Source organism: Castanea sativa, chromosome 1 (genome assembly GCF_040712315.1).
Source record: "Castanea sativa cultivar Marrone di Chiusa Pesio chromosome 1, ASM4071231v1".
NCBI classification, from domain to species: Eukaryota; Viridiplantae; Streptophyta; class Magnoliopsida; order Fagales; family Fagaceae; genus Castanea; species Castanea sativa.
In genome coordinates this window covers 17932326-18004162 of record NC_134013.1, presented here as the reverse complement: position 1 = coordinate 18004162, position 71837 = coordinate 17932326, and the positions used below count along the sequence as shown (strand labels likewise).

At 33.9% G+C, this 71837-nt stretch overlaps 5 protein-coding genes across 6 annotated transcripts; all 5 read left to right on the top strand.

Annotated features, from left to right (window-relative positions):
- The first annotated feature begins 17012 nt into the window (after positions 1-17012).
- LOC142616674 (ubiquitin carboxyl-terminal hydrolase 18) lies at positions 17013-25284 on the top strand. 2 transcript variants are annotated; one of them, XM_075789472.1, is made up of 11 exons: positions 17013-17486; positions 19384-19579; positions 19681-19769; positions 19943-20028; positions 20155-20317; positions 20462-20585; positions 21409-21566; positions 22632-22716; positions 22865-23134; positions 23706-23767; positions 24209-25284. In XM_075789472.1, exons 1-11 carry the CDS (start codon positions 17140-17142, stop codon positions 25023-25025), a joined length of 2397 nt encoding a protein of 798 aa, XP_075645587.1. In that variant the 5' UTR covers positions 17013-17139; the 3' UTR covers positions 25026-25284. The 2 variants fall into 2 exon arrangements, with proteins under 2 accessions (XP_075645587.1, XP_075645591.1); XM_075789476.1 differs by having other exon boundaries at positions 17014-17486; positions 22922-23134.
- A 1709-nt stretch (positions 25285-26993) lies between these two features.
- Positions 26994-28097, top strand: LOC142621693 (F-box protein SKIP23-like). Its single transcript, XM_075795034.1, has one exon. The coding sequence runs from the start codon at positions 26994-26996 to the stop codon at positions 28095-28097; it is 1104 nt and encodes a 367-aa protein (XP_075651149.1).
- Positions 28098-38628: 10531 nt separating this feature from the next.
- Positions 38629-41214, top strand: LOC142643807 (F-box only protein 13). Its single transcript, XM_075818523.1, has 2 exons — positions 38629-38885; positions 39734-41214. The coding sequence occupies exon 2, from the start codon at positions 39758-39760 to the stop codon at positions 40988-40990; it is 1233 nt and encodes a 410-aa protein (XP_075674638.1). The 5' UTR covers positions 38629-38885; positions 39734-39757; the 3' UTR covers positions 40991-41214.
- Positions 41215-45435: 4221 nt separating this feature from the next.
- LOC142622942 (E3 ubiquitin-protein ligase AIP2) lies at positions 45436-47088 on the top strand. Its single transcript, XM_075796512.1, has 5 exons — positions 45436-45708; positions 45798-46011; positions 46109-46326; positions 46471-46686; positions 46816-47088. Exons 1-5 carry the CDS (start codon positions 45550-45552, stop codon positions 46963-46965), a joined length of 957 nt encoding a protein of 318 aa, XP_075652627.1. The 5' UTR covers positions 45436-45549; the 3' UTR covers positions 46966-47088.
- A 3498-nt stretch (positions 47089-50586) lies between these two features.
- Positions 50587-56212, top strand: LOC142627305 (uncharacterized). The gene is made up of 9 exons (XM_075801137.1): positions 50587-51120; positions 51228-51431; positions 51522-51579; positions 51749-51811; positions 52823-52898; positions 53778-53893; positions 54823-54912; positions 54998-55129; positions 55779-56212. The coding sequence occupies exons 1-9, from the start codon at positions 50795-50797 to the stop codon at positions 55911-55913; spliced, it is 1200 nt and encodes a 399-aa protein (XP_075657252.1). The 5' UTR covers positions 50587-50794; the 3' UTR covers positions 55914-56212.
- Positions 56213-71837: the final 15625 nt, after the last annotated feature.

Below are 71837 nucleotides of genomic sequence, written 5' to 3'. Positions count from 1 at the left end.
CCAGGCTATTAATAGTTTAAGAAAATAAATTTTAAATATGTTAGCTTAATTTAGTTTGGATTTTTTTTTTTTAAGAAGAAACAATATTTATTATTAAGGAAGGCTGTTCAAATCAGCCTAAAGTATAGATTTAACATTTAGTGGTATATCCTCCATCAGACTATGAGGGGTGAGAATTGCTCTTCTCTCACAAGTGAGTGAGCTATAGAGTTTCAATGCTATATGAGAAAAACATAAATTTGTGGACAAAGAAGCAAGGTACTGTATATTGTTCACAGGCAAAGTAGTGTATATCATTCGCAATATGTCCAGATTGGGCCAAGGAGCCGCAGCCAGTAGTCTTAAGAGCCTTGATGAGGATTTCAAAGTCTCCTTCCCAGATAATTGGGTCAACACCTATATCCAATGCAAATTCCAGGCCCATCACCTTCCAGGATTTATTTTAGATTTTGAGACTTATTAATTTTTATGAAGATGGAATATTATGCACAATTCTTTAAACTGCAATCATTTCTAAAATAATATGTTTAATTTGTTAAAGTAAAGCTCCATTATTTTATTAGGTCATTTTGTAGTTATACTTTGATTAAATAATGTATTATAAACTTGGTTTAAAACACTAATATTAGTATATTACTATTTTCATGTATGTTTTAATAAATATTACTGTTTACTCAAAAAAAAAAAAATCACTATATCAGATTGGGTTGGTTTTATAGTTGTCCTCATGGGTTGAATTGGAGATTTCTAAACTTCAAGACGTTGAAGTGAATAAAAAAAAATACTCCTTAGCCCATGTACGCCGGCTCAGACGCATCGGCAAAAGCCCCTATTGTAGAAAAAGAAACAACTAAGAGCAACAAGTTTGGCTTTAACAAATGAAGTTTGGGATCAATATACTTTTAGACGTGAGATCTTCCTGTTTCTTTCATTTACAACGAAAGTTGTTAGCCACACGATGGTATACGTATTTGTATGATTAGAAGCAACCAGTAGAGAAGAATTATTCCTTGGAAGATACTTTGGAATATTACGGGGAAGAGTCAAAGGAGTGAAACACTTTGTGTGGTAGACCCCCCCTCACATGTGGGTCGAGAAGGTACCAAATCTGTAAAGGTTCTCTTAATAGAGTCGATACATATTTTTATTTACCCGAAAAGTCATAAACCAAAAAAGTGAAATATATATATATATATATATATATATATATATATATATATATATAGAGGTCATGTTAACATATACTTTTAGAATAATTGTTAATAAACTATATTAAAAAAGTTTTAATACCACTTTTATAAGAAATATAAAAAATTGTCAACAAAATTAATTGTTTTATCATTTTTTCATAAAATATTTTTAAAAATAGTTCTTAAATAAATACCCTTAAGTACTGTTAATTAATATTTCCCTTTATATGTTAATGACATGAAGAAAAATATAATTTTAAATACAATAAAAAAAAATCAAACAACTAGGAATAATTCATATGATTGATCCCATAAATTTGAGATTAATGTTTTATTACTTGTTGCCTTGGAGTCTTGGACTGGTTACAAAATGCGGAAGTAGTACTTGCTAAATCTTTCTCCAGCCAATTGTGTTTTTGAGCTTGAAATTCGAATCTCTCACTTAAGACTCGCTTACATTTTGCAAAGAGATTATGTTAATACTTAATAGTTCAAGTCTTCATTAGTTTATCTAGAAGTATACAAGGGGTAGTGCATTACGAAAAAAAAAATTCCGCACCACAAAGGTCAGTGACCAGTGCTCGACTCAATGCAGTTTGGAGGGTTTGTGTGGTTGGTTTGACTAGTTTATAACTTTATATCGCATATTTAAAATAAATAAATAAATAAACAAACAAACAATTAGAAAGAAAAAAAATCAGGTTAAGGGTTTTCTTTTGACGTAGTCTTTTTTTCATACATGGAATGATTTATATATACAAACGCGGCTATTGACCCGCGTGTTTTGTAGTGGTGCGCGCACGCACACAATATGATTCAATTTTTAAAGATTTTTAAAATCACCACCAACCACCTCATTGAATCACACCTGATTGCCCCTCTCCCCCCAACCCCCTCTAATCACTCAGATTGATCGATTCGGTGATCACTGGTGGCATTGGGTTTGGGTTGGTCTAGTCAATTTTTTGTTCACCCCTAAATATATATATATATATATATATATATATATATATATATATAGACTAAAATGCAAAACTGACCCTCTAACTTTCTTCATATTTCATTTCAGTCTTCTAACTTTGCTTTCGTTCATTTCAGTCCTTTAAGTTTCTGATTTATTCAATTAATGTCTTTCCGTTAACTTTTATAGATGACTGAAATGAAATCTGAAGAAACTTAGATGATCAGTTTTACATTTTACCCTAATGAATATTAATGGTTCGACGTATAGTATAATATAAACAATGTAGATAATTTGAGGAAAAGGAATATACTTCTAACTAGTTGGTGTTGTATGTGTAAGTGAGATGAGGACTCATTTGCTCTTGCATTGCCGTTTCACCAAAGAATAGTGGAATATGGTTTTTGATTTATTTAGAGTTCATGGTTGATACCTGAAGAGGTTCTTGGTTTACTAGCATGCTGACAAAAGATAATTTTGGGAAGCAAAAAAACAACATAATATGGAAGGTTATTTGACTTATTTCCCACGGCTTGATGTGGCATGTTTGATGCAAAAGGAATTCTCGAACTTTTGAGGGGAGTGAGTAGTCTATTCTAGAAAGTGAAGACAAATTTTTTCCAGAAATTATTTGAGTGGATGCATATTGCAAGAGCATATCCCCTTTTTTATGCTTGACAAGATTTTATGGATCATTGTAATCATAGATAGTAGATATGCCATTCATCTAAAAGATAAAATCCAGTATACCCTTGTATACTTTGATTTATTGGTTCTTCTCCTCAATAAAACTTGTCACTTAATTTTTAAAAAAAAAATTTGAAAAAGATGTTTTGTTTGTTTATAGTACTTTCATTTGAAATTTCTTCATCAAAGAATTTCTGACATTACTGCTATAAATATTATTCGAAGGTGTTTATGAGATTACTAGTATATATGACATCACTGATATAAAAAATAAAAAATATAACTGTTTTTTTGTTGTTGAGAAATTGATATAATTTAACTTCTTTTTTTGAGAAGAAATCGTGCTATATTCTAGGTTATATTAATGTTTTAATTTCAAATTCAATGTTCCTTTGGAGACACCCATTTGGTAGGCTTAATGGATTTAAAATAAACGTGTCATAAATCCAAAAATCTCAAATTTCATTCACCTCACTAATAGTTCATGAAAATTTTAAAATATTGTATGGGCATGAAATGAAATTGTCTTGTCATTTTCAATAAATATTTTCCTCATCATGCTCAGGACTTTAATAGTTCATTTCACAAGATCCAAGATATGTATATTACTCTTTGGTTTAATGTTTTATCTATAACATTGTGTTGTTATAGTTAAAGGAATTTTATTTGTTTTAATAACTTTTCATTTTTAGATTTAAGAGAGCTTTGTATTATTTTCTTTAAATTTATTTTATTTACTTATATTTAATTAAAATATTTTTGTTGAGTAAGTCCCTTATTATTTAGGAATAAAGCATATTAGTTGTTAAAAACCATTAGTATTCCGTTGCAAATTAGACCTCTCTCTCACTAAATAATCTCTTAACTTTTTCCACACTTTCCTCTCAGTTTGTAAAGCATGTAAATACTTTGAGATTCTTATTTTCACTTTCCAAAAATCTTAAAGCTATGTGTGTATATAAAATAAATCAAGTACGTTTTTGCTGGTTTCAATTTTAAAGTTGAAAGATGAACACGTGCATTCTAGACAAAAATCTACAATGATTGATAAGGACAATTGCTCAATTGATAATTTCACTGTGTCTCATGGCGGCTGCTTATATAGCTGATCCAGTTCAATACTTATATGTTACAACCCCACTCCACACATTCATCAATATGTCCTGTTTATCAAACTAATAATGACGACAATAACTTCTACCCAAAAAATAATAATAACAACAACAAATCCATCAAGGAACTAGATGATTTTTGTAGATGAGTTGGTAGCAAAAGTTGTTTTCTTAGGGTGTGTTTGTTGGTATGTGAAACAGGGTGAATGAAAAACCTTGGAGAGAAAATAGAAAGGAAAATTATTTTGGAATGTGTTTGGTTGGATAGGAAAGAATAAAATAATTGATGAAATCCAGATGTTTCCTCCTCAGGTCTACCAAAATATTTTCTCCCCAAAATGGAGAGAATATTTAGTGGAGGTGATTTTTTTCTTAATTGACAAAAATGTCCATTTCTTCAAGTTGCCTTTATTTTTATTTTTTTGGCGGAAATACTATTTTCGGCTATACATTTTCATCTCATTTCTACTTTGTTCCCTACTTTTTTTTACCGTTTTTAGTCTCCAAAATAAAAAACCGTTCTATTTTGGTCTCTACAGTCATCTCACTAACGAAAATAGCCTACGTGGCAAACGAAGTCCATGTTGGCACACAAAATGCTGATGTGGTTATTAAAATAATAAAAATAAATTCCACATCAACAACAAATTAAAAAATTTTAATTTATCAATTTTAACAAAATAAAAAAGAAAAAACAAAATTAAAATCCAAAATATACATAAATTTAGATCCATATATCTTCATCTTCAACAATAACACTAAAGCCCATAGACCCATATTTTAAATATAAGAACACATGCCTAGATTTTCTAGTATTTTCTTACCATTTCTTATCAACCAAACACAAAAACACAAACCGATCTCCAACAAGAACACAAACACAAACCCAGCAGCAAATCTCTCTTATCAACCAAGCACACACAAAAAACACATACCCAAAAATCAGCAAGAAAACAAACACAAACACAAACACAAACCCATCAATCCAAGCACACACAAAAAACACATACCCAAAAATCAGCAAGAAAACAAACACAAACACAAACATAAACCCATCAATCCATCTTCAGCAACAACCCAACAATCCAAACACAAAATCACAATGATCTGTGATCTGAAACCCGACGATCCAAAACTCAACTTAAACCAACTATCCAAAATCTCCAAACCCACCACATTCACATCCACAAGCTTTAATCCTTCACCGATCTTCAAACCAATCACAACCATCCAATCTTCTATTTTTGTTTCACCACGAGGAACCTAGGCTGAAGCTCCTCAAGCCTTAATCCTTCATCGTTATCCACCACAGCCACGAATGGCAATGGGTCCTTTCTGGGTTTGGTTTATGGGTTTCAAATCCAATCTCCATACAACAGTGGTCGAGAGTTTAGATCGATCAATTGATCAAGAGAGAGAGAGAGAGAGCTTTGATCAAGAGAGAGAGAGAGAGAGAGCTGAGGGTTTGTGTGAGAAGATAGCTTGAGATAAGAAAAGACGAGATCTGAAAAACCATGGCCGTGAAGGTGACAATTGGGTCTTGATTTGAAGAGAGAGGGGCTTTGAGGAGGCCATGGGTCTTGATCTGGATAGAGAGAAAGGAGCTTCGAATATATATATATATATATATATATATATATATATATATATATATATAGAGAGAGAGAGAGAGAGAGAGAGAGAGAGAGAGAGAGAGAGAGAGAGTGTGTGTGTGTGTGTGGGCTCTTCAACATAATATTTGTTTTGTTTATTTTTTCCATTTGGGGTATCTAGAGTTTGAAGAACATGAATTCATGATCTATTTTGAGTACTTCAAATTCTTCCCAAAAAAGAGGAAAAAAAATTTTGATGATTTTTTGGGTTTTAAAATTTTAGGTTCAAAATCCACTTAGATCTTAATTCATGTGATTTTTTGTTTTCAATTTTGTTTTTAATTTTTGTTTATTTAGTTAAAATTGATAAATTATTTTTAAAAAAATTTATATGCTGATGTGGTTAATAAGCCAAGAATGTATTGACCCCTTATGATGAATTAGTTGATTAATTACCCAAGTTTAATTAATTAACCAATTTAACATGCAAAGTACGTAGCAGCACAAACAAATCACTAACTAAATAAATATGTGGCGGAAAATAAATTGACACGGTGATTTATTTACGAATGGGGAAAACCTCCGAGGCAAAAACTCCACCGGGTGATTTTAAGGTCACCACTCCCGAGAATTCACTATTATCACAACAAGCGGTTACAAGTAAAGGAATCTCAGTACCTTATACCAACCTACAGTTAAACCCTTACCCCAATACATAATTGGACTTGTTCTGTAGTGGCAATCTCTCCTTATATTGCACGGCTCCCAGTATGTGACTAACTAATTTGATGCGAGGATCCTAGTACGCGACTTGATCACCAACTTGAGAAGAATGTTGGCTGCAAAGTTCTTCTGTTCATCACACCATAAAGATCATGAAATTGTTTGGTCACAAAACCCTATGGTGTATAAACACAGCAGCTTCTTCAAAAGAAAGAAGAACTAGGGCAAACTAGGTTCTAGTCACACTTTTCTTCACACTCGTAGAATTGTGCTCTTGTGCAACTGTGCAACATGTGACAGCCCTTAAAATAATCCTTATATATATTTAGAGTTGTGAGAAAAGAAAACTCAAACATACACTCGCAGATTAGATGAAAATTAGCTCTGAAAAACTAAACTTCATAAATCTCAATAGATACCCTATCTATCGAGCAACTGTCGAGCCTTAGGTTGAAACAGCTCTTTTAAACTCGATAGATACTAACTGTCGAGCTTTAATGAATATCACTTTTTCACTTGATTCTTGGACAGACTTCCATGACTTTAACACTTAAACTTGAAACTTTATTTCTTGAAGCATTAAACACATCCTAAATCTACTCAAATACAAGTAAAGTATGTTTTGTCAAAAGATTAGCCAAATACATAAAATGTTGACATATGTTCCTAACATTCACATATGTCCTAACAATCTTCCCCTTTGGCAATCTGTGACAAAACCACAACAAACAAATGAACATATGAGAGAAGTCATAAATCACTCAACTTATACTCACTTGTTGAATACAATAAAATCTATCATAACACAAACTCTTGGAAAATTTTGCAAAAAGAGAGTTCGTGGCAAGAAGACTTTGACTACCTGTATTTCTGAAACACTTTAAACAAAACTCATCAAGGCATCTTAGTGTAAGACATAAATAAAAGATTGCATACAATATATAAGAAGCATGTGCATAAAGAGAAAAAAGAAACTGTGGGGAGTAAAAGGACCCAAATGGGCATATGGGCATTTGGATTGTAGCATGGAGGGCCGACCTGCTCCAGAATTAAACTCTACGAATTGGCCCATACGCCGAGGATCCGAGGGTACAGCCGAGGGCGAGCTTCTCCTCGGACAGATCCAAGAGAACTCAAGACTTCATTATGAAGGTCAAGGCACAACTCTGGAAAGACTAATGGTTAAAGGGGGATACCCTGAACCTTCTAGATGCACCAGTGTTAAAGAAAATATCCAGGACAAAGGCTGCCACCTCCGCATTAAAGGCTCTGCACCTACCTCCCTGGTCGTATTGATGGGGAAGTGACCCCTGAACAGTAGGGCTGAAACTTCTAGTCACTGTTCAAAAGGTATCAGGAAAGGAAGTATTTAAGGGGGGTGAAGGCCAGAAAAAAGGGGGATCGGCAACAAAGAAAGAAACTAAGAATTGTAACCTTTAAGTAAAGAATGGAAATAATACAGAGGTAGTCCTCGGCTTGCGTCCGAGGAGGCCCATTTACAATTATCTTTCGTTGTTCATATCCAAAATTACTCTCCATTTTTGTCACGAGTGACAAAGGATAAGTACATCAAGTAGACATCTCATCAACATTGGAAGAGCTAGCATCATCATCCTCATCAATATCAAAAGCATCAGCATCATCGTCCTCATCCTTAGAAGCCTCTGAAGTAAGAGGAGGAGAAGTAACGAAGCCACCCATGACAGCTTGTCGTCGTGCAATATAACCAACACGGGTGTTCACCAAACAAAACTCATCACTGAAAGTGTCGAGGCAAGCATCCATGCACACAAGTTGTGCCATGATGTCCTCGAGAGACATACCACCCGTAGAAGAAGAGGGAGTGGATGTGGATGGAGCTGTAGAGACTGGAGGAATCGTCGTCCCGGACCTTCTTGAACGTAGTTGCGCCTCCTTCCGTTTAATGGTAGTGGCGTCTATGGCACACACGACATGGATGTGGTTGGAACCGAGAAAGGGGACAGAAAAATGGCATAAAATCTTCGTGATAGCCGAAGGGAAGATAAGCTTATCACGAGTCGCCGTATCCCTATACACATCTATAAGGAGAAGAATGAAATGAGAGGAAAAATCTATGGTAAGATGCTCTAAAAGGGAAAGCAAAAATTGAGCACGGGACTCTATAATGAAGTTATAATGAGTTAAAGGATGTAAAATAAAAGTCATAACCATGTTAATAAACCTAGGACCTTTAGCAAAGGCCGAACAAGAAATGAATTGACGATCACCCCAATCAAAGGGACGCTTACAAAAAGAGGACATAAGCTTGTCTTTAGACACAGTCTTAAGACGATCACAACCAGGGTAGTCAAGATGCACTACCTTAGGGACATGGAGCACGTCGGATACAATATCCAGAGTGACCACATGCGCATACCCCGAACAAGAGTGACAAAGAGAGATACTGAATAATCAAATCCATGCATGTTGGAGTAAAACTCCTATATAAGCACGGGTGGACAAGTGATTGGGACATTACACAGTGACTCCCAACCCCTACTGTGAATGACAGTGGGTAGGTCAGTGTCGGAGAAGTCTGACAAAATGACTTGGCGTTCCGAATAAATGCCTCATCTAGAAAAGTTCTTCGAAAAGTCCGATCGGGCTTTATCATCACGGAACCGAATATAAGAGGGCGTAGGATCAAAAGAAGAGGATGCCCAGGAACGAAAAGGGTTCTAGGACGGAGTAGATTTTCGTTTAGGTGCCATAGAGCAACTAACCGAGAGAGAGAGAGATGTAAAAAAGCACCAATCACAATCAATATATAAAAATATAGAGAATGTAAGGTACGTATGCATGAAAATGCATGAGCATGTGATATACAATAGTAAAAACATCATGGGCTCAGCCCAATCCAATCCTACCAGCACACAATTATTTTAACAAAGTAAACACATATCTAAAATGCATGAAACATTGTTATAATCATATAATGCAAATGAGATGCAATGCATGATGATTTAAAAACATTTTCATAAAGCTCATCCCACAAATTTCATAAAAACTCCATCAATTTTGAAAAACCCAATATTTTTCAAAAATCCCAAAAAATTAGGTCAAATGCATGAAATGCATGAAGAATGAGTGAAAAGGATCATACCAAATGAAAGAAGATGATCTTTAGGCCAAAAAACTCTTGGTAAAGAAGTTTGAAGTGAGAGAGAGAGGTTTTGGGAGGTGAAGAGTCAACAGGAGTCAACAGAGATTGAGAGAAATGAACCTGAAATCATGCGGATCCTATATATAGAACCTCTTAAATCTCGACAGATCGAGAGGTGTCGAGAGGTGTTGAAGTTTAAACTTCAACAGATGCATCTATCGAGCAGCTATCCAGAGGTGTCCATAGCAAAAAGGGCTCAATGGATTGAGGAGCTATCAAGCATCTATCGAGGAGGCAGAAACTTTCTCGATAGATCGAGAAGCTATTAAGATTGCGATAAAAAGAAGCTGAAAAGCTCGGTAAATAGCCTAGGTGTCGAGATTGCTTAAAAACAATTTTTCAAGAAGAAAAAAACACAGACATGAATGCAATCAAACATGCAACTCAACCAATAATCCAAACAACATTTTAATCTCTCAATCAAGAAAAATGTAAGCACATAGATCCAAAAACACACACACACTAAACAAGTCTAACCAATTTTATATTTCAAAAATAAATTAAGACAGTTTAGTAAGCATACATTAACACAAGTAAATCTTGTGATGGTCAAATCACATTGTATCTGCACATGTATCAAAAGTAACAAAGATTATCGCGTGTTGTGTGTGAAAAACATCGCAAAATTGCATAAGTGTCTCTATATTATGACGATTTGACATATGAGTAAATCAATTTAACTCACACACGATTATAACTGCTTCGTAGGGACTATCACTTTCAAGGTACATCCTATAACTCCTACATCTCCTAAAATACATGCTTGCAATCATATTTTAAAGCATTTTGTTTCTTTTGCTTTAATTTTTCTTGGCATGTTTTCCTTTTATTAAGCATATCATACATGGGCATATAAGAGAGAGAAAAGAAATACCCAATTATGTTAAACTTTTTGACATTGCACTTTTGCTATGCCGAAGCATACCAATGTCATTTCATGATTGGCAGGCAACAGTAGTGAGATGGTTATTTATGCCTTTATCTTAGGATTTTTTAGTCATTCCCATCAAAAAGAGTGATACGAGTGTTAAGTACAAGATATAATTTAATCTTACTCATCACAAACAAAGAGCCACAAAGCTCACTTGCTTAGTTGTGCATAGAGATGCTCATCTAAGTTACAAGAGATACAAAGTTTAGAAAATTTTGTTTCATTAGTCATTCAAGGTACACAAGTACCAATGTACACAAACACACACTATTTTTGTATTTTAATTTATTTTTCAAATTATTTTTTTATTTTTATGAATGAAAGAAAAATAAAACAAAACTGAAAAACAAACAAACAAAAACATATCAAACAAAGCAATGCATAAAACCTAAACAGTTTCAAAATAAGAAAGCAAAACACAAAACTATTGCAAAAACAAAATCAAGAGAGGGAGAGAGAGAAAAAGTGACTAAATCACTTGGAGCCATTTTCCTTCCACACCTCGAAATAACCTTTCCTTTTGGTGAACTCTTGAATCGGCGGAAAGGGAGAAGAATTGCAACTGTTCAAGTTCGTAAGGAACATGAGGGCCTTGAGGATATTTCCAAGAGGAGCAAAAGAGGATGGAAACTGACTCAAGTTTCCTGTTGAGGCCATGTTGTTGCTCTATTGAGTGGCTTGCCACTTGTAGCAATCTGGTCAAGTGTATCTAGCTGCTCTACAATAATGACAGAGATGTTGCTTCTTCTCTTTGGATTTTTGAGCATTACTCTTCTTAGCCCAGGGTTTTTGATTTCTTTCTTAGCAAGCTTAGAGGGTGCTCCTAAGTTAGATTTACCTTCGTTTATGTTCTCACTAGCTATCATATTTTTAGCATCATTATTTTCAGATTCAATATTATTAGCATGAGAAACAAAAACAGTAGTACTAGAGGAAACAAGATTAGGAGAAGAGAAATCATATCCTAAACTGGTTCAATTGGAGGCAGATTTCTGCATACTAAGCATCTCATCAAGATTTGCACTTGAGGTCCTCTCCAACTGAGCTCTAACTTGGAACAGTTCTGCCTTAAGCTTCTTGGTTCTCTCAGCCAAGAAATTGTTTTCAAATCTCAGTACTCTAATAATCTGATTGACTTCATCAAACTTTATGGAGAGTTGTTCTCGTTCGAGCTCCACATCACTGAGTATCTTGGTGGCCAACCTATACAACTTCTCATGCTTTTCAAAGACCTTATATAACTTTGCATAGGCAATGTGGATGTCATCTTGTTCATCCATCTTCTTAAATTTTGATTCCACCAAGTTTTCTTCTTCATCTACATCTTCTATAATCCCTTCAATACGATTGATAGTGGCGGTGAAGGCATTTAGGATTCCGTCATCTTTATTATTGAAATTATCCTCAAGTTCGCTGTCTCTCAAGGTAGCAGCAAGTGTCTTGCTCTTCCCGATGGACTTGAGATAAGTAGGGAACTCTTGTTTCATGTGACCAAATCCTTGACACCCGAAACACTTAGGTCCTGAGGGAAAAATTTACTAACCTCCATGGCTAGCATCTTTCTTCCCTTTGTATTGACTTTTAGACTGAGAAGAACTTGATTGCCAACGGTCCTTGTCACAACCCTTTGCATTTGCATTCTTCATGAACTTCTTGAACTGCCGAGTGATGTAAGACTTCATTTTAGAATTTTCATCGACTGAAAACTCATCTGTGTCATTGCTTTTGGCCTTCAATGTCATGCTCTTACCCTTACCCAACTTGCCAATCCTCGTCAAACCTAACTCATAAGTCTGCAAATTACCAACCAGCTCTGTCAAAGAAATCTTGTCAATATCCTTTGATTCCTCTATCGCGGTAATCTTGGCATGAAATCTCTCGGGTAGAGATCTAAGCACCTTTCTCACAATCTTAGGTTCAAGAATGGTTTTCCCAAGATTAAAAGCTGAGTTCACTATGTCCTTGAGCCTGGCGTAGAACTCATCAAATGACTCATCCTCCTCCATCTTAATTTCTTCAAAGGTAGTAGTGAGCCTTTGAAGTTTCAAATCCTTGATAGTCTTGGTTCCTTTATAGGTTGTTTGGAGAATGGTCCAAGCTTTCTTTGCAGTTTCAATGGAGGATATCTTCTTGAATTCCTCATTTGTGACCGCACTGAATAAAGCATTCATTGCTCTGTTGTTGAAATTAACAGCCTTGATCTTTGCATCATCCCTGTCGGCCGGTGCTTCTTTCGGCTTAGTCCAGCCTATCTCCACAACTTGCCACACTTTCTTATCTAATGACTGCAAGAAAGCTTTCATGTGTACTTTCCAGTATACATAGTTAGTACTATCAAATAAAAGAGGTACAATGAGTGACTGTCCTCTATCCATGACAAACAAGGGTCAATGGATAGCACAGTAAAGATTAAACCCAAATCAAAGTGTGTCTGCTCTAATACCACTTGATAGATCAAGAATGTATTGACCCCTTGTGATGGATTAGTTGATTAATTAGCCAAGTTTAATTAATTAACCAATTTAACATGCAATGTACGTGGCAGTACAAATAAATCACCAACTAAATAAATATGCAGCGGAAAATAAATTGACATAGTGATTTGTTTACGAATGGGGAAAACCTTTGAGGCAAAAACTCCACCAGGTGATTTTAAGATCACCACTCTTGAGAATTCACTATTATCACAACAAGCGATTACAAGTAAAGGAATCTCAATACCTTATACCAACCTACAGCTGAACCCTTACCCCAATACACAATTAGACTTGTTCTGTAGTGACAATCTCTCCTTGTATTGTACGGCTCCCAGTACGTGACTAACCAATCTGATGCGCGGATCCCGGTATGCAACTTGATCACCAACTTGAGAAGAATGTTGGCTGCAAATTTCTTCTATTCATCACACGATGAAGATCATGAAGTTGCTTGGTCACAAAACCCTATGGTGTGTACAAACACAACAACTTCTTAAAGAAAAAGAAGAACTAGGGCAAACTAGGTATCCGGTCACACTTTTCTTCACACTTGTGGAATTGTGCTCTTATGCAACCCGTGACAGCCCTTAAAATAATCCTTATATATGTTTAGAGTTGTGAGAAAAGAAAACTCAAACATACATTCACGGATTGGATGAAAATTAGCTTTGAAAAACTGAACTTCATAAATCTCGACAAATACCCTATCTGTCGAGCAGCTATTGAGCTTCGGGCTGAAACAACTTTTTTAAACTTGATAGATATTAGCTGTCGAGTTTTAATGAACAACACTTCTTCACTTGATTCTTGGACAAACTTGCATGGCTTTAACACTTGAACTTAAAACCTTGTTTCTTGAAGTATTAAACACATCCTAGATCTACCCAAATACAAGTAAAGTGCGTTTTGTCAAAAGATTTCCCAATTACATAAAATGTTAACATATGTTCCTAACATGAATCACATATGTCCTAACAGTAGCAATTTTAAACATGAGATACATTTTTTATTATTATTTTAATAGTCACGTCAGCATTTTGTGTGCCAATATGGACTTCGTTTGCCACGTAGGCTATTTTCTGTTAGTGAGATGACATTAGGGACCAAAGCGAAACAGTTTTTTATTCACCGTTTTTTTTTTTAACTAGACATGATTTTTTTTGAGACATGATTTTTATTTATTTTTTAATAAATTTGGGTGATTGCTCTATTTTATGGTTATTTATCTCTTTTTTGTTTTAATTGGGCATCATTATTTAACAAGGATATATGAATAAATTTATTTAAACTCATTTTTTCCATTCCTCCATTTTTCCACTCAACCAAAAAAATGAGAGAAAATAAAATCTTTTTTATCCTCCCACTTTTCCATCCTCCCACCATTTTCTATTCTCTCACTTTTCCACTCCTCCAATCAAATGGATCCTTAAAGATTTCTAAGTTGTTTAATTAATAAAAGGTAAGGTTATTAAAGATGCAATATGTTATAAATGTGGTGGATTTTAATTAGTTCAACTAGGGATAGCAATGGGGTAGGGCGTGGCCGAAGGATGGGGTCTTCATCTCCGCCTTGCATGGTTTTGTCTCACCCCATTCCGCCCCGCCCTACATGACGGGAAAAAACTTTCTTACCATATTCCCGCCCCTTGGGGCCCAGCGAAACCCCACCTCACCCTTTAAAATTTTATTTTTTATTAATCTACTTTACAAATTAGTACCATTTTTTTAATGAAGCCTATTTAATTAATAAATATATACTTGAAATTACAACTAAATTTATCTCATCAAATCAAATCAATTTTTAGGAAAAATTGAATAATATATTCAATTGTTTAACAATAAAATCACAAAAAAATCTTGTAATATAACACATAACAAAATTAAGGTAGAGAACCACATTGGATGAAATAAAATAAGCTAATATTGATATGTTTGTTTAAATAATAGAATTTTAGAATATGAAAAATTTACAATTAAAACCCTTAGAAACATGAGACGAGGTGGGGATGGCGCGAGGCGAGATAGGTCTAAAAAGTCTAAACCCATTCCCACCCGCCCCATGGTGCGGGGCTAAAATCTTGCCTCATCCCCACTCATCACCTTTGCGGGGTGGGAAAAATCCGCGTGGAGCGAAGCGGAGAAGGGCGGGTTAAGTAGGGCGGGACAAAATTGTCATCCCTAAGTTCAATTGGTGACGTTTCTTAACATCAAATAAAAGACTTTTGTTGTGAAAGAAGACTTCAACTATTTTATTAAAACAAAGATAACTTCGCTAAATTAGCATGGAAAACAGAGTAAAGAGGTGGTGGAACATTCTCCATCCACAGTGTATAGTCAAAAACATTTAAGAAATGCATGGCTAGACTAAAATATGTTATAAATGTGGTAGATTTTAATTAGCTCAACCGATAACGTCTCTTAACGTCTAATAAAATACTTGAATTTGATTTTCTCCTAAAAAAACCACATTGGTGTATTAACATGTTGATAAAAACTAATCCCAATAAAGCTAACAACATAGAGTTGTGTGTGTGCATATAGGAAAATTATTAAGTACTCCCCATTCTCACATGAATAGTGGGTCCCACCATGAATTTAATTAGTGAAACTTACAATTCATATGAGAGGAGGGAGTACGTATTTATGGTACTCCGGGAGTATACAATAATTTCCCGTGTATATATATATATTATAGAAAATAACTTTCCATTGCCCATATATAGCTTAAACTAGGATTGTTGAAATGTTTAATAGAAAAAAAAGGATTTTTGATGTGTTTAAAGGTTTACAAAGTACAAACCCTAAGTAAAAGTAAAACCAACAAAGAAAGAAAAAAAGAAAATGTAAGATAGCTTTCTATATTAGTAAAATAATAACGAATATTTCCATATTTGTGCCATGCATTCAAAATTGTCTAAACCAAAAAAAATTATGGATTCATAATCCACTAACAATCCATAATATAAAAAGATGCTTTAATTTTTTTGTTTGAATTTTATTTTCATTAATTCTTTACTTAGTAATGTACTATGCAAACTTTGGAATGGATCTAGAAAAACAAATTCCCACATTCATATAATACTCCATCTCAAAACTTAAAATTTCACGATCATTTTAGCTTTAAGCATTTATTTTTCAAGACTTTCTCTTGTACCACCACACTAACCTATATAAGTTTTACCTTGTAAATGTTATTATTTTATTATTAAAACTTTATGTGTGTGTGTGTTTTTTTTGAGAAACAACTTTATATGTGAGTTAACACCATTAAAAATCCAATTATCATGACTTTTATTGGATTAAAACAATATCACAATAAACAAATTTCAAATAAATTATGTTTAATATTCTCTAAATAAAATATAATTAAATTTTGTTTAATTTATTTTACAAATTCTTTTATAAAAATTATTTATTTATTAATATCAATTAAACAAGTTTGTTTTTTTCCCCCTAAAATAGGTTACCCACAAGTGGTTTTTTTTTTTTTACAATATAGAATTCTACTCTAGCTTAATTTAAGTGTATATGTGTGTAGAACTCCCTCTTAGAGACTTGAATCTCAACTTTTACCCTCGCACCCTATAAGCACTTATACCCACAAGTTATTATAAAGAGAAAAATAAATACCCCCCAAAATCAAAAGTTTGGTGATTAAAGTTGTAACTTCCAACAAGAAGCAAGAACGAAAGAAAAATCCCAAATGATAAGCAATGATATGCTTCTATTTGAGTGTCACGTGGACCCAAACAAACAAAGCTTCCATGTCCCAAAGCTTCTCATTGGCCGTGATTTCCAACTTCTGTCACGGCACGGGACCCAATCACACCACCGCCTTCATCACCCACAAAACCAAACCAAAAGTACACCTTAGTCTTTAGTCTTCACTAAAAACTATAAAAAAAAAAAAAAAAAAAAAAAAAATCTAAAACTAAACAAATTCCTTCCCAGGTAAGAAATACAAAACCTTCTAACTTTTCAGTCAAAAAAAAGAAAAAAAAAACCTCAATTGTGTTTGTGTGTGTTTGGTTTTTTGGTTGCGTTGTTGTTCCAAAATACAAGTACTTCTCGAATACGGTAAGCCTCCCTTGCCAACAAATTATTATTATTATTATTATTATTATTATTGGGCTTTTGGATTGGATCTCTGATAAACCCTAATTAAAAATATATATATTAATAATAAGAGGGATTTGGGGAGGGATTGTGGTTGTGAACTGATGTGATGTGATGAATGAGAAACCCTAAGAAGAAGGAGAAGAAGTTGGGGAGAAAGGCGTAGATGCTTGTCTCTGGAGGTGGAGGGGGAGTGGACCTGAATTGGTTCCTACACTTCTTATTTACTCTCTTCATTATCGCTGTTGGATTGCTCCACCTCGTCAAGAACACCGCTTCCAAGTACTTTGAGGTTGACGCCAATTTTGAATCAAACCCACCAAGAGATTCATCAATGGCCATACAAAATAGCAGCACCACCACCAACAACAGCTCTTGCCCTACCTCTACCTCTACCTCTAGCCCTGATCATCTTCATCGCAGCTCTCCAATGCCCAACGAGGACTCCGCCTGCGCCCACTGCCGTAACCCCGCCACCAAAAAGTGCTCCCGCTGCAAGGCCGTTCGATACTGGTAACTCTATAAAGATGATCACTTTGGCTGGCTTGTTTTGTGATTCCTTCTTCTTTTTTTTTAATCTGGGGTTTCTTGTTTTTCAATTAAAGAGTCTGTTTTTGATGTTTTGTTGTTACAAGTTTTTGTTTTTATAGATTGATGCATTATAATTGGATAGAATTCGGTATAATTGGTATTCTGAAATAGTTTAATTCTAGTGGTTTTAGCAACAACTTTAATTTATGTTGAGTTCTAGTCTGCAAGAAAAGTTTATACATTGGTGGATCCAGGACTTATTACATGCCAAAGATTGCTAAAGATTGAAGCTTGACATATATACTCAAAAGGAAAATCATGGCAACAACTTGAATAGTGGTTTGCATTCAAGTGATTAGATTATGCAGAATTCTGGCCTGCAAGAAAACTTTATGAATTGGTGGATCCAGGACTAATTACATGCCAAAGATGAAAGTTTGACATATATACTCAAAAGGAAAATCATAGCAACAACTTGGGCAAATTCAAAAAAACACTTGGGGGAGTTCAATTTCAATAGTTATTTTTGTCAATTGCTAATTTCAAGGAGTAATAAATGAATTTTATTTTATTTTTTCTTAAATTATTCACTTTCTAGTTTCATCCATCTCCATAAAAGGACGGATCTGTAATTGCCTTGTATGAGTTGCTATAGGAAGCTTCATGTTTTTGGCATTGGTCTGTGGATGAAAGACCTATCTGCTTAAGGATTTACTTTGCACAACTAAGTTATTCTTGTATAGGAAATACAATTAACAACTTACTAAAAATTGAATGTTGATGATGTGTGCAAGAAGGTGGCACATGCTGCCTATTATGATGCAACTTAAACTGTTGCATCTGATCTTGCAAGACTTTCTTGGTGAATGTCTTGTTTACTGTCTTGAGACCTTTTTCTTTTTTCTTTTTCTTTTCAAAAGCAAGAATTCGGCAGTGGATCCCCTGTCACAGTGGTTCTTTTTTTCTTTTTCATTTTTCTTGGATAACCATTGGTGAACATGAGTAGGGGTAACCTATCCTTCAAGCCACTGGATGTTCTGGTGCTTCTAGCTACGGGTGGTGTTTGGGCAAGCATTGTTGCGCAATCTCTGGACAGATGATCTTCATGTCAATACATCAATTCCATGAGACTGTTGTGGCATTTAAGTTCTGAAGTTTAATGATTGGTTCTGTGAACCAGAGAATATAATTTGTCATTATTTAAGATTTAAATAAATTGTCTTTTTGGGCATGTTACTGGGTACTGTTGGCAGATTTGTTCTACAATGCGACTATATGATTCTTAGGTTAAATCTAAAATTTAATAACAAGAACTTGGAGATAAGCTTCATTTTTGTAATGTTATTATTATTGGGTGCAAATATTTTTTCTTGGAACAAAGGAGACTTTGCTTCTCTCTTATGTGGACTGCAGTAAATCTAAGAACCTCCTTTGAGAAAAACAAGCTCAGCTGTGCCTCTTGCAGATGATTTTTTGCATGAGGAAATAACTCTTTTGTATGTAACAACCCATCCCCTTCTCTTTTCCCCCCTTACTCTTTAGTTTAGTACTGGTATTAACCACTGATTTACTTGTATATTTATATGAACTGGTATTAATCACTACCTTCTTCTGGTTTCAACATTTTTATGTTTTTCAAGGCATTAGTATTAATTATTATTCCTTTTTTGAATGCGTTTCTTATTTGGTTGGTGAGTGCATGCTTATGTTTTTGTTTTTGGCTGCATTAATTTTGTTTTGTTATTGTTTTCATTATTTATTTGACTTTTTTACTGTTTTAGTGAGTTTCATCTGTAATGGTGAGTGTGTGCTTGTTAGTAGTTGTTACTTGTTAGGTTCATAATAATTATCAGGTGGAAATTTTAAATTTTTTTCCCAGCTCGCAAAAATGCCAAGAAGCTCACTGGAAATCTGGACATAAGTCAAAATGCAAGGATTTGAGACCATCTGGGGTAAATTCAACAGCGGGCTCTGGACGCAAAACTTCTGGGCTTGGGGGTAAAAGTTGCTCGGGAATTGCACTGGTTCCTGCTCATGGTCGTGGAATCTCTAAGCTAATCAAGCAGCCAAAAAAAGTAATTGTTTGTCCTCCCCCTCCCCCCAAAATTACTTTTCCTTTTGCACTATAAATGACACTTAAATAAGAAACCTGTAACCAAGACTTGTATCTTTTCAGATTCTTTTTCCATACGAAGAATTTGTGAATTTTTTCAATTGGGACAAGCCAGGATTCCCTCCTTGTGGACTTCTAAATTGTGGGAACAGGTTTGTGTATACCATAATTATGCTTTGGTATAATACCATCAAGTGGATGCTTAACATGTGAGGATATATTACACTAGTGCACATTTTCCCCTCCCCTTAAAATGCACACAAAATACATGCATGCATATGGGGTTCATGTATGGTGATTTTTTTTGTCCCTTTATTTGGTGCAGTTGCTATGCCAATGTGGTTCTACAATGCCTTGCATTCACACGGCCACTTGTTGCTTACTTGTTGGAAAAAGGCCATCGGAAAGAATGTAAACTCATACGCTAGATATCACCTTCCCCCGTCACCCCCCCCCCCCTTTTTTTTTACTCTTTGGAGGGGTTATAAGTGCTTAAACTATTTCTTACTCTTATGATTGTTGATTTTTGTGTTCCAGGTGATCGGGATGATTGGTGCTTCCTATGTGAATTTCAAATACATGTTGAAAGGGCAAGCCAAAGCTCGCAAGCCTTTTCACCTATAAATATTCTCTCTCGCTTACCTAATATTGGTGGTAATCTTGGCTACGGAAGACAGGAAGATGCTCATGAGTTCATGCGGTTTGTGTTATTTTTGTCAAATTCAGTATATTTACGTGAACTAGCAAATTGCTTCAGTTCCATTAAATAAGGACGTAATGTAGTGTAACAGCATTTTATGTTAAGTTCAGTTCAATTTTGTGAAGTCCACTGTCTTGCTTGTAGGTTTGCAATAGACACAATGCAATCTGTCTGTCTCGATGAATTTGGTGGAGAAAAAGCTGTTGATTCTAGCTCTCAAGAGACAACCCTTATCCAACATATATTTGGTGGTCATCTCCAATCTCAGGTTATGCATATTATTATTACTGAACACAATGATTTTACTTGTTGTTTATGAGCTTGTTACTTCTCTGTGCATTTAATGTGGGTGTTAGAGATAACATGGGCACTTGAGCAGTCTTCTTGTTTTTTATTTTCTCTACCCTTTTCTGACTTACACATAAATAGGCAATGGTTTTCTGAACAAGCTGTTTTGTAGAATCTCTAGACGTGTCTAACCCGTCTGAGTGCAGCCTAATTAATGGTTGCAAGCGTAGGATGAATTGTAGATCTAGACACTCTCAGTTTGATCCCCACTAGGAGTTCCCTTGGATTACCTGATACATGGTCCTAGTGGGTGGGTTGTGTCTCTATGGTTTACTACGCAGGGGTGGGTCCAAAGGGCCTTGCCTTGGTGAGGTTCCATGTCATCTCAAAAAAATAGATCTCTAGTTGTGCCTAGTTTTTTGGGCCTAACTTAACTCACTTTCTTTGGTGGCTCCTTGTTCAATAGAAGTAATTTGTATGTGGTTTATCTCTGTCAAGCCAATGGCATATAAATATTCTTTCATTTAGTCTCTACAGATCCAGTCCTTGGAACAACCTGATTAAGTTATTCTATTTTTGTGCATGTGCATGTTGAAATTCTTTAAATACTTTCAAACACTTAGAGCTGGCTTACAATATAGCTGTAGTTATGCAACGATAGAGGTTAATGAATTCTTTTCAAATCACATTTCGATTTTGAGATTTTCTATTGCTAATTGTACATTTGATTCCTCTATAATCCTTTTTGTTGGTTTCCTTTTGAGGTATTGAATTTTTATGTTTAAAAAAAAATATATTTTCAGGTGATATGTACAAAATGCAATAATATTTCAAATCAGTATGAAAGTATGATGGATTTGACTGTGGAAATTCATGGGGATGCTGCATCTTTGGAGGAATGCCTAGAACAATTCACAGCCAAGGAGTGCCTTAATGGAGAAAATATGTATAAATGCGATTGGTATGGTTGCATCTATTTTTCCATCAGGTTCAATTAAAAAATTTAAAAAGAAAAGAAAAAAACTATAATTCTGCATACTGTGTATCAGCTGTGATGTATGTGTTCTAGTAAATTTTCTTTCTTTTTACCTAGCCAAAAAAGAAAAAAAAAAAAGAAAGAAGAAGACTTGTAGAATAGTTTTAAGCATAATTTTTTTAATTGTTGTTTTGGCCTTCCTTTTAAAGAGGATAATCCAAATTTGTATTTTTGTTATTTTATTGCAATCCATCATTTGCATTATGTGTGTTATAAAAGTATGGTTAGATTGGTCAAGAACTTTGTAGCTCAACTAGTTGACACTTACTAGTATTTTCAACGGAGATGTCTAGAGTTTAAATCCCCTCACAACTATCAAATTCTAAATAAATAACACCTAGGGGTTGGCTCAAGTGGTCAAGGCCTTGTTCTTGGTGGTATGCTTCTTCCAAGTCTAAGGTTTGAATCCCCTTGGGTGAAAACAGTTTCTAGAGGCCACGTCCCATTGGCAAAGCCAATGACTGATCCTTGTGATGTGGGTGTGTTACATTGGTCCAGGGTTTAACGGGGTAAAAAGACACGATGCTCTGCCCGGTCTCTGGGGTTCCTCATCATAAAAATTAAAGTAAAGTTAAATTGGTGAATGGAGAGGATGATTGAATATTTTTGGGTATGGTGATGGTTGAGATATGCCTAATTTGGCTGTTTTGGAAAATTTTGATGAACAAGCTACAAAAGAATGGGAGTGAGGGAAATTTACGGTCCCTTATTTTTTTTATGCTTCTAGTATGAAGAAATGCCTTTTTGGCATCTTTATTTATATTTTTTACCTCTATGTTTCTCACGAATTTGTGTTGCATTCAAGAAAGTCTTGTTGATTCAAGGTTTTATGTACAATCTATTATATTTATGGAGAGTTTCTTGCATATGGTGGTTTAGTTTGTCGTGATCTTTTAAGTTTAATTTACTGATGTTTTGGTTCTAAATTATGTGTTTTCCATGTCAGTATTTGATCTCATGTTAGAAATTATATATTTTTGCTGTTTACAGCTGCAATGACTATGTTAAGGCTTGGAAGCGTCTTACTGTGAAAAAAGCTCCAAATATTCTTACAATTGCCTTAAAAAGATTTCAGGTCTGAGCTATACTCATTTTACATGTTCTATCTTATGTTTTGTAATGCACTCTTACTATGTTAAATGCAAATTCTAAGCTATATTATAGATTTTCACTTTCAAAAGTAATAGTGTGTCATCTTGAGTTTGTGTAATTTGTTTTGCTAGATCGAATTTGAGAATGTCTCTCAAAATTCTAGTTTATCTATCTGCAACTTTTTACAGAGTGGGAGGTTTGGGAAACTTAATAAGAGAGTCACTTTCCCTGAAACTTTGGATCTTAGCCCTTACATGAGCGAACCAGGAGATGGTACAGATGTATACAAGCTTTATGCGGTGGTTGTTCATTTGGATTTGTTGAACGCATCCTTTTATGGGCATTACAACTGCTATACCAAGGATTTTTGTGGAAACTGGTATAAAATTGATGATTGTAAGGTAGATCTCTCTCTCTCTCTCTCTCTCTCTCATATGTGTGTGTGTGTCATGCATGGTTCCTGCACACGCATTTGCATCACTACTCCCAGTGTAAGAATTGGTCCCTTTTATTCCTAAAAACCCTAAATTGATATTACATGTTTAGTTCCCACCTCTTACTTGTTCAATTACAGCTAGTGTTGGAATTGTTCGTACCAGTGCCACTGACAGCTGGTGTAGAACTTGTTACCTTTATACTAATAAAGGAAATCTTACATGGATATCTCATGTTTTATTAAGGCAACTAGTTGTACCCCTTTTTTGTTGGTTTAAAGGAGTTCATAAGTGATCCCATATCTTGAATGTCCAGTGTACATTTATGTTGGAAGTAGCAAAACAATGGACTATAATGATTGGATGGCTACTGTCCCCTTTCTGTGAAAGTTTTTGTGGATCTATAACCTATAGGTCATCTTGTGAAACATGTGTCCTCTGCAGCATGCACACAGCCATGGATTGGCAAATGCTCATGTTTTATCTATCATAAATAATTTACTTTTTTCTGTTCTGACCTCTTTTGCAACTTTCTCAGGTTACAAGTGTTGAATTAAAAGAGGTACTTTCTCAGGAAGCATATATGCTTTTCTATTGCAGGTATGTGTGTGTGTGTGTGTGTTGGTCAATGGCCATTGGCCACCCTCTTTTCCTTCTTTTTTTATTGACATTACAATTTAAACCATTTTGTTTTTTGACAATTTTGTTGCTTGGTGTGATTCAAATTATGGGGCCTTTGACTTGAGTTGCCTTGAGAGTTTAATTTTGGGTTAAGTTTCATTGATTTTTGAGTTCTTGCATCTTCAGCCTGGACGCCTTTTTAAATTGTATAGTGCATGCAAATATGCTGACATATGCATGATTGAACTTGTATTTTATTGTCCCTATAGAGGGAATCGTCTTTGTTTAAAAACTAGCCAGTGTTTATGCTTGGCTTGAAATTTTGTGGAGTCTTTGCTTTTGTATGCCTGAGTGTGAATCAAATACACTAGTCTTGTAACAGATACTCTAAATGATCCTATTTTTCCTCTTGTTGAGCAGGGTGAGTGCTCGTCCATCATGTCTTAGACCTATTGAACCTTCGGTGGAGCAGCAGCAGCAGCAGCAGCAGCAGATGGGACAAGTGACAGCAGCGCCTTGCCTAAAAGAACAAGTTGAATGCTCCACAACTGTGGAGTCTCTAAATCACATGAATGGTTTTGCGGTATCGTCTGATGATAGTAGTCCGCACCCAAAGGTTTCTAGCTGTGAAGAAGAGTCATCTACTGGAATCAACCCTGTAGCTCTAAAAGAAAATCATAAGGATATGGAGGTGGTCTACGTCGAGTCAAGTTCTGTTTCTAAGGAGGTTGCCAGCTGTGAAACTGAGTCATATTTTGGAATAAGCATTGAAGATTTAAGAGAAGATCCAGAGGATATAAACACGACCAATTCTGGGTCACATACACCAATTTCAGTTGAGTTCTCTAGCCATGAGAAAGAATCTTCTGCTGCATTTAATTCTGTGGCTGGAAGAGAAGATCTGGAAGATGTGAATATGGCTGATTCTGAGTGGTGTCCAGTTGAGTTAAAGGAGGTTTCCTGCAGTGAGATGGATCCTGTTTCAATGGATTGTAAATTTGTAAGAGAAGATTCAGGGGATAAGGAGGTTGAGTCAAGACCATCTGTTGCAAAGCATGCTGAGGTTTATGGCAATGGGCACATTGATCAAAGTGAAATTCCATGTCGAGAAGAACATGCTCGTAAACCAGTTGCGGCTGAAACTCATAAACTGAAACGCGTACCACCCCTCTACAATTCTGATTGTGTGGATGGAAATGGAGCAAAGAGAGTAGGAATAATGGGTGACAGTTTCTAATAATTTTAGGTTCTTTTTTCTATATTTCATATTCTTTTATGATCCCACCGTCAAAAGGAAAAGATTTGAGTTGGGAATTCTTTCTGGGGTTTCAGTATTTGCAGAAATCTCGGTTCCATTGTACCATGATCAGATAACTCTTAACTTATCAAAGTGGACACAGTTATGGATATCGCAATAGATTGTAAGGAGGAGAAATTACCTTCACTCTCCATTGCTGAGCTAATTTTGTCTATAAAAATATCTACGGTAGAATTAATTTTCCTGTCTTATATATTTAGAGAGAGAATTCTTTACTCCTAATTAAATCGTTGCTTGATTTGTGTTGTGAAAGAAATAACTACCTAATAATAATAATGATATATCATTTCTGCAATTTTGTATGCATAATATTTGTATGTTGTTAACACACAGGGATAAAGAAAAAAGGCATCATGGGTTCAAGATGAAAATTCATTGCCATTACACACGTTCACCACCATATTATTTATGCTTGTGAATTGTAATGACAGATTCTTTATTTCTTTATTTATTTTCTTTAGTTCATTTGAACTATTTTAGTCTGCACAGCAAACACACACATCCACTGCATGACTTCTCTTTTCATTGAATTTTGTTTTCTCGGGGGATTGAAACGTTTTCCTTAATACCCTTTAATAGAAAGGGTTTGGCTTGTGTCTAGTGTTAGAGCAATGATGGAAACATGGACATGACATTGTGATCAAAATTGACCACGTGGACGTAGATATGACATGTCCAAAATTGATCATGTTTATTGATCATGTGTCAAGATTGTGTTTTATCCAATTTTTCAGAGCCCTGGGCATAAGTTTTACTTTTGCTTGTATTATTTCTAAGGGTCCAGTTAAGTTGTCACTACTTTTTCAATTTTCGAGAAATTTTTTTTTCCAAAAATGATTAATTATTGTGTTCCAAGGCACACATTAGCAAAATTCTATTTCTAAAAATCATTTTGGTATGGGTTGTTCACATGGTATTCTTATTCAAATATTTATTTTTTGGATTTAATTTTTCTGTCAACTAATCCTAAGTTATTTTTAATTATTTTATTTTATTTTTTCCTTTAAATTTAAGTTTTAAAACATTTTAAATTCAAGGCTAGATTTTTTTTTATTTGAGAAACACACACACATAGAGAAAGAAGATGAGATAAGAGAATACACTCACACGCCAACACCAAAATTGTATGCAAATTCAAGGCTAAATAGGTATGAGATTCCACTTTACACGCATTAATGATCAAAACAATATAGTTTTACTTACTAATAAATCTAAAGGCATAATAAAAATCACAACAAATTTTACAACTATATGAGTTGGCAAATTATAAATGGTGAATAATAAAGTATTATAAGTGAGGTCTATATTAGAATTAATAATAATTTAGCAACTCATGAATTGTAAAAACTATTGTGTATGTAGTATTCTCTTTACTTACATTTCAGCTTTCTCCAGTCCCCACCACTTCAAGAGTTCTATAAAAATAAACTTTCATAAAAAAAAATGAAAAAAGAAAAGAAAATAGTAATGATATATCTACAATATTTTTACCATACATTCATAACAAATTCTAAGTGTTAAGTTGTTATTGTTTATTATTGATAAGCCACAAAATAATTTCAAAGATAAAAATTTAAATTACAATTAATAATAATTTTCTACCTAATTTTTTTTCCGAAAATACCTGCCGCACTTCTCAAAAAAAAAAGAAAAAGGATCATGATTGGTTCTGTGCACACGTCATCTGTAAACCGTAATAGAAAAATCAACTTTCAACAAAGGAGGCTGGGATTGGGGTCATATGTAGTTGGAAGTTTGGTACACTACAAATTCAATCCATCTAAAATAGCAGTAGGAAAAGCAGTCACCCATTTCTTCTTATTTCCTTCATATCAAAATTACCCTTTCGGATTTCGTTCATAAACCAGAATTTTCATTGCAGCAGGGATGGCCCCAGATTGGTCTTCTATTCCAGTTGATCTCTTGAGGCTTGTTGCAAACAAAGTCCACTCACTCGAAGACTATGTTCACTTTGGTGCAGTTTGTTGGTCATGGTACCATGCCACCACTACTCCTAAGAACAACAACCTCAAATCCTTATTTCCTTGGTTGTTGCTTGCTGACAGAGAAAACAATGACTCACGTGGTTTTTACAGCTTGTCTAGCAACAAAGTTTACGAGTTTGACTTGCCAGAGATTGTAGGAAAACGTTGCTGGGGCTCTCCTTTTGGTTGGTTAGTCATTGCTGGTATTGACAATATGGAAATCCAACTATTCAACCCCTTATCAAGAGCCAGTATCTCTCTCCCCTCACAGACTATTTTTTTGGGTGATGAGAACGAAAATTCTATTATGCATTATTGGTATGTTAACAAGGTAGTCATTTCTTCAAATCCTCCTAATTTTATAGTTATGGCTATTTATTCATGTTATAGAAAGTTAGCATTTGCTAAGCCTGGTGACCATGTTTGGTCCGAAATTAGACTAGACAATACTGTTGGTACTGGATTCTCAGACATCACATACTTTGATGGAGATTTTTTCATAGCTAAATGCACAGGACAACTTTTGGTTTGTGATTTTTCTGGCATTGACCCAGTGGCAATAGAATTTGCACCATCACCTCCTGGAGTGGCAGACGAGGCTAGGTATCTACTGTATCTTGTGGACTTGGGAGGTGAACTTTGTATGGTATTTCGTTACTTTGATGTGATTGAGACTATAAGCAATATATCCTTGAAGACAAGGTCTTTTGAAGTGTATAAGCTTGATATGAACACTAGGACTTGGAAGCGAATGGATTCATTGGGAGATTGGTCCCTGTTTGTGGGAAATAACTACACTTTCTCTGTTCGGGATTTTGGCTGTACTGATTGCAGGTCTAGTTGCATATACTTCACTCATGACTATTGCCAATGTTCTGACCAAATTAGTGGCAATGATACTGGAATCTACAATTACAAGGGAGGTGAGATACAAGCCTTACCCGTATTGCAGGATCTCTATTCTGTTCTTCGTCCACCGCTTTGGATCACACCACAACTTTCTTAAGCCGATAAACTTTGCATCATTGAGAGTGAAATGACCATGGTCATTTCTATAAATTGTTTTAATTCTAATTCCAGTTGGGTCATTTTATATTACATTATTGTAATTCTAATTCCTGTCTATAAATTATGGATTATCCACTCAAGATTACATGTTCTACTACCATATATGATAAATTATTGATTGTCTCGAAAGATTAAATTGTTAAGAAACCTTGAATTGGATCATTTATTCTAAGCTCTAAAAGTACCTAATCGTAGCAAATTTGTGCAGCAGTTCAAGGTTTTCCGTATTAATGATCCTACCATCTGAAAAGGTTTTGTTTTTCTACTGATGGAGGCAAGATTTTTCCAATCTCTTGTGCATCATTCTTAGAGAAATTTGCATTGGCATTTGTAATCCTATAAATGAATCTGTAGAAACTAAATTAGTTGACATAACGAATATGAAGTCTCCTCTTTCTACGCCTACTCGATTTGAAAATGCAAAGGTAAGTACGGAAGTATAATCGTATTCAAATAGTAGACAATGAAATGTGTTGGATTCATGCATCATCGTTTATACTTAGATAAGATGAGGGTAACGGATAAAAAAACATTGGATGGAAAATTGGGCAATTCTTGGACATAAGGTTAGGGGGTTCTTGTTTATTAATATATCCTCATCCTCCCTTTTGGGGGAAGACAAGAGAGTTGTCATTTGGATGGAATAAAAGGGCATTATGACAATTTGTCTTGGGTTCTTTGAGTGGCCTTTCAAAATATTTGCAAGCTCATAAAACCTTTGTAGGGGTGTAGATAAACTAGGCCAATTAGTAAACAAGCTAAATTCAAGTCCAAGCTTAAGTTTATGCTTAATTATTAAACGAGCCAAGTTCAAAACAAAATAATGTATTTGCGAATAAGCTTATAAGTATAAGATTCTATTGTAATGTATGAAATATTATGAATTTAAATATATACATGTAAATATACTTGTATATACCTGAATTGGATTCACGTAAATTTATAATAAATTCATAACATATCAAATCATTATTTTGAATTTATTGACAATATAAATTGTCCCTTTGTATTAAAAATACATATAATTTTTAATAATATAAGTTTAATGAATCTAGTTTTTAAAAATCCAAACACGCAAATTATTTTATCTAATTAACTCAAATAATATAATAACAACTATAATTTATTTACTAATTATTAGCATGGACTTGTGAAAGGTTAAAATGAAAGAAAAAAAATAAGGTTATGGTGTAAACTATATATAAGAAAATGCTAATTAATTAAGTAGATCAGATACAAGTTCGAACTTATTTCGATAAAAAAATGAACTAAATTTGAAAATTTACTTTAGCATGGTGAAAAGCTCAAGATCAGCTCAATTTTTATTATAATTATATGAATTAATTTTAAACTTTTAATACGACTAAACTTATGGCCTGTTTGGATGTTTAAAAAAGGAGGGGGAGTAGAGTAGAGGGAAGGGGAGTAATTCAATTACCTTGTTTGAGAGTTTTTTAAGGAAGGAGGGGGAGGGTTTGAAGGAGTTTCAATTACTTCCAACCCCCTCATTTTTAATTCCCCCAAATTGGAGAGATTTGGAGGGAGAGTAGAGCACATAAAATTATTGATAAAGTAAATTACCTAATTTACCCTTATTATATTTATAAAATTACAATGTTAAAAACAAGGGGAAGGGCTAATTACTCCCTTCCCCCTTACTAATTATAAAAACATCCAAACAAGGTGGAGGGTAATCATTCTCCTCTACTCTCCTCCCCACTACTCCCCTCCCCTCTACTCCCCTCTACTCTCTTCCTTCTCTAAACTCCCAAACAAGCCATTAGTCAAAGCCCTAAATCGGTAAATCCGTGGCAAGTGAATAGTTTAATAAGCTGAGTTCTATGACGGATTTTAATGACCTACAGAATAAAGACTCACGTCCAAAACTTCAAATTTGCACTTTAAACTGTCTTTTTTTTCTTTTCCTTTTTTTCTTTTTTTGTTGAGAAAGTAAACCATCAAATTGAGTAGATCTAGAAAACACTATACCTTTTATACAAAGAAATCAAATCAAACCAGATCAATCAAATTGTCAGGTATAGCACAAAACAAAACCATCTCTCAAATACCCATAAAATCTACTGTGCAAGGCTATGACACACTGTAACTCCCCCACGGAGTGGCCAAGGGGATTTCATGGTGGATGGATTTGGGCTTCTGTGACAGTTGATTGAAGCTTGCAAGGGTGATTTTGGGATTATTGGTGGCTATGGGCTACAAAAGGGTTAGATAATAAAATGAGTCCTTCTTGTGCCATTTTTTGTGGCACAAGATTTATCCTAATAAAATGGGTTTTACTAATATGTGTTTTTAGGGTATAAATTAGTACACTATTTTATAAAAATTTCTATAGAAAAAGAAAAAGTGACTAACTGTTTTGATAGCTTTTTTTATTCTTTATAAAAATTTTCCCAAAATAGATAGGCATACATTAATTAGATTCATATAAAATTATTAATTTAAAAACTTTAAAATTTTAGAAACTTTGAGTAGTACAGGTGAGGAGGCTCGGCCACTGTGTGATGGCTATGGATAATGCCATAATGGTTGTGAGGGTTGGATTTGTAAAGGATTTATGTGAGTGAGTGGTTTGATTGTGGCTTGAGGCATGTTTAATAGGACTGCTTAATTGTTGGAACCACCATGAAAGGTAACTTAGAGTAGAGGTGGTTGAGTTTGTATGTTTTGCACCTAGATTGGTGAATAGATATGTTAATTTCTATAGTTAGTTTTTAGTTTGTGAATAATATTTGGTTGATTTTGTTCTTGGTCAATAGTTATGAATGAAAATTTTAAACCATGTAAGGTAACTTAGTGATGATGAGTTTGCATTTATAGTAATCATCATCTATATTTGTGCATTAATTATTTTTATTAGAGGAATTTATATAATAATTATTTTTATAGTTTTTATATAGGAAACTATTTTTGTTTGGAATAATAATAATAATAATAATAATAATAATAATAATAATAATAATAACTACTACTTTAGAATATGACATTCTTTCTCATGTTTATTATATTTGACAATAATTCATGCAAAAAAATTTAAAATTAACCATTAGTGAATTCACTAATATTAGTCTGAACCATTTACATTTCCTAACTTCTTTTATTGATATTGTGGTATTTATTTTATGTAATTAAAAATATTACTCATATGATAAATACATTAATTTTGTTATATTAATTATTATAAGTATAATAAAGTTTAGATGTCATTTTCTAAGATTAATATGAGAAATAATGGATTTGAAAAAAATATGGTATTTTTGCTTAAAAAAATTGAAACAAAGTCTAAAAAAAGTAAAAATATATTAATAACACACAATCTAAAATGTTAAAAAAATTATTGATAGATATTTGTATTTATATTCTTGAATAGGCAAGAAACATGCCTATTTATATCCATCACTATATCATGAAGTTTTCATTGTAAACACATATAAAGTGAGTGATTGAGATTGTTTAAAAAACCAGTTTTTTTTTTTACTATTTAGATTATTTTGTTATTATTCATGGGTCTCATTGCACTTTTTGATATTATTTATGAGCCTCACTGTACTATTTTAACTACCTTTTAGGTTTATCTACAGTACTTTTAGTAAAAAAATTTCAGTTTCAGCTGAATAAGTTGTTCCCAATCAGACTCAAAATGATCAAATCACTACACCATTCTTATTTTTTCTATAAAATAGAAAGTTAAAAATTATAATTTTTTAAAAAGAAAATTATTGAAATATTTGAGAAAACTAATAAGAAAATGCACTGTACCTCTTATAGAAACTTGGATATCATAAACTTACTTTCCATATTCTACTTAGATTGAAATTAATTAGAGTTAACATCTCTTATTGGGATTCTAGAAAACATCCTCCATTCCCTGAAAAGAAACATCACAAATGTTAGCTCATGGTGAACGCTGGGTTTTCCAAGTATGTTAGGTTCAATTGATTGCATGCATTGAAAATGGAAAAATTGTCCAACTATGTGGAAAGTTCAATATTATGATCATATTCAAGAGCCAACTATTATTTTGGAAGCAGTAGCATCATATGATATGTGGCTATGACATGCATTTTTTGGGTTACCTAGGTCAAATAATAACACTAATGTGTTAGAGCAGTCTCATATATTTTCTGAGCTTGTACAAGGACGTGCTTCTATAGCTAATTACTCAATCAATGGTCATGACTATACAATGAGATATTATCTTGTTGATGACATATAAGCAAAGTGGGCAACATTTGTGAAAACAATCCCAACTCTACAAGGACAAAAATGAAAATTATTCGCAACATTCCAAGAGACGTATAAGAAGGATGTTAAGCATGCTTTTGGAGTGCTTCAAGCACGTTTTGCAATTGTTTGTGGACTTGCACAATTTTTTCATCTTAAAACACTTCAAGAAATCATGAAAGCGTGCATAATTCTCCATAACAGGATTGTTGAAGATAAATGAGATGAAAATGAAGTGGTAGACTTGGATTATGAACAAATTCATGAAGTGGATAATTCTTCTATACAAGTGTCGCGTGAACAAGCTGGTGAATTTATGGCATACATTCAAAGTCATGAATGTATTAGAGACCGAGAAATTCATTCTCAACTTCAGTTAGACCTCTTTGAACATTTATGGCAATTGTAAGGTGAGTCGTAGGAACTTGAGTGTGAGTTTTTATTGTAATTTGACATGAGTTATGTATGTGAGCACTTTATGGGCTACATTGTTGCAGCTATAATATTTGTTCCATTTTATATGTTTTTTGATAAGTTTTCTCCACTTCATAGTTTACATATATGCTTCATGTAAATGGTTGTTGATGGGTTGATAATTTACTCCAAGATTGCTTCCTGACGATTGAGAAATTTTTTTAGGCCAAAAAAAATATATATATATATTTCGGGATTATAAAAAAAATATTATTTTTACATTAGACGATTATTTGCAATTATGTGGTTATGGCGGTGGCGGTTGCGGCTGCAGTTGCTGTGGTGGTGGCAGTGACGAGGGTGGTTGTGGTGGTGGTGGTGGTGGTGGTTATGATTGTTGTTTATTGTATTGGATATATATACATATATATATATATATATATATATTATTTTATTGTAGTGGATATATTATTTTAGGGGTAAATACACTAAACCCACCTGTGGTTTGGCCCGAAATCACTTTACTTACCTGTGGTTTAAAAAATGTCACTTTATCCACCTGAGGTATATTCTGTTTGTTTTCTGTAACCCACCTCTGTTAAAATCAGGAGTAAATATGTATTTTTGCTCAAATTTTATGACTCTTCCCTCCCAAAACAAAAAATAACACAAAAATGCAAGAGAAATAAGATCAAAATGGAGGGTTTAGAGGTTAAAAAAAAAAATTGCACAACAATGGCGAGACCCATTTGCTTTTGGCTACAGTACTTTGCATTCTTGATGTTCATAGGCCCCATCGTTTTTTATGCTTTGCCACAACCCACGGACACCACGACCACCACAGTCTCACCAAGGTGAAACCTTTTTTCTTTCCATCTTTTACTTTCTTTTTTCTTTTTCTCAACAGTTACTTAGAAGTTTTAGGAAAAAAAAGAGAAAATGTGCAACTGAAAATGCTAAAAACTACTGCTTTTTCTCAGAAACCAAACAGTGGCTATGCCTTTCTGTGCTCTATTCTGCTGGAATTGACACAACTATGTGGCTTTATTGAAGTTGAAACAAAAGAACCATGATGAGATTTTCATATATTATTTTTGTTTATGTTTCCCAAACCCCAATCTTTCAAAAAGCCCATTTCTTTTCTTCATATGTTCAATCCGTTTGGTTGTTGAGAAAGTGCAAGAAAAGAGTAGAAATTGCAATTCTGTAGTTAACTGAGCATAAATATCACTATTTGGCAAAATCATTCAGGATTTTCTTTTGTTATGCTTTAAGTTTATTAAGAAGAACAGATTCTCTAAAACCCATTTCTTTAATTTCTTGATCCATTCTTTGAGTTTGGTTGATGAGAAAGTTCAAGAAAAGGGAAGGAATTGATATCTGATAACATCTACAAAAATTGTGCCCAACACTGGAAGCTGACACATATGACTCCCCTGCCCAACCCTTCACATCAGAAGATGGCGTTCAAAAAGCCCGAGGGTGGGTTCTTGGTGGCAATAGTGCAATAAATGCTGGGTTTTATAGACGAGCTAATGATTTTTATAAGAAATCAAGAGTGAATTGGGATCTTAGGGTTGTGAAACAATCCTATGAGTGGGTTGAGAGGGCTATTGTGTTTAGACCAGAGCTCAAGAATTGGCAATTAGCGGTTTAAGATGGGTTATTGGAAGCTGGTGTTAATCCTTATATTGGGTTTAGTTTGGATCACTCGGTGAGAACCAAGATTGGAGGTTCTACTTTTGATCGTACAGGGAAGAGATACAATGCTGTTGATCAGGCAAATTTTTTTTATTTAACCTCAAAACCCTTCATTTTGATCTTGTTTCTCTTGCATTTTTGTGCTATTTTTTGTTTTGGGAGGGGAGAGACAAAATTTGAGCAAAAATACCTATTTACCCTTAATTTTAACAGAGGTAGGTTACGGAAAACAAACGGAATATATCTAACGGAACATACCTCAGGTGGGTAAAGTGACACTTTTTAAACCATAGGTGGGTTTAGTGTAATTACCCAATTATTTTATTGTGTTGTTTATATTATTTTATTGTGTTGAAAGCTAAAATAAAATCACTAATGTTGGATATTTTGTAAAATGAGAAAGTAAAATAGATAAAGTAGTTTTTTATAGTGCTAAATAGCTAAAATTATAGCTCTACCAATGTAGATACTCTAATAAGCAAGTATTTGTTTTCACAAATATCATAATAAAGTTTTGTGTGTATTGTTCAAAAACTCATATAAAGTTTTGTCAGTATTGTTCAAAAACTCATATAATCAAATGGTTTGTGTTAATTTTATACTAACTTGTTTTTTTTTTTTAAAACAAGTTGATCACATTCTTGGTAACCGTACCAATGGCAAACTCAAGGCTTTGCTTGAAAAGATAGGGTTATATATTTAATTTAATTTAGAAGATTGTATTTTTGTTATGAGAATTTGGATAATTTGATAAGAATACACGCATCAGATTTTGCATAGCTTCGTATATATCCAAACTTGCAACAGTAATTATGCATATATATATATATATGGTTACTGTAGCTTTATATTTCATTATTTAAATACTTTTTCTCTCTCCCCTCATAATCTCTCTCTTCTCTCTCTTCTCTTTCTTCAATTCAGAAATCAAAATCTCTACAACCAATCAATCCATCCACCCACCACTGTAACCCAGTACTGCCAACCACTACCACCACAACATTACAATATCTAACAATCTGACCACAAAATCAACCAAAAATCAAACAAACCCACACACAGACACGCCAACAAAGGCAGAGAGAGCATTGTTGCGGACTTATGATTGTGGGTTGGTGCTTGGAAGTCGACTAGAACAAGTCTCGATGCTTGTGGAGGAGATCAATGTTTGGGACGAATCTCTATGCTTGTGGATCGATGTTGTAGCTATGGGTTGGTGCTTAGAAGTCAACTGGAACAAATCTTGGTGCTGGTGGAGGAGATAGGTATTTGGAACGAATCTCTGTGCTTGTGGATCGATGTTGTGGCTATGGGTTGGTGCTTGGAAGTTGACTGGAACAAGTCTCAGTGCTTGTAGAGGAGATTGGTATTTGGAACAAATCTTTGTGCTTGTGGATTAGTGCTTGTGGCAGAGAAGGATGCTTATGTCGCTTAAGGGTTTAAGTGGAGGGAGAGACGTCTAATCGTGAGGGGGAGAGGGAGAGGTGATATGAGGAAAGGAGGCTCTTGGATGGGGACGAAGTCGGGATTTAGAGTTAGGGGGCGGGTTTGTTGTTGGCTGTGTGGGGTGGCTCTGACCTCTAGCTCTACTACTACTTAGCTATTTGAGGGATTTTTTTTTGGTGTGTGTGACTTTGATGTTGCTGCTTGGTAATGACAAAACAATTTTATTTAAAATTTTTTAAAGGCTGGGTTTTTTGTGTTTGATAAAATTGGTTAATTGGGCTTATTTTGTTTTAGATTTACTATTGGTAATTTTTGCTATGATAATTTGTTGGGCTTGTATATTTTGTTTAAATTTTAGATCTATTGAATTTTTTATGGTCCTACGAGAAGGAATGCTAGAGCAAAAAACTTTTTTACAAATTATTGATATAGTGAGTAATTATTGGTAAGTCAAAAAGTGGTGTAAAAGGTGGGCTAAGTGTGAACTGATATGAATTTTCTACCTCAATGGTTAGTAAAAATGTTGTAGAGAAGTTTGTAGCAATAACATTACTCTTAAAAGAATTAATGATATTATTAAAGGGAGGCAAAATGTAATTTTATAGAACAAAATTGCTAAAATCAGTACTTGGGTAATATTTTTTCAGTAATATTATATACTAATATAATATTAGTGTATAATATTTCTCTCATCCATGGAGGTAGTGTCTTCAAGAATGGAGAGAGAGAGTGTGTGTTTTTAGATTGGTTAAAAGGGAGCTGAGAGAAATAATATAAAAAAAAGTAAGGAAGGTGATTATTTAAATAAAATAGATGGTAGAATAGATAAACTGATGTCGGAGTTTTGAATAAGTGACTGTGTAAAATAGAAATAGTGGGTTCAAATGCTAAAATAGATAGAAAATTTTGCAGAAATCCAATTGCTCTTATATTGTATACTACATCTATATATAATTATTAATAAAATATGTTGAAAAATATTATTATTGGTGAGGTCGGCTTCTCTCCAGTTTTAATACCTAATGTTGTCTCTTGTTTTTATCCAGATAACTGACACTTGGCAAATAAAAGATCTAACGACTAAAAAAAAAAAAATCACATCTCTTTCTTTCTCCAACATCTCCTTCCATGACAATTTCAGATTTTCTCTCCATTTGTCTTTCTTTCTCTCTCCCATATTATTTTCGTTATTTTATTTTTATTTTTATTATTAATTTTAATTTTCAATCTTTCATTATATTATCAAAATATTTTCTTTAGTTTATTTATGCTTTGTTATTAGCCAACTCATAACTTGGACATTTTTTGTTCTGTTTTACATAATACTTTCTCACCCAAATTCTAAGAAGCTCATAATATTCTCCTAGTATGGATAATGATTAGCTCCAAAACAAGTCATATAATTTATAAAACTATCCATATTTATTATTTAAGAGAAGTCATGTGACTCATTAAAAAAAGTCATGTGAAATCTATAAATAAACGATCTCTTCAATCATCATATAAGGGGTTGAAAGAAGATATCTCTAAACTAATTTGAAGCTAAACTTTTAAAAATTTAGTTCCAAACATATTTCTGATATCTTCATTCAATCTATTATGTGGCAATTGAAGTAATTATCCATATATAATTTTAATTATATATTTTTAAAAATAAATTATATGACTTGTTTAAATAATACATATAAATAATTATATAATTTGTGTTCGTATAATGCTTTGTAAAAGATATTTTCAAACAGGATTGAGCCACAAACTTTGTCCAACAACCAACATTCTCCAATGGCCTTTGATTTTGTTGGGTTATAAATTATAATGCGAGCATGGGTTCATTCCTTCATGGCCATGACACTTACATGTTGCAGTTAGATTGATTTGTGGGTAAGAAGAGGCAGCCAAGAGTCACCCCTACGGCCAAAAGACGCTTTAATTTGACAATGGGTTCTATCATATCATGTGTGCCATCGAGATCTCTGCATTGGGGCCTTGAGTGACTGAAGCATCTGCCAAAAGAACAAGGAAAGAGACAGAGAAAGATCGTAATTAACGGCTTTTCCCTTTGTTTATTAATTTCTTTAAATTTTTATTCAAAAACCTTGGCCTTTGTTTTTTGGGTCTTGACTTAATGAGTCAGGAATCTGAGCATCTGACCTAAACAATGCAGCACAAAAAGCGAGCCACATAGACATAGGGTGTGTGACCAGTGTGAGAGAGAAAGAAAGAGATTCCTCAACGAGGAGAGGCAAAAAGAGCTCGGGAACCATAGCTTTTGCTTTGAAAAGTCAGCAACATACAGCAAACGACAAATACCCTTTGACATCAAAAAATTGTAAACGTAATGTGAATGTACAAAACTGTGCTTCTAGTTGAATACTTGAAAACGATACCATTATCAATGGTCCAAATCCAATACCATATACCCAAAAAATAAAAAATAAAAGATAGCATGCACTTTCTCTTGCTTTCATGTTTTGAAACTGTTAAAGTAACAACACACAGCACAAGTTCTGTTTTGGGGTTGCACTTTAACCTCGAATCCAAAGCCAAGTAGAAGTACTCAGAGTCAACTACCATTCAATATTATATATACTATTATTGATTTAAAAAAAAAAGAAAAATACAAAAAAAACCCACCCGTGTGTTCTTCCGTGAAATCTTTGTGGTGTCAACGAAAGGACTCTAATATCTGAGGCCAACTACAAAAAAGTGTCTCCTAGGAAGCTTCCTACCTCACTTCCTCCTCGGCTCGCTTTCCCTTTTTTCCATTTGCTTTGGTAAATTTGGTTGGATACCTGTGCCTCCTCAAAAATCCCATCTTTAAAAAGGCCAAAAGACCCACCAAAGCTCTCTATCCGTTTTCACTCTCACCCTTTGTTCCACTCATCACTTAGCACTAGAAGTTGCAGTTGCAGTGGACTGGCTGGTACATCTTCCATCTCCATTCATCTCATATTTTGTTTATCTTAGTTTGGTGTTTTTGTTTCTTTTATGGGCACAGCTTACTTTTGCTTGAATTAGTGTGTGTTTGTGTGAATGTGGTCTTTTGGATTGATTCATCAGTATGTTTTTTTTTTAGTACCCCTAGTTCTTTTAGCTATAATACTTGAAGATATGCTTTATTTCCTGAGAAAATACATATATGTTCTTTTTTGGAAACTAGAATTGGGGTTAGAATGTCAAGATCCATTTAAGATAAAAGGGTTCTTTTCAGTGGTACTCAAACCATTAATTTCATCTTGTCTAAGATAAAAAAAAGTTCATTTCTTTTCACTCTCTTTTAGTGCTTTTCTTTAGTCATTTTTGTATCCCCTCCAAATCACTAGCTAGCGCCTCTTTTATTTCTGTCTTGAAGAATTTATCTTTCTTCTGATGTTTGTTTGCATCTGCAGCCTGAATTCTTGATTATTAGAATTAGAAACTTCCCATGATGTGTTGTTAAGCCCTATTTCCTATTAAGCTCCATCTGTGGCTTAGATTGTTATTGCAAACTAAAGAATCAGGATGTTATTGACAAATTAATTCCAAAGCTAGCTTCTTGGATGGTTATGTGACTCTTATACGCGTGTTAATCTGTGTATTGTCACATTCTTTTGAGTAGTTGAATTGATTCCTTAGCCTTTTTGACTCTCTGTGATAGTTTATGATATCCATAAATGTAAATTTCTTCTATTTGTTTATTTATTTATTTAGATAAGTGCATAAATGTAAAATTCTCAAACTGGATTTCAGTCAGTAGTCACTATTAACACCATTACCCCTTTATTATTGTAGTTCTTTTTCAACAATTTCTATTCAATGGAGCATGATCATTGTGAGTCATCAAGAACTACTCGGAAGAGAAAGTTTCAAGAAGAAGATGGTATCTTGAGCTTCTCCATGGACGATCTCAATCAAGACCTTCTTGAAAGGGTCCTCTCATGGCTTCCAACATCCACATTTTTCCGCCTTAATTCAGTGTGCAAGAGATGGAAATCGGTTGCAGCTTCTGTGAGTTTCAAGCTTGCCTGCTCTCGAGTTCCTTCTCGGGATCCATGGTTTTTCATGGTTGATCCCCATCTCAATCAATCAATTGTCTTTGACTCTGCTGAGAGAAGTTGGAAGAAACTTGATCACCCACCTCTCCTCCAGAAAGACTCTAACCAAAATTCCATGCCTGTCGCAGCTTCTGGTGGCTTGATCTGTTTCCGCAATTTAACAGGCAACTTTATTATATGCAATCTTGTGACAGGATCCTGCAGAGAACTCCCTCCATTGGATGCAGCCCAACGAAATCAAACTATTCATGCTATTGTGATGAATACATCTTCTGAATACAGTGGCTCCTACAAGCTTGTGTTAGTCTATGGTGAACTTCCAAAGCTCTCATGTATAGTCTATGACTCAAGCATTGGTTGTTGGGAGTGGGAGGCTGCATTAAGTAGGAAGGTTGAAAATTCTCTAGAATTTGATTCTGATGATGACAATGCTGTGTATTTTCTTAGTAAGGCTGGAAATTTAGTGGCAACCAACATGCAGAGAAGCCCATCTAAGCAATACTCGTCAGTTATTACTAGTAAAGATGGCGAGGAGATTTTATATTTCCTTAGCTCCTCAGGGAAGGTTGTCACTTGCAATCTGACCCACAAGTGCTTCTCGGAGTACCCCAGGTTATTGCCGGTATATTCTGAGTACTCCATTGATATCGTGGAATGTGGAGGTGAAATGCTGGTTGTTTTGTTGTCAGAGTTCCTTGAAAGTGCAAGCCTAAGGGTGTGGAGGTATGATGAGGATATTCGGTCTTGGCACCAGATCGCAGCAATGCCTCCAGCAATGTCACATGAGTGGTTTGGCAAGAAGGTGGATATAAACTGTGTTGGAACTGGTCACCAAATATTGGTCTGCTTAAACTCTGGCGAACTCTTTAGCTATGTTCTTTGTGATGTGGTGACCAATGAATGGGTTGAATTGCCCAAATGTTGTGTGAATGGTAAAGCCATTGAATTCATGTCTGCCTTTTCATTTGAGCCCAGGATTGAGGCTACCGTATGAGAGCAGAATGATTTGGAATGGGTGAGATAAATTGAGGATTGAAGAGTGCCATCTTTTAATTTCCTTTTTTCCTATTTGTCTTATTTCTTTTTCTGTTTCATATTCTTCTAGCATTTTGTATTTATTTATTTATTTTAATTTATTGGAATTGTTTAACCAAACCCAGCCAATGGATCCAGATTTGTTGATGACATATTGAGATATGGTTTCCTTTATCAGTGTCTTATTCTTGTACTACCTTTTAATAATTAGCTTGTAATTGGTAGAAAGTTGACACTCGACAGAAATGCGCAAATTTACTTTCTGAGTGAAAATTACCAAATTTCTAAACAAGAAATTCCCTTGATGAAAGCCACATTTTTTTTTTATGAAAAAAAAAGTGGGCGGGGCGACCATATGTGGCTTACCCCCAGGGCGTGACTTGATGAAAACCACATAATTGATAGAAAGTTAACAAAATGATATGCCTCAATGAGATCAATTTATAGAGTGCATTTGGCAAGACCCTTGTTTTTGTGATAGTTTTTCACAATCTCTTAAGCAATTTTTTTTTTAGTTGTACTTCTACAGTTCTACCTAGAATAAAGGTGGTTTGATTTTGGCTAATCAACTCTCTCAAGCTAATTTTACTAATATATTGCAGCATGAGAGTGATCTAAACTACCCCATGCATCCTTGAAGGATCGGATACCTTACGTACAAAAGTTATAATAGTTGCATTAAACTCCCCCAAAAGCCTATCAAATCCGAGAAATGATTGCACAACCTATACACTACAGCATCATTATTCACTATCTGCCAGACCTTCTTAAAAAATTGAGCCGTGAATCCAAATGGTCTAGGTGCTTTTTATCCTTTCATAGTGATAATGGCTTGCGGAATCTCTTCTACCTTTACCTTAGCTTGTATATTGCTCCTTTTGCTGACTTGAGATATGTTGCTGGTTAATCATTGCAGCATCTTCTTCAGTAAATGCGTTAGCTGGTGTCCTAAAAGATGTTCGTAACGAAAAAACTAACTTCCATGTCTTTATGTAAGTAAAGCTATCTTTGGATCCCCTATGTTCAACCACTTTACCCTTGACATCAGCTTCAGAGAAGAGATTCATCAGCATTTCTCAAAGATTTAAAGCAAAGAAACAAAAAATAGACTCATAGAGGCACTATTTCTGTTTGTAAATGAACTCAATTGTCTTTCAGCCAAACACAGCATAAATCTCTCTTTATTGACTTATATATATAGCACTCCCCTATAGCTTTAACTTTGGAGTGGAGTCTTCCTGACCCATACAAGAAAATCTTTATGCTTAAATCGAAAGTTGATTAATTTTAAAGGTTTAGGACTAGTAATGTGGCTAATTCAACACGAGTGTATTATATATGAACATAATTTCATATTAAGTTACATGATGTTGTTTTGTTTCGGTATTTTCCATTAATGGCATTACATATAATAAGCTTTTGGTTTAAATTTAAATGATGTTTAAAGTGTAGAGTCTAATTAGAGGACAAAGCTTCCCTTGTATGGATAAGAGCACTAAACGGGACACAAAATTGACACGTGTCCATTTTAAGACACATGTCAATATTGTGTCATTTCCAATGCTCAAAACCACTTGAGGGAAGCCGAACCTAGATTTGAAACTCTTGATCAAGGTTTAATTTGGCCCTTAAATTGGATTTAAATTTTAATAACCTAAAATTGAAAAAAAAATTATAATTTGAGCATACCTTACTATCCAATTAATCCATTAATTTGATAGTTTTAGTATTAATATTTTATGAATGAAAATTTTATAATAGTGTAGACATTATAGTTAAGGATAAAATTTAGGTAAGATTCCTCAATTAAATCCAAACACATAAGTACATTGAATTTTCAAAAAAGAGATTCATCAGCATTTCTCAAAGATTGAAAACAAAGTAACAAAAAAAAGACTCATAGAGGTGTTGGGAATATTACACAAAGTAATAACGGAAGAACAAGGTTAACACAAAAGACAAACAGAAAATAGATAACTTGAAAGTACTGTATCATTTTACTTAGACAATATTTGCTCTCCACACTTTTGTTGCTAAAGAGTTATTGTAAATTTGTCCCCAAAATACAACCAAGATGTTGGGTTCTACAGATAGCAATTTTGGAAAAGGACCATAGGATTTCTTATGTTTCTCTCTAACTTACGATTTTGTAGATGCTCTTATATATATAGCACTCCCCTATAGCTTTAACTTAGGAGTGGAGTCTTCATGACCCATTCAAGAAAATCTTTATGCTTAAATCAAAAGTTGATTAATTTGAAAGGTTTAGGACTAGTAATGCGGCTAATTCAACACATGAGTGTATTATTTATGGACATAATTTCATATTAAGTTACATGATGTTGTTTTGTTTCAGTATTTTCCATTAATGGCATTACATTTAATAAATTTTTAGTTTAAATTTAAATGATGTTTAAAGTGTTAGGTCTAATTAGAGGACAATGCTTCTCTCGTATGGATATGAGCAATAAACGGGACACAAGATTGACACGTGTCCATGATAACGCCTTAAAATGTAAACTTGTTATATATTTATGTAAGCGTTATCTCCTTATTACTATGCTTAATTTGTATAATTAAGCCATAATTTGCATTAGTCCCTATTATTTATCTTTACATAATTTCTTGAATAAGATATCATTTATTGCGTGTAATTTTCTACTTTCAGGAAATCATGTTAAAAAGATGAGTTTACAAGAGTTTGTGAGAGAATGAAGGTCAAACTAGAATTAAAATGGAGTTAAAGGACCATGCTTAAATGTCTAAGGAAGTGCAGCTGGAGTGCTTGGGTCGTCTACCATATTTGGAAGCTTTAAATAAGGAAATAAATCAAAGAGGCAGAATCTAAAAAGGAAAAATCAGATTTGAGCACTGATTAGTATTTTGGACGTATCTCTCTCCTCAAAAATTCAATTGACACAAGCCTAGATGGGTTGGAACTGTGACTTAAATATCTACAACTTTTCAGTTTTGAGTTCTTTGAAATTCACAATTTTTGAAGGTCGAAAATAACTCACAAGTTACTACTGTAAATCTGAACGAAACTTAAAATAGTAAAAGTTTTATTTTCTTTGGACACTTTGACATTAAGGTTTGGAAGGGAGGCTGTATAGAACGAATTTTGGAGAGAAAAATCTTATATTTTCCTTTCTCTAATGGCAGCCTAAACTCTTTGCTAGGGTTAGGGGTTATGTTTCTTCTATACGGTATGAATATTCAATGTGATTCTTTCTAGGATTTTATCAACGACATATTTGATTGTTTAATTAGATTTCTATTAGTTCTTTCATGTTCAATCATGTTTTTCTTATTGTTTAGATGAATTTCTAATAGTTTTAGATATAAATCAGGTTTTAAAGTGAATGAGTTTTTCTGAAAATTTTTCTAACTACATTATCAATTTAGGTTATCATGCGTTCTTGAATTGTCTCCGTTCAACCGAATCATAAGTATTTAATTGTATAAGAACAATCAATTATAAAATATATATTTTCTTAGATCACAAAGAATTTCATATCGATATAGGGAAACACCTCGATACTCTAGTATTTACATTATTGATTTAAATAAGTTTTTATTATTATTCTTGTTAACAATCACCAAGCAAAAGTACTTTTCTTCTTCACCCAAATTGTTGTTTAATTATATTGTCTTTAAATTTATCCTGCTCCTTGTGGTTTGACCTCGGTACTCCTAGAATTATATTGCTACGATCTCTTGCACTTAGGAGTGAGCAAACAATCCATTTTAAGACACATGTCAATATTGTGTCATCCTCAATGCTCAAAACCACTAAGCCAAACCTAAATTTGAAACTCTTGGTCGAGGTTTAATTTGGCCCTTAAATTGGATTTGAATTTTAATATAAATTAAAACTAAAAAAAATTATAATTTGAGCGTACTTTACCATCCAATTAATCCATCAATTTGATAGTTTTAGTATTAATATTTTATGAATGAAAATTTTATAATAGAGGGTAGACATTATAGTTAAGGATAAAATTTAGGTAAGATTCCTCAATTAAATCTAAATACATAAGTACATTGAATTTAATTGTAGTTGAAAATGATAACACGTCTTGCTTGCGTTTTATTTGTTAATACAACATATTAGATTTCTAATTTTGTGTAAATGCATGCGTGTAAAATACATCTAAATATATTTTAGGTCGAAATAAACGGAAATTAGGTCGAAATAAACGGAAATTAAGATGAATGTATTTAAGTTTTTTTCCTGCCATTAATCATATATCTGAGGGGAAAAAAAAAAAAATAGCAGCAATTAAAAATTTTGTAATGTGAAAGTAACTGACGTGGCAAGGCATAATTGGGTAACGTAAACAGGAATTGACAGAAAGACTTCGGAGCTGAACGGAGGCGATTTGTCCTTTTCAGTCCAATCAATATCATATTCCCTTTTGTACGCGGTTTCGGTGACCTCTTCGACAAGAAAATATCAATTATAAAAACCAAACAGAGATTTGCAAAACAAAAAAACACAAGAATTCAAATCAAAAGATGAAGAGAATGGAACGTGAAGAGGAATGTTTGAAACAAGAATTAGAGGAATTGCAAAAACAACTCGGAAAGAAGCTAAAGTTCGAGGAAGCTGTCTCCTCCCTCAACTCTCTCCTCCAAGATCGCTATCCCTCTGCCTCTCCCTCTCTCCACAAATTGGTTTGACCCCAATTTCTTTCTTACCAACTCTCTCTCTCTCTCTCTCTTTGTTTTTTATTCTAACCCTTATTATTATTATTCTATGGCAGTTTTATTCTGTTATATGCCGAGTTGCAACGGTTTTAAAGACTCGGTACACGGCACCGGGTTTTTGGCTCGCCGGATTGGGGCTTTTTGAAAAGGCTGTATGCTTAGTTTCTGATACTTCTGAGAAAGAATATTTGAAGAGTTGCATTTTGCAAGCTAAGGAGCATTTGCATCAACTAGACAATCCTATTGAGGCTCCACAATCGTCCAATCGAGGTCTAGTCTAAATGTCACAATCTTTTTGCTTTTTATTAAATTGAATTGTTTGGTTGATTGATTGATTGATTTTTGTTTGTTGTGGGTTGATTTTCAGGGTATCTATTTGAGGGGCATCTTACTGTGGATCCAGAGCCACCGCAGCCTAATTGGCTGGTGCATTCGAACCTCTTGGCGACTGCTGCCACGCTCATTGCAGCCGAATCCTCTTCTCAAGGCCGCTCGGAAAATGATGATAATAACAACACGTCGGAGAATGCTGCCGGTCTTCTTCAGGATCTCATGAGCAGGCTGGATGATGTTTTGCCACTGGTGGTAATTCTCTAGTTCCCGCCTCTTCGAGTTTCATACGTTAGGATAGCAAAAAGAAAACAATTTGATGAACCCCATTATGATATACAATTAGTTTATACAAAAAGGTCATCACTTTCAAGGAGTTAACATGTCTATGTTTTTAAGATCCCGGATGATGATGTTATACCCTCAAGAGCCCCACCTGCCAGTAAAGAAGTAGTTGCAAAGCTTCCAGTCGTTATTCTTACAGAGGAAATTCTTGCGAAGCTTGGAACAGATGCAGAGTGTGCGATTTGCAGGGAGAACTTGGTTGTGGGTGACAAGATGCAAGAGTTGCCTTGCAAGCACACCTTCCACCCTCCTTGTCTAAAGCCGTGGCTGGTAATTTACCTTTACCAGATTGCTTGGGATTTTTGGGGTTGTTTATTCTTTCAATTATTATGGACCTGATATAATTAATTAAATGATATAGGATTTCCATTCAACTTAATACTGTTTTACTTATCGCAGGATGAGCACAATTCTTGTCCAATTTGTCGCCATGAGTTGCTAACTGATGATCATGCCTATGAGAGCCGGAAGGAGCGGGAAAAGGAGGCTGAAGAAGAGAGGAAAGGTGCTGCAAATGCCATTCGTGGTGGTGAATACATGTACGTTTAAAGTAGCTTCACTTTTCACCATAAAAGACTTGCCAATAAGTGATATTACTGTACTTATAGACATGATTTATTGATTGTTGGAACAGTTGAGGTTACAGAAAGAAATTTTAGCGTCTTGTGTTTTTGTGCTGGATTTACTTCCATTTCAGTACCAATTGAGTGACTTACCAAGATGTTCTCTTGAAAATTGGCTTGTATGTTTGTTTACTTTTGATTTGCATTTACATTCTAAGGTGTAGTGTCCTTTCTGGAGGTAAGTGGCTGTGGTGGTGTTTCTTGTCCTGTTGAAGCTAATTGAATTTCAGACATAGAATAGACCACATGTGGTTCTTTATTTTGTTTTTATTGGGAAATGTTGAGTTGATTGAGACATCTCTAATGAAGCACATCTCTTGCATTTTCTTTCAAAAATCCCAGAGGAGAGCTGAATTCGTTTATTCATCTGTTATAACATTTTAATTTTTTTTAAATATAGATAATAAATGACTAATGAGGTATACTGGTTGTATACCCAAAGGTTCAAAAGAATTACAAATACATTTAATCAATAAACTCTTCCAGAGAAGGTCTCAAGGGATCCAAGAAGAGTTAATCAGATAAGTATCCAATAAACCAAGCTTTCAGATTCTCTATAGATAGCTCTTGATCTTTAATGGTCTCCCTATTCCTCTCCTAGAGCTATAGCTACCCAATCTGTGTTCCTTAAAAATTTAGAACTTCTACACCTCATTGAAACAACCTTATCACTGACTTTGGCATCATCCATTTCACTCCAAAAGCAACAAAAATAAAATTTCTTAACTCCATAGTATTAGTTACTGAACAATGCAATAGCAAATAATACAAAGATTCATAGCTATATTTGAATGTAACACAGCTATTTCCTATTATGATTCCCCTTATTATAAGATTATCCAATGTAAGAATTTTCTCCTAAATTGCTATCCACGCTAAAAGCTACCTTAGAAGGAATTTTGACCTTCCAAACTGCTTTCCATGGAAACCTGACCTTGCGGATACTTTCTTAATTTACCAGTTGTGTTGCCCATTGAAGTCTCTTCACTTCAGCTATGGTTGGATTACTTTTGATAGCGCCTTTGTTAGGTCTCCTCATTATATGTTGAACCTTTTTGTGTACTCCATTCTGTGAATCGTCTTATGCCTCCTGGTGGCTATCCTTGAAGGAATTCAACCTTGGCTATTATTTAATGAATTCTATGACCTAAGAAAGCATCTCAGTTACAAAGCTTCGAAATATATTCCATAACCACTGTTGCAAACATTGTAAACAACTCTCTGGTCAACTCTGGCTTGAATAGCTCTTTTTAGGTGTTCTCTAGAATTTTGATCAATTGAAATGGGGAATTAGCCTTCAGTGATCAGTTTGGAAACTCCATTTTTTGCTCAACTACACTGCCTTAGCAATGGAGCAAGAACTGGAGGTTGTATTCATCCACTGCTTTACAAAGTGAGCAAGCTACATGCTCTGTATCAATAAACCAGGCTAGACTGCATTTTGAGTAGGACTGCGTGTGGGTTGGATTGGACGGATTGAGTGAAAAAAATTTAACCAATCTGCCATTGTTGAGGTGGACAAATTATAAACTGCTGCCGACTCACCAAGCTTCAAAAAAGGCAAGTTAGTTGAAAATTTGGGCGGTTTCAGCTTGGCAGGTTGGGCAAGTTAGTTGTAGTTGTGTTGTACGCTATACTGAAATTTATTATTTATTTTTTTTACCATTTACTGATAAAGTTACATTGTATTTTCTTTAAGTCCTATAAATCATTGAAGGAAATCATAGGAAGTGATCAACTTCCCCATGGATCAAAGTACACGTCTTAATCTATGTATGTTTTCTAAATTTTTCTCTATATATATAGAGAGTACCATATTCATGCCATTATATATACTTACGAATATGTTGGGAAATATAATTTATTTTTCATGTTGTAGGTAAATTATGGAGTTAGCAAAAAGTAAAATAAAAACTTATATTTGATATGAGATAAAGACTAAAAAGAGATGAAAACATGTGCGTGCGCACACACACATATAAGTGAGTTGGGTCATGTTTTGTCAGTTTTATAAAACTCAACTTGCCACCCAACTCAATCCACCACTTTAATAGTTGAATTTGCCCAACCCACTTGGAAATCAATATTATATTTGTGGGAGGCGGTGCAAAGTGGAGTGGGTTAGACAATTCAGTCGAATTAAGCAGGTTATTACACAAGCCTAATTTTGAGAGTAGAACTTTGGCAGCAATCCCCAAAGATGCATTTTTAATATTTCATGGAGGCGGGTTTTCCAAATTTTGTTCCATAGTTCCATGCCATCCTGGTTGAATCTTGATCGCTAAGCTCTCTTGTATGTTGATAACAGCGAAGTCTCCTTGTCTCTGTCCAACCCAACTGGAGTTTATTAGCCTAAAAATTATTCTTCTAGGAAATTTTGCCTAATTGTATCACAGGATTTTTCATCAAATAGACCGGAGAGTTTTCCCTCATCCCATCTTGCACTGTGGCTACTAAACACATTGGCTGCTAGCATTGGTTACCAATCTACTTGCAACTAGATTGTCATCCATTGGTACTATATTAAAACAAGAGTTTAAAAAAGAAACATCATATTTTATGATAAATAAAATGTAAATCACAAATAAAATAAAATTATAATACCCTTTGAAGTGGTTCATTTAAGTTAAAACAATCTTTTGGAACAAAGTAGTGAGTCTTACTTGCAACTTACATTCACATCCATTGGTGCTATAATATACATGTATTAAGAATAAAAATTAATATCATATTAATTTTAACATATTTGAAAAAAAATAAATATGAATCAAATAAAATACTATAATGGTATCCTTTTTTTTTTGACTGAATAAAAAAGGGAGACTCCGATGTGGCGTGGGGTCAATGAGCCCACATCGGAGATCTCACGCCACGTGACGGTAATGAGTAATACCACGTGTACCACACGGGCTTTATTAGGGCTATCACTCGAACCGCTCCTCCTTAGGTACAAAACGAGGATTCTTACCATCAAGTCACACCCCATGTGGTCTTTTTAATAATTCCTCAATCCTTTTTTGGCATTTCTTCATCTCTTGTTCTTGATATTAGTGAAGTGGAAGAAAGTGAGTTTGATATTGGTAAAGTGGAAGAAAGTGGATAATAAGATATTGATAAAATAAGATTTAGTGGGAAATAAAAAGTAAAATGAAGGGAAATATGTTAAGATGACAATTTGTCTAAAGAGTAACATTTATTCATGCCAACCAGGTTCCTCTCTCTCATTCATTTATCCCAATTTTTTATTAGGTCTCCACTTTAATTTAACCTTAATGAGCACTACATGATGCTTATTAACATTTGTCATAAATAAAAAATAAAAAACAGGACTATAAGATAAAGAGAATGGATATGCCTGGTGTATCATCATAAGTTTAAATCGTATTACAAAAGTCTCTTGTAATTTTTTTTTTTTTTTTGGTAAACAAGTCTCTTGTAATTTTATCTGGTGTTGCATGACCGAAGATCAAATGGGCTTTAAATGGACCCTTAATTGGGCCGCAACATTAAGTTGATAAGAAATAAGAAAGGGAACCCAAAAAGGAAAAAAAAAAAATTTCTGTGTCACGTCGACTCGAGTTCTGGAATGATCTGGCAATCGTGGCTGAACCATCTGCATAAGTTTAATTTTCATAATTCCCTTTCATATAAATAAATTTACCAACCCGAATTTAAAAATTAAAATATTTGTGGACTTCACTACTTCAGCAAATAGCAGCTGAGAGCAGTGAGTGTGAGTGAGTGGAGATACAGAAATGGAATTGGCTCTATCCTCCTCTCCTGTTTTGGGTATCAAACATAAACAACACACAACCATTTCTCCAATTCCATATCATTCTTCACACAAGTACTCACCTACAACTGCAAATGGAACCTCCTCTACTCTCTGTCTCAATACAACCATGCTTTCCAATGGGTATGTAGGAAGAGGCAGCAGCATCAAAATCCCTAACAATAGTAGGACTTATAGGAGGCAAGATTCTTGTCTCGTTATTGCTCCACCCAATGGCAAGACGCCACGTGCCATCATCAAATTCTTGGGCGGTGCTTTCATTGGAGCTGTTCCTGAAGTCACTTACAGGTAACAATAATAGTCTTTTCTTTTTTCCAATTTGGTTTTATATATATACATATATATATATATATTTTTTTTTTCTGATGTTATAAATTGTTCGTTGCAATTTGTAGCTACTTAATTGAGCAGTTAGCGAAGGACGGGTTTGTTATAATATCTGTGCCTTATAATGTAACATTCGACCATGCCCACGCTGCCAAACAAGTTTACGAGAGATTCAATTCCTGTTTGGATTCAATCCTAATCTCTGGATTGCCCCATGCCAATTTAACACCCCAACAACTTGTTAACCTTCCCCTCTTTTCTGTTGGCCATAGGTTCGTAAATTTCATCATACTTTTTCTATATTACATCACACTTTTACTGCTTATACCAACAACAACTCATCATTTAACTCTGCTTTCTAGCAATGGTGCGCTTCTCCAAGTACTCACAGGAAGCTATTTCTCTGAAAATATACCAAAGGTTTGGTTTGGCTATTTCTATATTATAAAATATACCAAAGCTCTGCCTATATTATAAAATTCTAATGTTTATAATTGAAGTTTCGTTTAGTTTGATATTATATTATATATAAGTAAAGCGATTTTGCGGTTGTGGAGTGTAACCAAAAGGATGTTATCTCTTGTGGAAGGCTAATGCCATAATCTCATACAACAACAGGTCAGCAACGGAGGCAGTGCCTTATTTCGAGCAGGTAACTTATAGTCGTGTGTTTGTTTCATGATATATATACATTTATATATATATATATATATGTAGAGCTTTTATGGTTGTCTTGCCCTTCAAAAAAATATGTCACATTTGAACTAATCTTTTAGATAGATGTGCTGCAAACCTGCTTGTGGTAGAATAAGCTTAAGCAATCTGTCCTTAAAAAAGAACTTTCCTGCACTAAAAGACACAAGTCATGGTAGGAATAAGTTTAAACATGAAATGATCAGTCATGAATTGATCAAATAGGTGCATAAATTGATGGTATACTTGTTTTTGAGATAGTGTTTTACGTATCAAACTGCCTAAGATAAATGCATTTTGGTACCAGAACAAAGGGGGCCCCTTCACCCTGGTTTAGTCTTTAGGCAAGAATTTCCACAACTCTTTTTTTTTTTTTTTAAAAGGTTTCATGAAATGTCGATTTTAGATTTCCCATTAGGAAAATATGCTGGGTTCATGTCTAATTGGATTTGAATTCAGAAAAGATAATGCTGCATTGCTTGTTGACATACCCTTTAGTTAATGGTATAATCAAGGCTTCTTTTTACTTTCAAAAAAAATCTTAACATCTTCCACTAGAAAGGGTGTTTCCCAGCTTATATGTTACTATGTTAGTCCTTAGATCTCAATAGAGTCACTACATATGAGCATCTAGTATCCATGGATTTCTTTAGATTTTCATGTCTGAAAGATATTACACTCATGTAATGGGTCCTGGGATCAAGTAATGATGGATATAAAGGTATTGTGGGAAGATATAAGCATGCTTGCCAATGAGCAAGCCTGGATCCAGAGTAGCAAAGTAAATGAAAGCCTTTTTAAATCATAAGAAGTCCATATATCCAGCTACAAAAATAAGAGTTTTTTGTATATGTTTGGAATGATAGTAACTGCATGGATTGGGTATTTCTATCACTAAGGAAAAACCACTTGCACCAAAAAATTGTCTAATTAATGTCGTGCATTAAAAATTTGTGGTGCAATTGTGCAGTTGGGTCCTTTAGTTCGTCAGATGAAGCCAGTTGTAGAAGCATCTCCAGTTTATTCAATGGCTAGGAGTGCATCAGGTAGCATTGTAACTTATGCTAAATTGGTGTCTTTTTGGTAATTTTACTATTTATATTTTACATTTGGTCACTTGACATCTTACTTTCCCCTTTGCCAAAATCTTGCTTCAGTTCTTAGTGTGTTCTTTAGTGATGCATGAAGCATGATTCAATTCTTGGATATATATTTATCAATTGCTACTGATTATCAAAAAATATTTACTAATTGCTACTTGTTATCAATCTGATTCATTGGGTTGTACAGAAGACAAGATATGGAAAGTTTTAAATAAATTTTAATCTACTGTACGTCTGCCAATTCCAAATTTTGCAGTAATTTCTGCAACAGGATAAAATACAAAACCTCATGAAATGGGAAACCTTTGATACCACTGTACTTGTTCTAATGACTCCTAGTTATGCTCATGATTTTAGCCCGATTTTGGTGATGTTTACTGCTCATTAAATATTATCGAAACTTCATGCCTTTTTTCCTACCTAGTGTCCTTAGAATTTTCTTATAGTTTGCATGGGCAATGGCTTTGGACTGAACTTTGACACAAAATGGACAAACAATCATTTGAACTTTTTGAAAATAAGATACGATTGAAAAAGTACACATCATTAAATGGACATTTATATGTGCCATTCAAAGACTAAAATATCAACTACTTTCGGTCAATTTCATTGATCATTCTTCTCTATTTAGCATATATTGTGCAAATTCTCTGTTAAATAAGAGGCTAATGGCCTGAAGCTCCGAGAAGTTTTTTTTTTGCTACCTTCAATCCCCTAGATGCCTATAATCTAAATTGAATACTGCACATAACTGGTGTCTTATCATCTGTTGTGTGATGTTTATCTATATCAAATGCTTACGTGCTACTGCTGCCTGTCTAGGAGATGCATGGAAAGTGCTACTTGATGCAGCTGGAGCAATGATACCAGATAGTGAGCAGGAATCCCTCATTTCACTGACCAGATTTGTTGATCAGTTGCCATCAGTACTAAATCAGGTACATGGATATTTGTTTGATACTGCCTAAGCGGTCAAATCCTTGGTTTGGCCTTCACTACTTGCAGGGGTAACCATATTTTGAACTAAACCATTATAGTTGATGAGGCTCCTTCTAGATGCACTTAAACTATATCTTAGTGTAAATAAGGTCCACACAAGATTTTATCAGTAATCATAGGCAATTCATGAGTTTGGAACACTGGTGGAGCCAGAGGGGGGGCAAGGGGGGGCACCTGCCCCCCCCTGACTCCTAATTTTTTTTTTTTGTTGTATTAGTAGTCACATGGAGGGGGAAAAAAAAAAAAAAAAACTTCTACTTGTTGAAAGTGACCAAATCATTGCTTTTGTCTTGTCTACGTGCAACTTGCTCCTATTTCACTATTTTTTTTTATATCATTATTTACACAATTTTTACTATTTATGATACTTTTCACATCATTTTATCTTTGAATGATGTTAGAGATGTTACAAATTTTACTACTTATGTCTTACAAATTTGCATGTCACCAATCACAAAAAATAATTTCAAACATTTATTCATTATATTTTTTAAGTAACACGAATCATACTTTTACTCCATCAGTTTGTAAATTTTTTAGTAGCTATGAATTGGTTGTTTTTGTTTATTTATTTTAATAATATGAAATATATTCATATTTGCTTACAATTGTTTATTTATTTTGTTATTATTGTTGATTAATGTTTTTTAAGATAAATTTCATTTTTAATATCGTCTTTTAATTTTGCCCCCTCTAAACTAAAATCTTAGCTCCGCCACTGGTTTGGAATGCAATTAATGATCATGCAGTGAGTCTTTTTTTGGCTTCATAGTTTTCTGTCCTGATGCTTCTTTTCTGTTAACAGCTTTTTAAATGGTAGTGTAGTTCTGTTAAGTATAGTTTTGATAATTTATGAAGGTTCTGTTAGGTTACTGAAGGGATTTCAGAGTTCAGGCCAACACCATCTGAGAATCGTGATTGTTTTAAGAGCTCATACAATGTCCAACACACCCTATTGGTATGTAAATTGCCCCTCTATTCTAGAATTTTGTTAAAATTGATGGGATATATTCTGGATGGTTTATATATTTATTGTGTTTTAGGTGAAGTTCAACTCTGACACAATTGACGAGACAGACCTTCTTGAAGAGACCTTAAAGCCTCGTGTGGAGTTCAATGGTGGGACACTAGAAAAGGTCCAATTGAGTGGTAACCATATCACACCATGTATACAGGTATATGTATTTTTATAATGTTCTTGCTTTTATAAAGTGTGGACATTTTTTTAAAGAATTTATATGGTCAAGTGATGCATTGTTTATTTGCAAAAATCTTACCCAAAAAAAAAAAAAAAAACCATATGCAAGCTAAATGAACATGACAAAGATGCGGAATCTATTTTTTCAAACCTTATGGTTACTTTTATGTACTAATGTGAAATCTTTTTTTTTTGTCAAGTACCATGTTACAGAGAAAGCTATTTCAAGCGAAACATTGCATAATCATAATTAAGTTTCAACACATGCAGCTCAATTAAGGTTGACGTTGGTCTATATTTCTCCACTAGTAGTAGCTGTGATAATTAATCTCTCATACTAGCATACATAGATCTAGGCTGAGGTTTTCCTTTCTCAAAATTCCTTTATCCACTTCATGTTGTGTACAGTGAGAAATCTACAATGGCAGTAGCTAGACTGTTAGAACATCTAGATGGAACAGGAAAGTTCACAGTTGGCCCTTCTTCCCTGTGACAGGAAACATTTTACATTTTTGCGCTATTTTTTCCCTTGATGAAAACTTGTATGACTTTTCTATGATCATACATCCTTGTCTTTTTAGTTTTTCATTTTTTTTAAAATTTTTTTTTATTGTTGTCCTGATCAGGAACCAAAGTGGCAAGTAGGTTATGTGTATACCCCAGCTGATGCTATTGCTCAGTTGCTTAAAACTCTTTCATTGAATGAGACCAGAGAGCTTTCCAGAACCATAAGCAACTGGTTCAGGCGTTTTGAAGATTGAAGTGCCAGCAGTTCTACTAGAAGAGAAAAGGTTATGTTGTACCAGTGTTGAGTTTGTGTTTAGTGTGGGCAGCCTCATAGCTAAATTCTAGTCCAGGAGCAGCTTTGCAGTACAAAGAGTTTCAATTTTTTTTTTTGGCTGATTGCAATACATAAGAGTTAAAAGTTTGAACCTAAAGATGAGTGAAGTGTTTCAAACTATTGGTGTATAGTTTTTATTTTTAATTTTCTTTTCATACTTTTTATAAACAGATTCAGTTGGCCATATATTGGGATAGAATTTCTCCATCCCTTTGCTAAGTAGCTCTCTCTCTTTTCTGCAATAGTAAGTGCATATGCTGATTGACATTTGCTTTGCAATAGCATGTTGGATGGATTGCTGGGTATCAGCTTGAGTTTGTCATCTTAATGGTTAAGGCCGTTAAACTTCATACTAGAAGATGGGAAAAAAAAAAAAGTGCTCACACGCATGCACGCACACACACCCACTCACGAACAACAACTTGGAAATTGGCGGAGGTTTAGATTTTAGAACCTAAATTTCTTTCAGAATACCATCTTGAAGCATCTAGACAGTGTATAAGGTCAATTTTTCTGCATCGAAGCCACAAAAGTGGAGGACCTTTCTGCTTTAGAATTATCACTTATGTTAGAGGTGACGAAGATTGACATATGTTTGAGTTGTTTTGCGACAATGGACTTGTTTGGGGTTGTTCACGGACAATTTATTTTATTTTAAACTCATATAAGCAAAGTTGTAGTTAGAAATGTTTTAAAAATGTTTTTTTTCCCCTCTGATTAGATTGGGAATTATACCACCTGGAAGGAGCAGGTTGTGCCAATTGATCTAGAGGTGATTGTCAATTTTTTTTGGATAAAAGGTGATTGTCAAGTACTTTGCGAGATTAATGGCTTGTCGACCGTTCGGCGTTCAGTAGGAAAATCTCAATGTGTCGGGGTTTGCTTTGGCTGTTATCATATTGTTGGAGTCGGATGGTAGAGTTATGATTTTTAAAAAATAAAAAAATAAATAAAGACTGGCAATTTCACTGGGGAAAAAAAAAGAAAAAAAAAGAAGAAGAAGAAAGCTGTGATTTTGTTCCATTAAGAGTTTGTTTTTTCTGTGAAAGTTGGTAGGAGTTCATTTTTTGGGTAAATTGGTTGGGTTTGAGAGAGAGATTAAACTTTTAAATACGTCTCTCAAATAAGTGACTCTGCTATTATGCAATGTAATAAATGCTCATAGCACCTGTTTTTTTATTTTTATTTTAAATATAAGATAGAATTTCTAGTGTAACTTAATTTAAGTGTAACTTAATTTAAGTGTATATGTGTATAAAACTTCCTCCGGCCCTTGCCTTTCACATTTCACAAGCATTTATATTTGTGGAGTAACTACCGTACCAAGTAACCACCATACTAAGAGTGCGCGATGGTGCTCATAACACTTGTTGATTGTACGAAAAAATTAAACTTTTAGATATCTTTATATCCTCCCCCTTAAAGTTGGATGTGCCCTCAAAAAACGTGGCCTTGTTGTCACATACTAAATGCTTCTTAAACAGGTGCTAAAAGGTACCCATCAATTAGATCCAAAAATTAAACTTTCAAATATGTTTTTCTTCTCCCCATAAAATTGATTGTGCTCTCCAAAAGAGTGACTTTGCTATCACAGAATAAATGCTTCTTAATAAGTGCCATCTTACACTAGTTAACTAGACTCAAAAATTAAAAAATTTTCAGATACATTTCTCCCCTCCCTCGTGAAGATGGTTGTACTCTCCATAAAAGGCATATACTAAATGCTTGTTGTCACATACTAAATGCTTCTTAAACGGGTGCTAAAAGGCACCCATCAATCGGATCCAAAAATTAAACTTTCAAAAACGTTTTTCTTCTCCCTATAAAATTGATTGTGCTCTCCAAAAGAGTGACTTTGCTATCACGTAATAATTGCTTCTTAATAAGTGTTATCCTGACCTAATTAACTAGACTCAAAAATTAAAAAACTTTCAGATACATTTCTCTTCTCCCTTCTGAAGATGGTTGTACTCTTCATAAAAGTGACTCTGTCCGTCACGTAATAAATGATTCTTAATAGGTGTTGATGGTACTTGTTAATTGGACCCAAAAATTAAACTTTAAGATACATTTTTTTTTCTTTACATAAAGGTGCTTGTACTCTCTAAAAAATTGATTCTATTATCACGTAATAAATGTTTCTTAACTGGTGTTGGAAGGCCGTCATTAATTGGACCAAGATTACTTTTATGTACGTTTTTCTTTTCCCTGTAGTTGGTTGTGCTTTTCAAAAAGTGACTTTATTGTCATATAATGAATGTTTTTTATAGGGTGGTGCCCGTTAACATAACCCAAAAATTATACTTTCAAAATTGGATTCTATCTCTAGCCGGGAATTTATTTGGGAGCTGATGATTCTAATAAAAATAAACAATGGGAGGGGATTGTATCCCCATATTGATTTGATTTTGGGCCTTGGAACGGGGCGGCCACTAGTAATGTCTTGTAATAGCAGTTTGCGTCTACCACTAGTTGGCAGTACCCGGCCCGATGCCTCAAGGGGTGGCCATGATTGATTAGGTTGGAGTTGGGGTAAGAATAGGATTATGCTTTGATATAATACATTAAGAGTGATATTTGACTTCATGTTTAATGGACGAAGGTTTGAAATTTCCTAAGGGAACTTTACCTAGAAGTACTCGTATACTGTAAATTCGATGATATATTATCACTTGAAATTTGAAGCCTTAATGCTATTTTTAACTACATTGACCAAGGCTAAGTGAATAATTTTAATAAAACATATTTAAGAGTAAGCGGATAAAAATTACGCTACTTCTAGCTCTCTATGCAGCACTTAATTTCAAGGAATAAATTCAATACTAAGCTAAATTAATTGAATATTTCAGAAAAGATTAAACTATTGAAAAAACAAAACAAGGTTAACTTAATACAGTTTGAAGCCTAAGGCAACAAATTTAAGTGGTCTTTTTTATATTTAAATATCAATTAATAATTTATTTATTTTTATAATTTTTGTTTATTAACATCTCTTTACAATTAAGAATAGTCAATCAACCCTCTCTCTCTCTCTCTCTCTCTCTCTCTCTCTCTCTCTATATATATATATATATATATATATAGAAAATAGTCAATCAACATAATCTTGTTAAGACATTATTAATCTTAACTAGGTTTATCAATTTTATTTTATTAAATAAAATATTGCAACTTTGCTAATTAATAGTATAATCTACCTTGTGAGAAATTGGTTTAAATAAATTGAAACCTCAAGTTTTTAAGAAAATTAATTGCAAATGATTATTCGACACACTTATAACAATTCTTTTTTCTGAAATGGCTTGGAGAGTTTCAGTTAGGATTGATTAATTGCAAGAAAAATATGAATATTAGTTGTGTTCTTTTCACTTAAAAAAATTTATACTCGAGGCTTGACGATTATTAACAAGTGTTATAAACCATGTGTTGCATTCATCTCGATCCTGTAGGACATGTACTAAAGTACATTTTCATTCCTTTCTTTCTTTAAGGACTGTCATCCCATTGTTTTAACTCCCACTTACTCATTATTTTCCTTTGTGAAAGTGGAAGTGGAAGAAGACAGTAGAAGTACATTTTTGGCAAAAGTCTCTGTCATTTCAATTTCACAGTCCAACAACATGAAGGACAATTATGTGTTTTGGGTGGTTTGAATCTCCTCTCAACGGATATTACAACGTGGAGGGAGAAGACACATAGGGTACACAAGGTTTTTTTTTGGGTTCTGATAGCTGTCTTCCTTCTTAGATTGTTAAGGTTTGAATACATATTGAGTTTGGGCCTGAAGATTGGCACAAACCCGACTTTGGAAGCAAAATAGGAAAATTTCTATAAGATCGTATTTGTGCTAAAACATAAGAGATTTTTTAGACCCCAAATAAAAAAATTACGACTATATTGCTTTTATTCTAACTTATCCAAGTGTGGAACAAGAGTAAATGAAGTACAATCACTGGATCTACTCTAGTACATACACATGAACAATAAACAATAAAAGTAAAATACAAGAGTAATGGAAGAGATATGTAAACACAAGATAACACTAAGATGTGTTATCGAAGAGGATACTGAAGAACTCGACAAAAAACCTTTCCGCGACCCTCTAAGTCGAAATTGATCTACTAGTAAATAAGTTGGACTACATGAATAATAAAAGACCCTCCAAGCCTGGTTTATCTAGTGTACTTGAGCCCTCCAAACTCCTGCTACCAACGGACTTCTCGAAGTTTTGTCTTCACTAGCTTTTTGGATCCTGCAATACGCCTGATTGCATTCGTCAAGCCTCACCGGCTTCTTTTGGAAAATCTCCAAGACTTCCCAAGTTCCAAAACACTTTCTACACTTTGAAAATGTGTAGATTGTGTTTGGGTACAAATCTGTTCTCAAAGTATGACAATAGGAGAGGGAAGGAGAAGAAGCTAGAATGATATCTTACTAAAGATGAGTAGCTCTCTCTCTAAAAGATAGGTGTGTTGTGTTGTAGAAAACTTATCAATAGCTTTTCTCTCTGAATAGCCTCTCATACTTTTGTGGGCAATGAATGTATATATAGTATGGGTGAAGGGTAAGAAAATCACACTTAAAATCCTCCAGGTAGAATGTTTCGTGGATACCTCACGAGATGGCCTATCTCGTGAAGTACTCGTGAAATGAAGCCTGTCACTTGACTCTTCAGCTTTCAACATGTGCTTCTCACGTGGCATTTTTGCGGGTTACTCTTCTCGCGAACTTCTTGCGAGCTAGTGGCAAAACTGCACTGATTCTTCATTTCATGTTTGATTCTTCACCAACTTAATACTAAACCCAATACAATAAAATCCCACAAAATACAAGGAAATAATTTAATACACTTACAACACTTTTTGTCTTGGAATAAAGCCAATATAAAATATAGTTGTAAATTACAACTTTACAATCTCCCCCTTTGGCTATTCCGTGACAAAACACCCTATAACAGACTCTATACTTAAACGTGAGTTTGAAAATAATGAAAAAACTCACTCACACCTAAATCTAAAAGCTGTGATGAACTTGGAACACAATACTTGTAACTTGAAGCACTTGCACATAATGCATTAGACCCTCAAGGTAAAACATATAATAAAATGACAAGTATAATGTAACAAGTAAAAAGTGATCAAGTAAACATGATGTGAAATATATGAGCAACTTGATCATACACATGACAGTCATATGAAAATAACTACAATGATCATATAGCAAATTAAATGATCATCCAAACATACAACCAATAAAATACAATAGTATAAGGATGTATGCATGTCCAACACATAAACATGATGCGATGAGAGCAATAAAGCATAAATACTGAACATAACTCAAAGTTCCATAAAGAAAAACAAGAAAACAAACAAAAAATAAAGCAAACAAAGCAAGGTTTTCTTGAAAAGAAATGTCTTCTCCCCCCTACAAAAGTGCATGAGATAGAATTTCTCCCATTGAGAATATGCACAAGAGTCATATAAAAATGACGATACACTCTGGTATACTCTCCCCCTTTTTGTCACGAATAGACAAATGAATCAAAAGGAAGGAAGGAAAGAAAAGACGATATGAACAAGGATAAGATGATACATGAGGGGTGCAAGATGAATAAGGAAATGAAGCTCAAATAAACGATAAAAAATCTTAAAAACAAAATGCTATAAAGCATAAAGAAAACATGACATGCTAAGGATGATGAAATAAGATATAGACCAAGGCATGATTTCGACACAAGAACATGTTATATGTGCTAAAAAGGTCTAAAAAGACTTAACTATCATGAGTGAATGCAAAAACATTTCAAGTGATAGAGTGTGTGGATTAAAGGTGCATCTAGTATACATGTAAGATGCATGACCAATGCATGAGTAAGCACTCATGGGGCAAAGTGTGTAAAACACATAACCAATGATCAAAACATGATAAGCATGTAAAAACATGGTAATCCCCAAAAATTGGTACTCATCAGAGTCCAAAAGAGTGAAAAAAATACCATATAGACAATTTATCAAACATTTAGAATGCACACACTACACATGTATGTTAAACAATGCATGAACATATGAAAATCTTGCCTAAATACATGTTATTTTTGTCACAAGGGGCCAACACCCAAAGCAAATCATCATCTAAAACAAAACCCAACAAAAAATATTGACAAAAATTAAGTTTTCTAACCCCCATTTGAGAAAATCCCGACTATGAATATAAGACCCCTAAGGATCAAAATAAATTAAAAGTGTTAAAGATTACTTTAGAGATGTTTATGGAATGTAAAACACTTGAAATTAGTTGAGTTTTGATGTAAAAGTTTTGAAAAAGAGGGTTTGGAGAGGATAGAGTCATAATAGAGACATATGAGAAGCTTTGGACCAAAAACTCATGAAATACCCATAAAATAACTGATCTGGAATTTTTTGCAAGTAGCTGAGAATTTTCACGAGTAGGCCCTTTTCGCGAGTTATTCGTGAGACACTCGCGAAATTCTCTATCTGATGACCAAAAATGCTAAAAATGTATTTTTCAGCTTCGCAACTCGCAGCTAAGTCACGAACTACTCACAGCCAAGTCACAAACTACTCGCAAAAGACTTTGATCCCTGTTTTTCAACGCAAAAACAAGCTTGAAACATTGAAAAACAAAGTACGTACAAAACCTAGAAACAAAGATTGATGAAAAACACTTCCAAATACAAATAAAACAATCGAAAATCTTTTTAGTTTGATCCACATATGGTTGAACACACACACATCACATTTAAACACGTACAATCACACAAATGAAATAGACATTTACTGAACATTAGACTTGTGTGTTGTGTGTGTGAATCAAATATGAACTAGTCCATAGTCTAGTATGAAGCTTCAACAATCAATTCAATCAAGTTATACACAACTAGCACGAAGTTAAGTGACCTATCTAACTTGTAGAAATGAACATATATGACACCCCACTAAAGTATTTACATTTGATTGAAAGCTTTTCATTTGGCTTTCATTTTTCATACTTTTGAACTGTACAACTCAATTTTGAGAAGTGATGCCATAAATTTTTGATATTCCTTTAACAAATAAGCCTTTGGCTTTGTCATCATATATTCTAATACATATTTGCTCCACCTTTTCCTAGTCAAACTAATTTTTGAAGCAAAAATTATTTAGCTCTTTTCTTTTTTTAGAGATAGACATTTGTAGAGCTCTTTAAAAAAAAAAAAGTGAGGAAATATATAGGCACAAGTCTACGCATGTATCAAGATCAAGCAAGACTATTGACCAATCATTCATGACAAGCTTGAAAATCTATTTACAACAATCAAATGTAGATTTCTAAATGTCGCTCACACTTAAAAAATGTGCAGACATAATAAGCTAAGCTCGTAAATGTACTACGCCATTAGTACGGAGGTACTAGGCCAAACTCAACATATGATATATACAACACAGATGATTAAACTTTTTGGGAATTTACACTTTTTATGGGTTTTTGAATTTTTCAATACACTCAAAAACAAAAGCATAAAAGAAAGATCAAATGGAAAAAAAACAACAAAAACAATGCATATAAAGAGATGCATGATGCACAAATGCATGACGATGAAGTATCTAATAGATAAAGGGTCCTACAATGATTGAAAGAATTAGAGCAAGGACCAAAAGAGCATAAACTCAATCATAGGAACCCTTACTTATCCAAACGGAATGATTGTTTGGAATGAGTATCTCATGAAAAGTGGGATGAGGGTTGGAAGAATGAGAATCGGAGATGCATATAGACAAGGAGCTCAAGTTTGCATATAGACAACTAGCTTGCAAAGCACAACTTCCAAGAAGTTCAAGTTTCTCTTTTCTTTTTATTATTTTAAGAGCTTGAAACTTAGAGCAATAAGGTCTTAGATGACCAAAGACACCACAATGGTGACAAACAATGGGTTTAGGTCTACTAGGCTTTTTAAGGAGGGATCTAACAACATGATTTTGTTCTCTCTTCAACATAGAACATTGTGGTCTTATGTGATCGGTCACACCGCAATGGTAGTAAGTAAGAACAAACTTAGATCCACTCAAATCCCTAGGATGAGACCTAAACAAAGGCTTAGGCTTAAGAGCCTCTCTCCACTTTTTGGTTTGTGTGTGTGTGTGTGTGTGTGGAGGAATGTACACTGATTTGTCTTTAAAGGTAAAACTCATAATAGACACAAAATCGGGTAACACAACATAATTGCAACAAAGATTTTCTTCCTTTTTAGCAATAAGTTCAACAATCAAACACTTGACATGTATCTTAAGAGATTTATTTTCACTTTTGAGATTATCAACAAGTTTGTTAGACAAAACAAATTTAGCATCCAAGTCCATATTCAAACATTCAAACTCCTTTAATTTTTCAAGAAAATGTTCAGTAAGTTTCTTATACTTTTCAACCAATTTATTGGATTTATTGAGTTTAGCAATCAAATCATCATTTTCACAAATAAACTTACTCAAATTCTCATGAAACTTCTTAGCCTTTTTCTTCAAGAGTTTGACATTTGGAATATTAACAACACCCTTAGATTCATGTAACATGTCATCACAATCATGAGGATAAACACTCATAGAGGCATTTTTATAAACACATGACATGTTACAATCAACATCCATAAAGGCATACAAAGCACTATCCATGGCAATATATACAAGGGGTCAAGGATTACACTTAGGTAATGAAATCAAAACAAGTGTAACCGCTCTGATACCACGTGAAAGCTCGTATTTGTGCTAAAATAGAAGAGCTTGTATAGACCCTCAATAAAAAAATTACGGCTATATTGCTTTTACTATAACTTATCTAAGTGCGGAATAAGAGTAAATGAAGCATAATCACAGGATCTACTCTAGTGCATACACATGAACAATAAACAATAAAAGTAAAGTACAAGAGTAAGGGAAGTGAGATGCAAATAAAAGATAATACCAAGACATATTATCTAAGAGAAAACCAAAGAACTTGGTGAAAAACTTTTCCACAACCCTCCAAGTCGAAATTGATCCATTAGTGAATAAGTTGGAGTACATAAATAACAAAAGACCCTCCATGCCTAGTCTACCCAATGTATTTGAGCCTTCCAAGCTTCTGCTACCAACGGACTTCTCGGAATCTTGTCTTCATTAACTTTTCGGATCCCGCAATACACCCGATTGCATCCTCCAAGCCTCATCGGCTTCTTTTAACAAATCCCCAAAGCTTCCCAAGCTTCAAAACACTTTCTACACTCTGAAAATGTGTGGGTTGTGTTTGGGTACAAATCTCCTCCAAGGTATGATAATGGAAGAGAGAATGAGAATATGTTAGAATGATTTCTCACTAAAAATGAGTAGTTCTCTCTCTAAAAGATGGGTGTGTTGTGTTCTAGAAAACCTATCTAGGGTTTTTCTCTCTAAATAGCCTCTCATATTTTTTTGGGTAATGAAGATATATATAGTATGGGTAAAGGGCAAGAAAATCACATTTAAAATCCTCCATGCAGAATGTTTCGTAGGTACCTTGCAAGATGGTTTGTCTCGCAAAGTACTCGCGAAATGAAGCCTGTTACTTGACTCTTCAGCTTTTAGCATGTGCTTCTCACGTGGTCTTTTCGCAGGTTACTCTTCTTGCGAATTTCTTGTGAGCTAATGGCGAAACTGCACTATTCTTCATTTCATGCTTGATTATTTACTAACTTAATACTAAACTCAATACAATAAAATCTCACAAAATACAAGGAAAAAATTTAAAACATTTACAACACTTTTTGTCATGAAATAAAGCCCACATAAAATATAATTGTAAATTACAACTTTATAATTTCCATAATAGGCTTTCGTCTGACCAAGCAATTAGTGAAGGTATAACGAAAATCACCCAAGGTCCACCTCTCCCCAGACTTGGTGGATTCAAACAAACTGGGGAGAGGTGGACCTACCTATCAAGCAAGAGACTCGGTGGTATATATCTCTCAATTATGATGTGTTCTCATGAACCATGTGACAAGGTCAAAGTGCATGCAAGTATGCAACAAATGAGTAAAAATTCTTCTTTGAAAATTCTCTTTACAAGGTATTATAACGTCTTATTCTAAGTCAAGAGTCTTGTGATTTAAAGGAAAGTTTTGGTGTTCTAATGGAGACATCCAAATTTAAACCCTTTCTCTCTCAACTATTGAATTGAATAATAAAAATTCTCATTCTAGATTAAAAACTTTGCTTGATGATTGCGACTTGCGAGGGCCAGTGGACCTAACTAGCCTCTTTTAATTAAATAAATTGGGGCTGGATATGCTGTAACAAGGCATATATTGTCCATTACATGTGTGGTTGCGAAGGAACATGAACGATCATGAAAACAAGAGATCCTATACATTTGGATGAAAAGGGTTCTACTTCTACAGTTCTACGTATGGTTTCGGGTTTGGGTACCTTTTTCTTATCCTTTATAATACTGAAACAAAACAAGAAGCTTTTTTTTATTTGGCTCAAATCATTTTAGATATACAACAGATTATCAATGTTGAGAGTTGAGACGCAGGTGCACTCTCGCGGACGGGCCATTATTTATTTGAATGCATGCAGTCTCCCTCTCCCTCTCTCTCTCTCTCTCTCTCTCTCTCTCTCTCTCTCTCTCTCTCTGTGTACTGTGTTACCCTTTGCATGCTTGCCACCAACAACACCTATTATCATGTGCTCGCATTGAAGTGACATTAATCTATTTCGGCGTTCACAATCGATCTGATCAATGTATTTAACTCTATTTATTATCGTTGGTCTTCCTTAAGTCAACTTTGTTCTTCTTTTTTTTTTTGTTGACATAATGGATGTAATGTTCTAAGTTCTATCGATACTTGTTAAGAGGACTAATATTATTGAATGTAATTCGTCTTTTAAAAAGAAACAATATATATGTACGTATGATTCATTTGTTAGTCGTAATGTGCATACATAAAGTTTAATGTATTTGGTCCTTTTTTTTAATTGTGTATAATTTTGACTTTATAGGTTTGTACGCAGTTTGATTTTCAGCATCGGCCTTAAAGGCATCAATGCATAATCTATTTCAAGAGGGATCTAGGTCCTTTCCATTGCAATCAATCTCTTAGATAGTACTTGACTCTTAAAGGATGTGAACGATTCAACCTAAGTTTGTAAATAATCTGAATTGAAAGAGCTGCTTAGTCTTAGTAATATAATTTATCATTTCCTTTTCTTTTTTTTTTCCCTTCTTATCATTTATATCCTTCATAAATACGAGTTTTATTTGTTGGAATTACATGTGAGATCCACATGTATTAGATTTAAGAGAGGTGCTACGTCCACAACATTTTTACAACATTTTCACAACAAATCATAGGTGGTTAGTTATTATTGGTTCAAATTTGAACTTAACACTAAGATTACTTTTTTGCCCCAACAATAACAACCAGTAACAACTTACCACTTAAGATTTGTTGTAAAAATGTTGTAAAAATATTGTGGACATATCATTTCTCTAGATTTAAAGGCGATATTCACAGTGGTGTGATACGCAGGACCAATGGAATAATTTCGCTCATATCTTTAGAAGCTTTTAGAAAGAAAGAAAGATAGAAAAACGAAAATATATTATCACTGTTTGATTACCAATCCACTCTTTATTCATAGGGAACAATCAATGTATAGCAATAATTTGGGATGGCGTTGAGATAGAGTGGGGCGAGGTTGGATCATGAGTGTCCCTCTATCTCTTCTTTGGTGTAGAAAAACTCGTGTGAGACAATAGTGGGGCAGGTTGGATTCAAGACAAATTGAAGATGTTTTTCTAATATTAATGAGATTACTTTGATATTGATGAGATAAAAAATGATATATAAAGTGAAAAGACGATTGTGAGAGTACTAAAAGAGAACTAGAAAAAAGTATACTAAAGATAATACGTACTAGAACACACACACACACATATAAAGGTTGAAATCAAGTTATACCTGAGTAACTTTAAACAATATTACACCACCCAATACTTTTAATTGGGTGTGAATTTTGACAAATTCATCGTTAAATCACATTATTCATACAACTTTCATTCTTGTAAAATTTCAAGATGATAAAAAAGCAATAGTCATGGCATGAATCCATTTTTTAAATTTAAATATTTGTAGTTTAAAATAATGCATAAAAAATGAGTTTAAGGATCAAATAGTAAATAATATTCAACTGACATGAAAAATAGCATGCATATAAAGAATATATAGAACATGTAATCCAATGATAAAATTTTTAAAATATAAATTCAATAGCAAGTTATTGAATGATGTAACACTTCTTAGAGTTATATAAGATATAACTTAAACCCAACTCATATAGATATATTATCACTATGATGTGTAAAAATATTACATTGTATGCATGAATAAATTATTTAATAGACATATATACATTCGAGACAGAGCAAGGTAAAACGGGGCAAGACAATCAAAACTTATCCCTACCTCATTACCTCTTTAGGACGAAAAAAAATTCATGCGGGAAAAGGCGGGTCGTTTTTGTCATCCCTATCTACCATTCTTCTTGTTAGTTGTTATCAGGAAAGAATGTCACATAAATGAAATTGAACCAGTGAACTACATCTACTTCTTGGGTTCATTCCTTGAGCCATACATACATAGAGTGGCGGTACGAAAGCAAGTAGCTAGTAGGCAAAATCTCTTTCCCTCACATGGATGATTCGTTTTTTTTTTTTTTGGTTGCAACTTGTCATTCAAAACCATAAGCAAAGTTAAGGGTACTTTGATTCTTCTCTCAGTTTCTAGAATTTGTCTTCTCTCTCTCTCTCTCTCTCATACTTGTAGTGTTGCTTGCAGGTTAAGAATGACATGCATGGTCCCGCCGACTACCCCAACTTATAGCGGAAAGTGACCATACAATTTGGGGGTTAATGGCAGAGGAAATGAGTGTGAGGGGCTGCATTATTATTATTGTGAGCTAGGACCCTAATTCAATAAATGACAATTTAATTTGACTACATTAAATAGAAAGAGAGACGACGATCGAGGCACTATTAATAATGTTCCTAGTAAAAAGGGCTAATTGCATGTTGGTCCAAATAAATGACCGCCAATGGTTGTCTGTTGACTATTTCGTTCGACTTTGTTGGAGTTCCCCCCCGGTTGAATCTGATGATGCATGGGAACAACAATTATAACAGGCTCCACAAAAATAATTTTTCCCCAGCAATTTTTTAAAATGTTCTTAATTTGAATAGAGAAAGATCTGTATATCTCATCTTTTAATTCAAAGAGCTCTCTCAATTTTAATTTGGATCTAGGTCCCTACAAGTTGCAGGAAATTATTAAGCCCAAAAAAAAAAAAAAGTAGAATTAAAAAGAACAAAAACAAAAAGTTTATAATTTGATCGTTGTGACAAATTAAATCGTACACTTTTAAATGTATCACTGCAAGTTCCATACTTTTATTAGTGGACACCTCACTCCTTATTCCCATATTTTAAGTCTTAATTGTTTCTATCAAAATGATGTTTGCAGCATGTGTTCTCTCTCTCTCTCCAATGAAAATCTTCAGAAAAATGGTGATTTCCCCCCCCCCCCTCTCTCTCTCTCTCACTATATATATATATATATATATATATATATATATATATATATATATATATATATATATATGTATATATACACATATGAAAAATAAAAAAAAAATGGCCAAAACATAGACACAAACTGACTGATTATTTAAAGCATGTTGTATATATTGAAGTATTTTTTTTAATATCAATAAGCCTTAATTCCATGAAAAAAATTGCAATATTTTTCATAGACCATAATAATTAAGGTTACAAGAAGTTATCATGATAATTTTGATGCTAGTACTATTATTTTAGTTTGCCAATCTCTATTGGCTATAGCCACACAAAAGTTTCCACAAAAATATTTAATAATTATTGATGTGCTAAATTGAATACTATAAGCCGCTTACGAACATGTTAAATCCATGTAATTTTACACAATTTTGATCATAATTTAATGGGTAGTGAGTTTACACTTGTACTATTCAAAAAAAAAAAATTACAACTCACCAAATAATAAACTGCAATAAAAATGATGTAAAATTATAAAATTTGAAATTCCACATAAGATGTGATCCATGGATATCTTACGAGCCTAAAAGTTAAGTGTTTTTAAAAAAAAAAAAAAAATTTAAATCTAAAGAAAGCTCATAGCAAGTCCGATGAGGATGGCCACAGCATAACCGAATTTTTGGGCCAGGGCAGGTCAAGTACGAGTGCCCGCCTACTTTTGTTACCTATTATTCTTTCCCACGTGGCAACTAACTTTTGATTGGACCTCCTACTCTGCCCACGTGGAATTATCAACGTCAACATCTTCAGTGGAAAATAGCCGTTTGATTATGACAGGTCACATCATGCCGTCAGTCTCTGCAGGCGGTCCCGCCCTTTTCATTTTAGCAGAAAATTTTTAGATTAAGATCCTGTGCAATGTGCAACACCGGTGCAATTTACCCAAATCATCCATAAAATTATTTTATTTTTCATTTTTGTTACTGTTATTTTTTATTTATTTTTTAATTTTTCGAATCAATAGTTAAGATTGAAAGTTGCCTTTTACAACTATCAATCTTAACCATTCGTAAAAACTATATCAGTGACAGAGCATCACACCTGATTTCAATCCAAAACTCCAAAATTTTTAAAGATAATGAAATTGAAAGCCACTTTTCACATTTACATTTGCACAAAAGAATAGCAGTAGGCAGTGCAGTAGGACAGGTACGTTGCACAGGATTTACCCGTGTGCAATAATTGACAATGGGTTTTTAATTTTGAACTCATCCATGTGCCAAACAAAGTGCCGCCACTCATTTATTTAGGGTTAATTTTAAGAGTTGGTTAATTATTAATAGTTTTTTTTTTTAAAAAAATTGTGTAGTTTACTAATTGTACTTTTATTCAATTTATTTTAAATAAATCAATAAATTTAAGTTATTCTTAATGAACACTTATTTGTAACGAAGTACGTGGCAAAACTAATATTATTGGAGTAATTTTTAAGTACTCTCGAAACACGAAAAATAGTGATATTTCCTTTTACATTTATAGTGGAGTTCGCTTATTAAATTTATGGTAGGTCTACAATGTATGTGAGAGGAGTGAACATCATTTCACTATACTATCGGACTAATTAAGAATTTTTCGTATTTTTGTAACTTTTTATTTATAAAAAGAAAGAAGTATTGTTGTAACTCAATGGCATGATTTGTCTCTTATGCAAAGAAAACCACCATTCATATCTCCTCTCTCATACTAGTTTTGACAATTAATTGAATTATCAAGAAGAATTTGCGAAGATTAAATTGCTATAATGGTGGTCAGTGATCAAGTTTAGTTATTGGGATTTTGCTAAAGTGTAAAATTTAGATACAATACATTCAATCCCCTAATAAATTTTAAACATATAGTTGCATTGACTAATAAAGTATAAACAATATTATCTCTATTAATAAACTCATCCAATCATCTTATCTGTTCACTTGTTTTAATACAAAGTTAATTAATCGTTATCATCAACAATTTCTATTTCAATAACATCTTATTTGTAATAATTAAATGAAAGGTGACACGATTAGTTCAACTCCTTGTGAATAAGGCAACATTCGTAAAATCTTTTTTTTTTTTTTTTGGTGAGGTAAGAGTAATTGGAGGAGAAGTGAAAGGCTCAAGTTATGGAGAGAATATCTTGTGCATCAAATATATGTATCTCCCTCTCATAGCATATTATTATTATATTTGTGAAGTACATACGCTATAAAAAGGACGAAAA

Excerpts from the sequence above, each read along its gene's own strand:
- LOC142616674 (XM_075789472.1), top strand. The coding sequence starts at position 17,140 with ATGCTTGTCTCTGGAGGTGGAGGGGGAGTGGACCTGAATTGGTTCCTA. Across the intron at positions 20,586-21,408 it reads GTGGTCATCTCCAATCTCAG|GTGATATGTACAAAATGCAA; the intron begins GTTATGCATATT and ends ATATATTTTCAG. Across the intron at positions 23,768-24,208 it reads TATATGCTTTTCTATTGCAG|GGTGAGTGCTCGTCCATCAT; the intron begins GTATGTGTGTGT and ends CTTGTTGAGCAG.
- LOC142621693 (XM_075795034.1), top strand. The coding sequence starts at position 26,994 with ATGGCCCCAGATTGGTCTTCTATTCCAGTTGATCTCTTGAGGCTTGTT.
- LOC142643807 (XM_075818523.1), top strand. The coding sequence starts at position 39,758 with ATGGAGCATGATCATTGTGAGTCATCAAGAACTACTCGGAAGAGAAAG.
- LOC142622942 (XM_075796512.1), top strand. The coding sequence starts at position 45,550 with ATGAAGAGAATGGAACGTGAAGAGGAATGTTTGAAACAAGAATTAGAG. Across the intron at positions 45,709-45,797 it reads CTCCCTCTCTCCACAAATTG|TTTTATTCTGTTATATGCCG; the intron begins GTTTGACCCCAA and ends ATTCTATGGCAG. Across the intron at positions 46,012-46,108 it reads TCCACAATCGTCCAATCGAG|GGTATCTATTTGAGGGGCAT; the intron begins GTCTAGTCTAAA and ends GTTGATTTTCAG.
- LOC142627305 (XM_075801137.1), top strand. The coding sequence starts at position 50,795 with ATGGAATTGGCTCTATCCTCCTCTCCTGTTTTGGGTATCAAACATAAA. Across the intron at positions 51,812-52,822 it reads CAGTGCCTTATTTCGAGCAG|TTGGGTCCTTTAGTTCGTCA; the intron begins GTAACTTATAGT and ends GCAATTGTGCAG. Across the intron at positions 54,913-54,997 it reads ATGTCCAACACACCCTATTG|GTGAAGTTCAACTCTGACAC; the intron begins GTATGTAAATTG and ends ATTGTGTTTTAG.